Below are 72,089 nucleotides of genomic sequence, written 5' to 3' on the forward strand. Positions count from 1 at the left end.
AAGAAGTTGGCACATTCAAACAAGTTGGAACAAGCGGCGATGGCAGTAGAGTCATGAAGAACAGAGCCGACCAGAATGAGAAAGCCAAGACCCAAACGTGGTCCGACGTGGTGAAGGGCCTGAAGGTTGAAGACGAATTGGAGATAACCAATTCGAACAAGAGCTGGAATGAATCAAAAGTAGCCAATTCTGAAGAGGAGTCGATTTGGAGGAACCAAATCAACAGAAGGCCAAACGAACGAGGAGGCAACAGAAGTCGACATCGACACGGAGGGACCGATAGGTCAAGAAGTGTCGAAGTTACAACAACGAAGGAGCTGAGAAGGGCCTTATGACCAGACAAGCCGACCGAGAAGGTCAAGGTGCGCGGGACCGGACGGGTCGTGGGAGACTCGACGGGTCAAGGAGCGCGAGCAAGGCGGGAAGACGCAAGGAGGAGCCAGAGGAAAGGACTGGTGGACACACATAGTGATCCAACCTCAAGTTGAGCTTGAGGGGGAGTGTTGAACGGGCAAGCTCAACCGGATCCGGATCGACTGAATAAGCCAGAGTTGGATCGGTATCCAGAACAGAGAACCAGATAGCTACATGGATCAGTGTTCAGATATATTGGTATCTAGAACCTAGAGCCAGACCAGAGAACCGGATCGTACTCCGGAATAGTGAGAACCGGTAGGCCGTTGGAGCCTACAGTCAGAGCCTAGTACGTAGGCATATTCCTTGGAGTTAGTGTTAGTCGCTCGTATGAGCATTGAAGTACATGTCAGTACTTTTGTCAGTCCTTTTAAGGACTTGTATAAAAAGTGTTCTATAGGACATTTGTATGTACACAAAGTGTTGTTATTTTGAATTGAGTTTACTGTTATGCTCTATCTATCTCTCCCGTGTATTCAAGCTTTCCATTAAACCTTCGTTCTGTGTTCTGTTGTTATCCGGACCATCTGGTTTTGTCTTAGCTTCCGCACATCATCTTTTACATATAAGAAATTTTTGGTAAGTTGCACACGTCCCGATATTTGTTTTGCCGTTGGTTTTCTTTTTCGTTTCATGGTTAATCTAGGACCAAAGCATTGGATCGCGGTCAAGCGATTACTACGATATTTGAAGCATACTCAACATTATGTGTCGACTTACTTGGTGTAGCCAAGTTGGCCACACGATTTGAGTCAACCACACTTGTGCAATGGTGGACAAACCCCTCCAATCAACTAATTGGTTGGTCTCACTCTGATTGGGGGGGAGATGTGGACAATCGCAAGTCAACAAGTGGCTATGTCTACACACTAGCTAGTGTTGCGATTTCTTGGAAGTCGAAGAAACAAACTACCGTGGCATTGTCATCCACGGAAGCTGAATATGTTGTCGTGGCTTTAGCAGCTAAAGAATGCATATGGATTAAATCAATGCTCGAGGAATTTAACTTATTTACTATTCCAACTGTGACTTTGTTTTGCGATAATCAATCTTGTATCAAGCTAGCCAACAATCCAAAGATGAGTGACAATATACGTCATGTGGACTTAAAACATCATTTTCTTCACGATCTTATTGAAACAAAGAAGATAGAACTAAACTTTGCTCCCACTCATCAAATGTGGGCTGATTTTCTAACAAAACCTCTTCAACATTCTAAACACATTATTTGTTGTAAGCAAGTTGGATTAATTTATGTAATTGAAGACAAAGATAAAAATCTACACTTCTAGATATTTTTGCTTAGGGGGGAGTGTGGAAAATAATAATCGAAAATAAATAAATAAATAAAATTTAGTGTTAGTTAAGAAGATGGAACCGCCTCAGTGGTGGTCTTACAAAGCCACCACCAACGATGCAATACATAGGGCATTATGATATAATAGAATCACTCACTCTCTCTTTTTTATGGTAATTAGCTTACCCTTTTGGTAAGTTGTTACACTATAGGTCATTGTGTCTTGGGTTCGAAACCCAATTTTACTCACCTCTCTATTATATACTCCATACATATCTCTTAATTCACCCAATTTTCTCACCTCTCTATTATATACTCCATACATATCTCTTAATTCACTAGATGTCCTTGTGGAATGTAGGGGTTGAACCCATGACCACTTGGTTTCCATTGGGCAACCTTACCAACTGACTCAAAGGATTCAAGGTTTAGGAAACTATAATGTACACTCTTTGATATGGAAGAAAAATCCAAGACAAAGAAGAGGACAAGGAGGGGTGGCATGTTTGATTAAGAAGGAAATAGAGAAATATGTGTCAATCATAAAAAATGATGAAAATAAATGCTACATATGGCTCAAAATAGAAACACCTAATGATTTGCCCACTTTTGTAGTTGGATGTTATATTCCTCATCAAGATTCTAACTTTTATGCTTGTTTGGATAAAGATAAACCGTTTGCCAATCTAGAAGATGATATTGCTTATTTCAAATCCAAAGGGGAAGTTATTGTCTTTGGTGACATGAATGCTCGTACAAGAAGTTTCCAACTTGATTCACAAGAATCTTTCATGCCACATATCTCAAGGATGCAAGAGGATATGCAAATGTATAACCGCTCTTCTAGCGATGAAAAAGATCCGGACCAATTTAGGAAGTTACTCCTACAAATGTGCAATAGTACCGGATTGCTTATTGCAAATGGTATTTCCTTATGGCCCAACACTAATGGTTTTACATGTAGAAAACACAATGGAAATAGTGTGATTGACTATGTGCTACTTTCCGAATGTATTTTGGATCGTATACATAAATTCTCACTTGGTGAATGGACACCGGAATCCGATCATAGGCCTTTATGTATTGATCTCAAATGTATGCATAGGTTTGATTGTGAGAAGGCTATTGAAGATAATAAACAACCGCACTTGAGCATGAACCTTAAGCGAGCACCCATGTATTCCAAGATGGTTGAGGATATGTTACAAATGACAAAGATACAACATGGTGCCACACTAGAATGCAAATGGGAAGCTTTCAATAAAGTCATTCTCTCATGTACAAACAAATGTTTTTCGACCAATCGCACATCTTGGAAATGCACCAAGAAACTTAGGAAAAAATGGTTTGATAAAGAATGTCATGAAGCTCGAAAGTGCCTTATGGTTTTGGATGTAGTTAAGGATAAAGAGAATTACCAAAAGCATTTGCATGAGTATAAAAGGCTTATTCAAAGAAAGAGAAGAATATGGGAAGTTACTCAACAACTTATCCAAACGCAAGAGAAAGTACATGCATGTGCTAAATTTTGGGGAAATCTAAAGGGAAAACGTGTTGAGAGTTATGGTGACTTAACTCTTCACGACTTGTCTATGTATTGTAAGAATTTATATGAGTTATCTCTTGCCAGAAAGATGATGTGTTATGGTTCTCTTTCACATATGCCTCCCTTCTTTACAATTGAAGATATATGCATAGGACTTAAGAAATTGGCCTCTCGAAAGGCAAGCGATCTTCAATGTATAAAGGCTTAAATGCTCAAATGGACGGGAAAGGAAGCACATATATGGATAAGCGATATGTTTAATAATGCATTGCAACATGGTATGCCGTACGATTGGACTACAAATTGGATCAAACCTTTACATAAAGGTGGAGATATAAATAATGTAAACAACTATCGAACCATCATGGTTGGCTCATTAATGGCAAAACTATTTGGATGTATAATGGAATCAAAGATAAGTGTATGGGCTGAAAAAAGTGGTAAGAGAGCTTATGGACAAGCTGGCTTTCGGAAACACCATAGCACCATTGATCACCTTATCACCCTTCGAGTATTAACGGAGGAAAGTCGCCTTAGAGGTAAAGGTTTATATTGTTGCTTTGTAGACTTCAAGAAAGCTTTTGATATGGTACCTCGTGAGCATCTTTGGAGGCGAATGGAAGAACTTGAGGTGCCAAGTGAATATATGCTTGCAATTTCCTGAATTTATGAGAAGGTTATATGTTGTGTGCGCATGAGAGATAAACTTTCAGATTTTTTCAAAAGTACTATTGGTGTTAAGCAAGGATGCCCACTCTCACCAACACTATTTGGTCTATGCATTGATGAATTGGAAGAAATGGTTACCAAGTTTGCAAAGGAAGAATGTGTTGAGGAAGTTGCCATTGGGAATGTTGTGATTATGCTTTTGCTATATGCAGATGATGTAGTGCTTTTTGCAAATACTTTAGGAGATGCACAAAAGCTTATGAAGGCATTGGAAAAAATTTGCATGCATACTAAATTAAGTGTCAATAGCTCTAAAACAAAGATTATGCTTGTGAAGAGCCAAAAAAGAGATAAACCATGCATTATGTACAACAATGAGCCACTTAAATGTGTGGAAAGTTTCAAATATCTTGGCCTTGAAGTTCCTTCAAATCATAGATGGAATGAATGTGCTACACGCCGCTTAGAGGCGGGCAAGCGAGCATACTATGCATTTGAGAACACATGCAATCTTGGAGATATTAAGTGTTGGGTCCTCAAGAAATATCTTTTCGACACTTTGGTGACACCGGTTCTTCTCTATGGGGTGGAAGTATGGGGCGGTAGCATCCCTAAATCTATGTGGAAAGAGTTTGAAAATGTCCAAAAGCATTTTCTTACCAAGTTTCTACAAGTTAAGAAACAAACGCCCTACACCCTCCTCCTCCTTTGCCCTAAACAAGTTCGCGAGTCTGAGTATCACACTTTGATACAATGCTCTGCCTTTGATCATATTCGACCATGCTTTACACATCTCTTCGATCGAGCCCAATCTTTGCATGAATTCCTCTCACAACCACAATGTGCACTCTCAATTGCAACATTCATTGGTAAAGTTCTTGAACATCGAGAGTCACTACTCACTTTCACACATATCACGTGAAATGTAATATTTTTGGTCTCATAGGTCATATTTGACCTTCGAAGATGATAATATAATCTATCTATCTATCTATCTCCCTCTCCCCCCCCCCCTTTTGCAATACCTATCTCGCCCTTTCTTTCTATCTTGGTGGCCGTAAATAACGAAAGGGTGTTTGGGTCTTGGTGTGGAAAAGGGATGGGCTATGTTGTTGCCGCAACGTAGGAGGAGGGAAAGAAAATGGAGGGGGAAAGGACTAATGAGAAGTCTCAAGGGGCTTAGTATACAGAGGAGGGTTGAGGAGCAGAGGGGGAAGATGAGAATGGGGGAGATGGACTCTGTTGTAATCGAATGCATGACCAAAGGCCATAACATCGTTGTAACCCGCCTGCGTATTAATCCCGTCAGATTGTTGCTAGTTGTGTTGGGTCGACGAGAATCTAGGAGGTGTGGTTGATGAGTGGAGGCTACGGATCAAAGACGGAGGTGCTCCATGTGCGGCTTGTGGCCAAGCATGCATATAGTGGTTGATGTCTTTGTTGCCGCCGAAAAGTGATGATGGTGGTTGTTGATGGAGATCTTGTGGTGGATGATTATAGTGGTTGATGTCTCTATTGTCGCCGGAAAGTGATGATGATGGTCGTTGATGGAGATCTTGTGGTTGATGATTATAGTGGTCGTTGTCTCTATTGCTGCCAAAAAGTGATGGTGGTGGTCATTGATGGAGATCTTGTGGTGGATGATGCAAAGGACTTGGATGATCCGCGGTGAATTTGTGGTGGAGGAGGCTTCAGGTTTGTTGTTCGAGGCCAAGGGTTAGGGTTTGTGTTAGTGTTAGTTTTTAGGTTGGGAATTGTTTTAGAGTTAGGTTTAGGTTTAGGGTTAGGGTTGGGGTTTGTTCTCAAGTTAGGCTTAGGCTTAGGCTTAGGGTTTGTTCTCAAATTAGGGTTAGGGTTTGTTCTCAAGTTAGGGTTTTTGTGCTGAGCTATACTAAAATTTGTTATATTGTACTTTCTCAAAACTATTGACAATTGTTTTAATATCCTCTTCAATATCATCATCTGACTCCATATCTATGTCTATCTCTCTAATATGGTGCTTACTTGTGCTCTGAGTGTTGTCATTTATTGATTGGGCTTTATCTTTTCTTTGCATAGCAACCGTCCTAAAGGCTTCCCTATAAGTGAATGAGAGAGCTATAGTATTACATTCTTTTAGAATATTAATTGTTAACTCTTCTTGGAAAATTTCAAGTTGATTGCTAAATGAGTTTGGGCTTGAATCGGGTTCCTCTACTTCGTCAAAACAAACAAGGGCTTTTAGGATATTAGCAATCTTGAGTATATCAGATCGCACAGTTATAGGAAAGTTATCTACTATTTTTGTGTAGTAATGGACAAGACTATCTAAATGCTTAACATATGTGGTAGTAAGATCTTTACTACATTGTGTTGTGATGGAAGTAAACTCTAGTTGTAGGCTTTTATTAATATCTTCCTGCTTAATAATTAGTCTAGGGGGATGGATTCTCAAGCTATGATGGGCTATATTCTGAGAATTTTGGTTTGACATACGAGTGTATGTTTTTTTAGCTTTTTCTGCTTTTCGATAGAGGTTTTTAAACTCTGCGATTATCTTACACTTAATCTTCAAAGTGTTGGAAATTAGCGGTGATTCATTGGACATTACCTGGGTACTAGTAGTTTTTGGAGGGGCTGGAATGAGAAGACCAAGACCCGAACGTGGTCCGACGTGGTGAAGGGCCTGAAGGTTGAAGAAGAATTGGAGACAACCAATTCAGACAAGAGCTGGAATGAATCAGAGGTAGCCAATTCTAAAGAGGAGTTCAATTTGGAGGAACCGAATCAACAGAAGGCCAAACGAACGAGGTGGCAACGGAAGTCGACACCGACACGGAGGGACCCATGGGTCAAGAAGCGTTGAAGTTACAACAGTGAAGGAGCTGAGAAGGGCCTTGTGACCAGACAAGCCGACCGAGAAGGTCAAGGTGCGCGGGACCGGATGGGTCATGGGAGAACCGGACAAGTCAAGGAGCGCGAGCAAGGCGGGAAAACGCTAAGAGGAGCCGGAGGAAAGGACCTGGTGGACGCACATAGTGATCCAACCTCAAGTTGAGCTTGAGGGGGAGTGTTGAACGGGAAGGCTCAACCGGATCCGGATCGACTGAATAAGCCAGAGCTGGATCGATATCCAGAATAGAGAACCGGATAGCTACCTGGATCGATGTTCGGATATATTGGTATCCGGAACCTAGAACCAGATTGTACTCCGGAATAGTGAGAACGAGTAGGCCATTGGAGCCTACAGTCCGAGCCTAGTACGTAGGCATATTCCTTGGAGTTAGTGTTAGTCGCTCGTATGAGCATTGAAGTACATGTCAGTACTTTTGTCAGTCCTTTTAAGGACTTGTATAAAAAGTGTTCTATAGGACATTTGTATGTACACAAAGTGTTGTTATTTTGAATTGAGTTTACTGTTATGCTCTATCTATCTCTCCCGTGTATTCAAGCTTTCCATTAAACCTTCGTTCTGTGTTCTGTTGTTATCCGGACCATTTGGTTTTGTCTTAGCTTCCGCACATCATCTTTTACATATAAGAAATTTTTGGTAAGTTGCACACGTCCCGATATTTGTTTTGCCGTTGGTTTTCTTTTTCGTTTCATGGTTAATCTAGGACCAAAGCATTGGATCGCGGTCAAGCGATTACTACGATATTTGAAGCATACTCAACATTATGTGTCGACTTACTTGGTGTAGCCAAGTTGGCCACACGATTTGAGTCAACCACACTTGTGCAATGATGGACAAACCCCTCCAATCAACTAATTGGTTGGTCTCACTCTGACTGGGGGGGAGATGTGGACAATCGCAAGTCAACAAGTGGTTATGTCTACACACTAGCTAGTGTTGCGATTTCTTGGAAGTCGAAGAAACAAACTACCGTGGCATTGTCATCCACGGAAGCTGAATATGTTGTCCCGGCTTTAGCAGCTAAAGAATGCATATGGATTAAATCAATGCTCGAGGAATTTAACTTATTTACTATTCCAACTGTGACTTTGTTTTGCGATAATCAATCTTGTATCAAGCTAGCCAATGATCCAAAGATGAGCGACAATATACATCATGTGGACTTAAAACATCATTTTCTTCACGATCTTATTGAAACAAAGAAGATAGAACTAAACTTTGCTCCCACTCATCAAATGTGGGTTGATTTTCTAACAAAACCTCTTCAACATTCTAAACACATTATTTGTTGTAAGCAAGTTGGATTAATTTATGTAATTGAAGACAAAGATAAAAATCTACACTTTTAGATATTTTTGCTTAGGGGGGAGTGTGGAAAATAATAATCGAAAATAAATAAATAAATAAAATTTAGTGTTAGTTAAGAAGATGGAACCAACGATGCAATACATAGGGCATTATGATATAATAGAATCACTCACTCTCTCTCTCTTAGCGTAATTAGCTTACCCTATTGGTAAGTGGTTACCAACCACAAGTCATTGTGTCTTGGGTTCGAAACCCAATTTTACTCACCTCTCTATTATATACTCCATACATATCTCTTAATTCACCCAATTTTCTCACCTCTCTATTATATACTCCATACATATTTCTTAATTCACTAATTTTCTCACCTCTCTATTATATACTCCATACATATTTCTTAATTCACTAGATGTCACCGTGGAATGTAGGGGTTGAACCCATGACCACTTGGTTTCCATTGGGCAACCTTACCAACTGAGCTCTCTCTCTCTCTCTCTCTCTCTGTCTCTCCCCCTCCTTTTCCAATACCTATCTCTCCTTTTCTTTCTATCATTCTCTCTTTTCTTTTCCTATAGTCTTGACAGCCAAAAGTCGACATCCGGATACCTCTTCCAATTCAAGCATGGAGCCATCTTATGGAGGTCGAAACTTCAGGAGTGTACGGCTATGTCTACGACTGAAGCCGAATATGTAGCTGCATCCGATGTGGCTAAAGAAGCACTTTGTCTCGGTCGACTAGCTTGCATGTTTTGGCAAAGTGACCCGAATCGAGCTCCAATCGTGTTTTGCGACAATGAAGGATCTGTTGCAGTAACGATAAATCCGGTACATGGCAATGCCTCGAAGCACATTGAAGGTTGATACCACTTTGTTGAGGATTGTGTGACTAAGGGAAAGCTCGATTTGGAGAAGTTCTCCACGATTGATAATGTCGCGGGTAGGTCAATCTTTTTTACTCTCTTATACCAGATGTTGGAAGCACGACCATCAGTGGAGAACAAAACCAGCACCCTGTAAGGTGAAGATCTTCAAGTTGATGGTTACCAAAGTCAGCATGAATAGATTAACAAGAATATAAAGGCAACTGTAGTAGAAACAAGATCAAGATAGAGCAAAATAGGCAAAGACACACATAGAGGCACAAAGTAGTGTAACTATATTATTCAAGAAGTTACAATATCGTATAACAACTCTCAACATCATTTTGGACTAGGTTACAAGTTCAGTTTATATATGAACTGAACTAGGGCAACTGCCCTTTACAATATTTTCATATATGGCCTAAACCTAGTTTGTCCAATGGGGCAGTGTGAATACGTCTATTATAAGCTTGTATTCAACACTCCCCCGTAATGGGCGTATACAACAAAAATCTGTAATTAAAAGAATGAGCAAAAATACAATTTATACAAATGGTTGTCGAACAAGTCGGCTTGTGGCCGAATTGACAATGGTCGAAAAACAGAAGCTAGATCGGCTCTGTCAATTGTCAAAAATCGAATTCCAAAAGTGTCGAAGCCGATCGTCCAAAATCATCCTTAGTATCCGGCTTAATTAGACTAATTTTTCCTAACACCCATCTGGTGCCCAAGAGACCGGAATCGGTCTACTAGAGTGCGACAATTGCCTACTAGTGCAACAAGAAGTAGTCAATAGTGACACTGTTAAGAACCGAGGCCGAGTATCGAGGATCGGTTGTCGCGACATGCGAAGCCATATGGCTCAAGCAGCTAATGAAGGATCTGCGAGTGAAGGTGTTAGATCCGACAGTGATCTACTGTGACAACCTCAACAGTATCCAATTTGCGAAGAACCCCGTCTTCCACTCTCAGACCAAACACATAGAAGTGCATTACCACTTCATGTACAAGCGTGTTCTCTGCGGTGTAATGGAACTTGTGTATGTTTCGATTGATCGGCAAATGGCTGATATCTTCACCAAACCTCTTGGCTTGGACAAGTTGCGACATTTTTCGAGCATGCCGAACTTGTAGGGAAGAAGCAAAAGCAGAATCAAGGATGGATCGGACGAGAGGACAAGTGGAAGAAGAACGAGTAAGTGTAGACTATCCACTTGTAGGGGAGGCGGCCGAAAGAGAGAGCCGAGGCTATAGGCAACTGAATGAGGGGGAGGCAGAGCCGAGAGAGGCAAGGCCAAGAATGGCAGAGCCATGGAGAATGTTGAGAATCAAGCTCAACTTGGTCTAGTGTGTGAACTCACCTTGAGAGTGAAGAGACACTCCAACGGTCAAGAGTCACCATTATGTCACCACTTTGTATTCTAGCATTTAGTATGAGTCATAGAATCATATTCTATGACACATAACTTATGAGCTTTCACATTCCCCATGCTCCATGAGCCTTGTAGTTAATGAAGAGAGAGGGTGACTACATAAAGCACCCTCCTCCCACCTTGTATAATGTTGAGTCTTTCTCCTTTGTTAATATACTTTTAACTTTGCGTATACTCTGTCTCTCTCTTTCTCAGTCTCTCTCTCTATCTATCTATCTATCTCACACACACACAGTTCACACCTATTCCGCTTCACAAGAATCCATCTCTTGATTCTTTACATGGTATCAGAGTGATTTGGTAGCTCAATCTAGCCCATTCGCCTCATCGTGATCGTCTGTTGTGCTCCACGCCGACGACCAAGAACCGGCTCATCGTTATTGTAGCTTCGTTACATAGCTCGCATTCGAAGAGAGAAGAAGAAGAAGAAGAATCGACATAATGAATACTCAAATGGGGAGCGCTCTCCCTACTGAGAAGTTGGATCGAAACAACTTCGCATCTTGGGAGTACAAGATGCACCAATACCTTGTTGGACAAGGCTATTGGAGCTACATCAAAGGAGCGCATGAAGACCGACCCGCCGAAGCGGCTCCCGGATACGCAACATGGGAGTAAGCCGCAAGCCGCGTGATGTATTGTTTGGCGACATGTGTTCACGACCACATGCTCGGTTACATTCGAGAAGCCAAGACGCCGAAGGAAGCGTGGGAAAACCTACGAAAGATTTTTGCCGCCAACACAACCGCGAGGAAGCTTCAACTCTGCCAAGAGTTGAACAACATTCAACAAAGGGATATGTCCATCACGACATACACCTTGAAGATCAAGGAGCTTTGCGACTCGCTCGGCTCAATAAGCGTAAGTATAGATGATGATGAGATGGTGCAAATATGCCTCGGCAGCCTCGCACCACGATTCGGCGCGATGCGAACCGCCGTTCTAGCACGGGAGAAATCTCCCTCCTTCCTCGAGCTCCAATCAATGCTACCTCAACTAGTGCCTCAATCTGGAGGACGTATGGTTTGTTGACTCCAGAGCCTCAAACCATATGACATCCCACAAAGAATGGTTTCTCGAACTTCGAGAGCTGGAGCGACCCGGTTATGTCGAAACCGGAGATGACACTACGCACCCGATTCGGCACATCGGCAATGTTCCGTTCGGCGAAAGAGGTAAGCAAACATACATTAAAAATGTCTTGCATGTACCCACCATCACAAAGAATTTGGTCTCAGTTGGCCAAATGGTTGAGCAAGGGATGCAAGTACGATTCGACCAAGAAGGGTGCTTCATCAAAAAAGAAGGTTGAATCATCGCACACGGAAGAAGAGAGGGTCGGATGTTCATTCTCGATTCGCACGAGATGAAATCCTCCATGTTCGCAAAAAGCACGAAAGCCGACTCCGACATAGAGCTATGGCATAAGTGAATCGGCCACATCAATCTCAACAAACTCAAAGCAATGAAATCGAAAGGAGTCGTCATCGGACTCCCGACATTCAAAGAGAAGGAGATTGAAGGTGTATGCGAAGCGTGCCAATTCGGCAAGCAACACCGACACCCATTTCCGAAGGAGCAGAATGTGAGCAAAGGCGTACTTGACGTAATTCATTCCGATGTATGGGGTCCGGCTCAAACGGTGACATTCGGCGGATGCCGATATTACGTGCTCTTCATCGACGACTTTTCTAGGCACACTTGGATCTACCCGATGCGGCAAAAGAGCGAAGTGTTCGAACACTTCCAAAATTTCAAGAATGAAGTCGAGAAAGCCACGGGCCGACATGTACGATGCCTTCGATCGGATGGCGGCAAGGAGTACTTCTCGGACGATTTCACGACGTATCTCCGAAAGGAAGGAATTCGGCGAGAATTCACTTGCCGACACACTCCCCAACAAAAAGGAGTAGCCGAGCGCAAAAATCGGCACTTCCTTGAAGTAGCGCGGGCCATGATGAACGAGAAGCATATGCCCAAGTCATATTGGGCCGAAGCGGCAAATACGACCATCTACCTAATGAACCGGTGCACAACATCCGGCGTGCACAAGGTCACTCCGCACGAAAGATTCTTCGAAAAGAAGCCGAACCTATCACATGTTCGGATATTCGGCTCCATTGCGTACGTGCACATCCCCGACGAGAAGCGTCAAAAGCTCGACCCGAAGTCGGAGAAATGTATCCTCATAGGATACTCACTGGAGCAAAAGGGGTACAAGTGCTACAACCCCTCAACTCGAAAATCTCGGGTAAGTTGAGACATTGTCTTTGACGAGTCCTCATCCTGGTACGCACTAGAGACAACTTCGACTCCGACCTCGCTCGACCCGGAATCCACCGAACAAGAGATAGAGGATGAAGATCACCTTACGCGCATGTTCTAAGAAAGTCCGATCACGACCCGACTGAGCGGACCACAAGAGCCTTTGAGCGATCAAAGCACATCACGGCCTAGCCCGAAGATGGACAAAGGCAAGGCGAAAATGGCAGAATATGAAGACGATCGCTTCGACGACGATGAATCGACTCACTCACTCGACAGTGAGTTCGGCGGTTTCGAGGTACCAATCAGAGCTAAGAAAGCCCTCATCTCTGCAAATGAAAAACTCCGCCGATCCACTCGTGAAAAGAACCCCCTAAGCCGATTCAGCTACAACGATTATATGGCGTACCATTACGCCTTTAGGATGAAGGTGGCGATAGTACGGGAGCCGGAAACCTTTTCGGAAGCCACGAAGGACCCGCGATGGATCGAAGCAATGAACGAAGAGATGCAGGCACTACGGAAGAACAAGACGTGGGATCTCATTCCCACCTCACCACACAAAAAGGTGATCGGATGCAGATGGATATACAAGGTGAAGTATAACGTCGATGGCTCCGTAAACCGCTACAAAGCTCGTCTCGTAGCGAAAGGATACGCTCAGACGCATGGCGTCAACTACGAAGAGACCTTTGCCCTAGTGGCAAAGATGACAACGGTGCGGACCGTAATTGCGATTGCCGCGGCGAAAGGGTGGGATCTCCATCAAATGGACATCAAGAACGCCTTTCTACAAGGTGAATTAGAAGAGGAGGTGTACATGATACAACCACCCGGCTTCAACTCGAGCACCCATCCGAAAGCTGTTTGCCGACTCAAGAAGCCTCTCTACGGCCTCAAGCAAGCACCGCGTGCTTGGCATTCGAAGATAACGCAATATCTTCATCAAATCGGCTTCCGTATGTCAAAATTGGACAACTCCCTCTACATACGAAGCGATTCCGCAAGTCTGATCGTCATCATTTTATATGTGGAGGACCTAGTCATTGGAGGTGAGCATATTGTCGAAATCAATAAGGTCAAATCCCTTCTTTCCGACAAGTTCGAGATGACGGACATGAAGGAGCTTCACTACTTCCTCGGCATCGAGGTAATTCGGACTCCGGTCGGAATCATGATCTCTCAACGGCACTACATCCTCAACTTACTATATAAGTTCGGGATGGCTGAGTCCAAATCCGTGGCAACCCCGCTCGATCGCAACCTCAAACTAGATGCGAACTCCGGCACCAAAGCGTGTGAGCCGACTCAGTATCGGCAACTCATCGGGAGTCTCATCTACCTCACGATCACACGACCCGATCTCAAGTATCCGGTCGGTCTCCTCAGCCAATTCATGCAAACAACGCGTGATACTCACTTGGATTGCACTGAGCGAGTTCTGCGATACGTGAGCGGCACAATGGATTGCGGCATCCTCTACAAGACCGCGATGCCAATACGACTCCTGGGGTACACAGACGCCGATTGGGCCGGCTACAAAGCTGATAGAAGATCAACCTCCATGTTTGTTTTCTCCCTCGGTAGCGAATCAATATCCTAGAGTAGCAAGAAGCAACCTATCGTCGCTCTTTCGAGTACGGAAGCGGAATATAGGGGCGCAGCCGTAGCTGCATGTGAAGCCATATGGCTCAAGAGGATTTTGAAGGATCTGGTCGTACCCATCAAGGATCTGACTTCCCTTTACTGCGACAACATGAGCAGTATCTATCTGGCTCGGAACCCGGTGTTCCACACGCGGACAAAGCACATCGAAGTGCACTATCACTTCATCCGAGAGCGCGTTCTGGCTGGCGATGTCAACCTACAACACATTAACACCAATCTTCAAACGGCCGACATCTTCACTAAAGCCTTAGGAGCCGACAAGCTATGGCAATTCATGACCGATCTCGGATTGACGATCCTTGACCTGCCAAGCTTGAGGGGGAGTACTGAAGACACTGCGCAATAATGCGTGGATTCTGCAACCACGCAACGAAGCAACGAAGAGCCGATCTACCGTGCAAAGCCGTGAAGAAAGACGCAAGCCGAACCACAGACTTCGCAACTACGCACGCAAGCCGAAGCACAGACTTCGTAACTACGCATAACGCAAGCTGGAGCACGGATTCCGCAACTCCGCATAAAGCGAGCCGACGCGGACTCCGGAACGTGAGTTGAAGCGGATTTCGAATATCGTTTGAAACTGACCTGACTTGAGCTTGAGGGGGTGTGTTGAGAATCAAGCTCAACTTGGTCTAGTGTGTGAACTCACCTTGAGAGTGAAGAGACACTCCAACGGTCAAGCGTCACCATTATGTCACCACTTTGTATTCTAGCATTTAGTATGAGTCATAGAATCATATTCTATAACACATAACTTATGAGCTTTCACATTCCCCATGCTCCATGAGCCTTGTAGTTAATGAAGAGAGAGGGTGATTACATAAAGCACCCTCCTCCCACCTTGTATAATGTTGAGTCTTTCTCCTTTGTTAATATACTTTTAACTTTGCGTATACTCTGTGTGTGTGTGTGTCTCTCTCTCTCTCTCTCTATCTCACACACACACAGTTCACACCTATTCCACTTCACAAGAATCCATCTCTTGATTCTTTACAGAGAAGAAGGCTAGGACTTGGGCTAAGATAGCCAGGGGGAGGCGATAGGTCGATAGGTGAGATGACAGCCGACCACACGACCATTAGTGGAGAACAAAAACAACACCCTATAAGGTGAAGATCTTCAAGTTGATGGTTACCAAAGTTAGCATGAACAGATTGACAAAAATATAAAGGCAATTATAACAAAAACACGATCAAGATAGAGCAAAAGTGGCAAAGACACACAGAAAGGCACAAAGTAGTGTAACTATGTATTCAAGAAGTTACGATATGGCACAACAACTATCAACATCATTTTGGACTAGGTTACAAGTTCAGTTTATATATGAACTGAACTAGGGCAACTACCCTTTACAATATTTACATATATGGCATAAACCTAGTATGTCCAATGGGACAATGTGATACGTCCATTATAAGCCCATATTCAACAACAAGACCCCCCATGGTCTCGCTCAAGTAGTACACACATGCACGTTTATGCGACAATGTTACTCAAATGATCTATTATCACATCAAATCGCTTGGGTAATAGCCTTTGCTATTGATTATGGATTTTCATGGAAGGTTAAAAGTAAATCCTTCACGCATCATTACCTAGCCCATAAATAAATCGATCCATTAGGACCTCTTTATCCCTAGGAATGTTAGGAGCAAGGAGGAGAAAATCTTACACATAAGTCGAGGTAGTGCGATCTCTTTGTCTCAAATTTTGAATCTTATAACCGTCTTCAGTATATGTAATTGTTAGAGAAGGTGCCAAAACTAACATAGATGTTTGATACTTGACGTAGTCTTATCCTTAAGAAATGATGCAAGCTTGATGGTTGTTATAGAGGTCAAGACTTTTTATATATATACATATATTGAGGCAACTCATTCTATTGAACTATTTTAGTGAAATGATAGTCTTGAGTTGTCTAGGCACACATATCATGTTCCTCCTTGCCTATGGCTATCTCAAACTTGATTTTGGTTCATATATAAGATCATTTGGGTATATTCTCATATTTTCCACACATTTTTCTTATGGCCTTGTAAGTTCAGGATGCTCGCTTAAAAGGCTAAGGTTACACATAACTATTGTAGAAAAACATCGAATCCCCCTAATGGTGATCGTAATGCTTGATGTTATACAACAAACGGTAGACCATCATGACTCTTCCTTGCAAGTTACATAATTTTGGATGATTTTCCAAAGTGTACTTTAACAAACAAAGTCTACATTTGAGGCTCCGGCCCCACAAAGCTCTATAAAAGCCATATGCTTGCCTTTCATTCTCAACTTGAATGCCCTCTCCCTCCTTGACGTGTCTATTTGTACCCAAATCATAATGAGGCTTGGCAAAGAATCGCAGCCACAGACGATGCATGGTGCATTTCTAAGGGTGCGTGTGATATGCATTGTTAGATCTTTATCCAAAAAAGTTGCACCTTTAAACAATCTTATTTTTGGGATCCCGAGTAGCTTGACCGTTTGAATCTCAGTTGCTCGGCTTGACACTCTGTAGTTGCCCAACTCAAAGACAAGAGCCCAACTCATAAAGGGAGCTCAACTCTTGGGGGAGTCCAGCTCAAAGGAGCTTGGCTAATTGGGGGAGCTCGGCTTATAATTGTAGTAGACTAAAACCATGTGTCTGTCATTTTTCACACATTTTTTAAACGACCAGAGTTTTAGATTTAGGACGGAAGATGCCATCACCACCGGCACTTGCCAACCACTTGAACTTGCATCTACATCGCCCACCGCCTGTTGAGTTGGGAGGTATACATATTTGATTGGTTTCTACTTTTGTTTGCTACTTGAAAATAGTTTTGTGAAGGTACTTGAGTGTTGGAAATGGATGGTTAAAATGTTCTTGAAAATGGTATTAGGGTTTAAATCCCTCTTGGATGCATGCATTCGATGATTTCTGAATATGCCCACATGTTCCATTTTGAAAACTTGCATGATTTCTGAATATATCAACATTGAGGTATTCTGAATATACTAGCATTTTGAATATGCCGTTATGAATATACCTAAGCTCTCGTGAAGACGATGAAGAAGAAATTGGTGGCTGAAATTTAAATGCTTCGGTGAAATCTAAGATTTTAAATGCTTCGGTGAAATATGAGACGGAACCTGCATCTTCTTCCCAGTGTATTTGAGTTTGGAATGATCTCTTACTTTTGTTTTACACTGGGAAGAATATTTGCACGTGTTTTAATTTTAATGGTGGAAGTTTTATATATTTAGAACTTGAAGATTTTGATGCCAGGCTCAGAGCTGGGTTCCTACCCTGACTTGGTCGGGCTATAGATTTGAGTTGGGCTCCGACTTTGAGTTGGCTGGGCTCCTATCCTGAGCCGGTCAGGTAGGGTAGGCTACTGCAATCAGAGAGAGCCGGGTTATTGGTGACACAGGATGTCAGAGTGAGGCTATAAAAAACTCACGTGCTTTTTTAGATAAAGATCTGACGGTGCAAATCACATGCGCCCTCGGGAGTCGGCTATGCGCCCTGCCCTGCATAGCTGCAACAGGGCAAGCCGCGATTCCCTCGTCAAGCCTCTTGGGTGAAAATAGACAGGAGCTGGGTTCCTACCCTGACTTGGTCGGGCTATAGATTTGAGTTGGGCTCCGACTTTGAGTCGGCTGGGCTCCTGTCCTGAGCCGGTCAGGCAAGCTAGGCTACTGCAATCAGAGAGAGCCGGGTTATTGGTGACACAGGATGTCAGAGTGAGGCTATCGAAAACTCACGTGCTTTTTTAGATAAAGATCTGACGGTGCAGATCGCATGCACCCTCGGGAGTCGGCTATGCGCCCTGCCCTGCATAGCTGCAACAGGGCAAGCCGTGATTCCCTCGTCAAGCCTCTTGGGTGAAAATAGACAGGAGCTTCCCTCCCCCCCCCTCTCTCTCTCTCAATAAAAGCATCCTCTCTCTAGAAAAGCATACTCTGTCTAGAAATGCCCACCTAAACATAAACATGCTCCCTCCCTCTCTCTTTGACTGAAAGAGGCTCCAATTGAATCTCTCAAGCAAGCATGTGAACCATCATCACATCACAGTAGCCATGGCCAGATTTCTCGACCTTTAACAAGAAACCCATGGCGTCTCCCCCTACTCTCTTCGTCTTCTTCTTCTTCCTGTATATCTCTCTGTTTCTCCTCTTTTCTACGATGGCTCAGATGCACATTCAAGGACCCAATATCCTTGAAGACCCAGATTTAGGTCTGGCTCTCTTTTTACCTCTCTCTAGACACTTACCAAAGAACGTCTCCGGGTCATCCGATTTACACAGGGACAGGGTTCAAAACCCTAGAAAACTGTCGGATGAATCTAATGCTAATGCAAAGATGACTCTATATGACGATCTACTCACAAAAGGGTATGTATGAAACCTATAACTATAACTCTGTATGCAATTATGTTTTTGGCAATATAACTATGATTAATTTTGCTTCTATTGTGTTGGATTGTGGATGGGTTCAAATGTTCTTTTTTGGTTGTGTGTAGTTATTATACTACTAGGCTATGGATCGGAACTCCTCCACAAGAATTTGCCCTTATAGTAGATACAGGAAGCACTGTTACCTATGTGCCTTGCTCTTCATGTACAAAATGTGGCAAACATCAGGTATTCTTGTCCTACACTTTGTTCCAAAGGTATGGAAGCATAATATATTCAAAAGATATTGAAGTAATCTAAAAATAGATGTTTTACGTTACATTCCATATCTTTTCTCAAAAGCTGTGGGAATACCCTGTTTCTTTTGTAATGGTTTGAACCATAGTATGAAGCATATGTACCATTCCTGCATTCGCATTCGTGAACATTATTATCATTCACGTAAGAAAAACACCCTCGAAGTCTTTTGCACTCATTATTTATTATAAGGTAAATTTTTTTAGGGTAAGAAAGTTCAGGTAAAAAGTGTAAAAAAAAAACCAAGAATGTTTTAATAACATACGCATTCGTTTTCATACGTATGAAAACGAATGTTTGGGCTAACAAACACAAATATTACGTACTATGGTTTGAACTTTGAAATTATTCCCGTTTTTAAAGAATTGATGCTTAAAAGTATGGAAATGTGATGTTATGTTGATTAGTCGTCAAATCAAGTTTGAAATGTGTCAATCTGAATAAATGCAGATATATAAAGTAATTTCTTTTTTGTACAATAGATGTTCCTCCAAGCCTATTTTAACATGCAATTAAGAGTGAAATCAAGGATGAAAATAGTCCAATTAGCTATGGTCTGCGTTAATATCAACCTAATGCCCTCTTCCAGAAATACCCTGTCTTAATCTTAAATATGGTCAAACGTGCTGCAAGTGGACCCACACCTCTAATTTACTAGCCATCATAGCACAGATTGTTTGCGCTAATAGCCTCATTCAATGAGGTCGTAGATATTGTAATTGATCCTGTGTTAAGCAGTTCAAGTCACTAGTCTAATAACAATATCATTAGGTTTATTTTAAGTTTATACGCTGACTGCTATATCCGAGATTGATTTGTAATCATTCCATTGGTTTTAAAATTGTTATTATGATCAACCTAACATATGTCCTTCATGTTTAATGGCATTCTCCAATTAACAATCAAATCAAGGATAGAGATAGACAAATCTGCATTTGGACAGCTCCATTCAGGGCATTGGTGCTAGTATTTTACCAGGGGGTTTAGGGCTACATAAAGTGCGAGCTACCCTTTTGCATCTCTTCCCTATCCATTCACTTCATGAAGCAATATTTTAAGGATAAATAATCATTTTGCATGTTTGGATAAGATAAAATTGTGAAGGACTTGTACAAGCCTGCACAAACCAATATTGGACTAATTAGGTTATAACATACAAACTCAAGGATATAAACCTTGTGGTTTGCCACTTAATCTGTTATCTAAGGCCATTGCAGGAATTTATAAGTAATTTAGAAGTGGTTTTATTTTTTGGGAAAATGTATTGTGCAGCATGGACACAAATATGAGTGTGTGTGTGTGTGTGTGTGTGTGTGTGTGTGCATTTGCATGAAAATGCTATGTGAATATACATGCATTTGCATATGTTAGTGCAATATATAAATGGTAAAGGGAAAGCTTTAAACTTTCGATTTAGCATTTAATGTCTTTTCTGGTTTGTTTAGGATCCTGGATTCAAACCAGATGCATCTAGCACATATAAACCAATGCCGTGCGGGCCACAATGTGCTGATTGCGACTCCAGGCAGAAGCAATGCAAGTATGAAAGGAGGTATGCTGAAATGAGCACGAGTGAAGGACTGCTAGGTGATGATCTCGTATCCTTTGGAAATTCTAGTTCGTTGGCGCTCGAACGTCTCGTATTTGGATGTGAAATGGCGGAGACAGGGGATATTTTTGAGCAGAAAGCGGATGGTATAATGGGGCTTGGTAGAGGTCACCTTAGTGTTGTGGATCAGCTTGTGGAAAGGAAATCCATAACTGCAGCTTTCTCTCTCTGTTATGGTGGTATGGATGAAGGTGGTGGTGCCATGATCATGGGAGCTACTGTTGATCCTCCGAATATGGTGTTTACTCGATCTGATTTCGGTAGAAGGTAAGTGAATAGTATTTCTGGTAATCTTACTTTTATTTGCAGTAGTTGCAACTTGCAAGTCACAATTTTGTGTTTTACCCCAGTGCTTACTACAATCTTGGTCTCCAGCAAGTCCTTGTAGCAGGAACTCCTTTAGTATTGGAACACAATATTTTCGATTCCAATTTCGGAACTATACTCGACAGTGGAACTACATATGCGTACTTCCCAGATGCAGCTTTTCAAGCTTTCAAATCAGCAGTGAGTCCCTTCTCCCTTGCTATGGAATAACAACTCTATTGGATATGTGTATCTTGTGCCTAGGTCATGTTTGTTATATATAAAATAATAATCTAAAATTTTTGTTTCATAAAAGGTTAGTCATTGGTGTTATTGAAGATTGCGAAATTCTATTTGTAATTGCCATTCTGTAACTAGTTACCATTGTGTTGGGCACTAAATCATAACTTATATTCTGTGGCTCCAATAGTGGATTATTACTTCAATTTTTGTAGAGGCCTAAATTGCAGAGTGAAGTTGATGTGATGTTTATAGCTATTTATTTAGCCAAAAGAGGGCTGAAGGAACGCCAAAAGAAAAGTGAAAAAGCAAGAACATATGCTTCTCCTTCCTAGATTATCAAACATCCATCAGTAACTTGGCGAGGTAGAGTGTAGGATGGAAATGTATCGAATTTCAATATATAAAATCAAGGATGACAAATTGTAACTGTGAGAGTGCAAAGGGCAAGATAGTCCTTGCACTGAGAACCAAACCACTCAAAATCAAAGTAAGAAGTTTAATGACAAGAGTTTTTACAAGGGATATGTCTTAGAACTTTCAGGCAAGACATCTCAAGTTTGGGCCTTACTACATCTTCTTCAAGAAAAGTAAAAAAAGAAGGTAGAATTTGTTGAGAGGAATACAATGAGACAAAAAACACCCAATTCGCACTTGCCTAGCCTCAGACAGGAAAGAAACTGGTTTTACGCAAACTACACTGGATTCTGCCTGTAGCTACTTTTATTTGTACACCTACAACTACTCTTTTCTTTATGCCTATCTGTATCCTTCTTTTAGTTGTCTGTTGCCCTCTGTATCAAATCACATGTGTGACTTTCACCAAATTATAATTATGGCTTAAGCCATATCCCAAGCTTTACTCTCCTAGAATTGATTCTTAAATGTCTTTATGCTCCATTGTCCAATTTCTATGATGTTAGTGGAATTCAACTTGTCATTTGGATGTCCTCCACTTTTGATTAGAAATCACTAACACATTGAGCCACCCCCCCTGGTCTCGTGTGAACCATTTATGGTGAACACTACCCTAATATGGAAAAGTCTCTTTTGCCCTTCATTAGGCTCTAGACATGAAAATAATACATCAAACAAAAAAAAAATACTAGTACAAATATTTTTATATACAAACTGTGCTGCATCTTTAGCTTTAATTGAAGAGTTTGCCACTGCATCTACCCGTTGAGTCACGTAGTTGATATCCATGAGAACAAACTCTTTTCCATTCTGAGTCTCTGGAAGAGGTTCCATCATCTCTGAAACTTTGCGAAAACTACTGTCTGTTGTAGACACCTCCACCTTGTCTTTCGACATGTCACATGATCCACACCATTCATGTACATAGTAGGCATGTAAAACCAATTAGCAAAATCTTTCTTATCATAATATCACGGGTTAAATATCCAAGCATCTATTTAAGAATCTCCATGGTCTCATCTTTAGTTGTTACCTTTTGTAGAACTTCATCTTTGTGTTTGTGGCAAAAATCTTCTCCAACCAATAGACTTAGGATGCCTTCGACACCAACCGATTTCTTTGCAAGACATTGAGTCAACTTGGAAACTCTCATCCACTAAGGAAGATTTGTGTCTCTATCAGGGCTCCACAACCGCACATGTTTCCAAGAAATTTGTGGATGATGGCAAAAATGAAAGGGTTTCAACCATGTATGTAGATCTGAAACTTATCTCAGGCTTCACAGCATTTCTTGATGAGGGTTTTCATCGTTACACCTTTGTTACATATTCAATGTGTTTGGTGTGGACATGAAACACTGAATTCTGTGCTATAGAGATGCAGCTTTGATTATCACCACAGCGAGTGTTGCCTCTGGGTTGCAGACATAATAATTCTATCATTAGGATTTCAAATTTTGGGCACATCAGTGCTATAAAAAAATGTTCCATGAAATCAACAACTTTTGATAATGGACAGAGCGCCAGGATTATAAAGGCAGAAGCCTTCAAATTTTGCACGATAACCGACAAAGATGAACTTTTGAGACTCCAGGATCCAGCTTGTGGTGGCGCTTCTCGGTAATGTGAACATATGCCAGATACCCAAAATTGCAGGTCTGAAAGAGTGGTAGATGACTATCTCCATCCAGCTTTTTCTTAAAGCACTTGGAACATATTGTGCCCTAGCTTGTAACAATAATTACAATAGATATCCCTTTTAGTTGTTTTTCTTTTTGAAATACCTGACAACAGTCAAGGTATCTGAAGTGATAGGAGTTGAGTTCTCATTGTGAAACGAGACATGAGTTTCAAGTTGCTTTGATGAGACAAAGTACTCTCCATGTAGGAGGGGTAAGTCTATTGATAGTATCCCAAATGGGTCTGACCTTGGGAACTTGTACCAGTAGAACTTGGTTTGTATTCTCAGTTATCCTTTCTTTGCACCACTTCTGGATGCCAGTTTGTTTTTGGACCTAGGTTTTTAGCTGCATCTCTTATGTGTCATGGTGTCTTTTCTAGTTTATTATAACCCATTGTGTCCAGCATCATTTTGAGCAGTCATTCTGGTCTTTTATAATGTATTTCCTACGAAATTAGGCCTGCTGGCAGTTTTGAAGGAATATACAATACACAGTGATTATAAGCCTGTTTTTTTTCCTTAAAAACAAAAATGGAAGTATGTTTTTAAGGAAGTAAAAAGACAACTCAAAGAACCTGCAAAAAGGAACAAAAGACTAAATTAGGGTTCAAACTTGAATATCTGGAGTTGGGTTTCAATGGGAAGATTTTGTTGAGCATGTTAGAAGATTCATTTGTTGTGGCAAGTGTGTTGTAATTTAGTAAATGCTAAATGTGATTGTTGAGCATGTTAGAAGATTCATTTGTTGTGTCAAGTGTGTTGTAATTTAGTAAATGCATTTGAGATTTTCTTTGGTGTTTTTGTTTTTCATGGTTCGTGTTTAAGGGTAAAATCTGCTTTTCAGTACAATAATGATTTTCTGCTCTTTCTTTATGGTAGAATGAAAACTGGTGCAATCATTATTGATGCTTTCTTTCACTGAACACATGTGACTGATTTACCTGTTTGAACCTTCTGCCATTGTCAATATTTTAACACAGGCAATACTACATCAAAGAAAAAATGCATCTAATCTTTTTCAATCATCAGTTACTTTAAAATCCCGTGTCTGGTTTATGTGTTTTTTAAACTGTATTATGACTTTAGTGACCATTCTTTCGAATTTACAGTTGATGCAGAATGTGAAATTGCGTCAAGTATCTGGGCCAGATCCACATTATCCTGATGTATGCTTTGAAGGTGCAGGAAGGTGTGTGAATCAAGATTGAATTGAGATATGCTTTTTTTAAAGATTTCCCTAAGGTGGTTGCAATTTGTATTTTGTTTTACAATGGAGCAACAAAAATGATTTAAATCTAGATAAGGAACACAGCATGTGAATATGAAAGAATTCTATGAAATCATTTGGTATATGCAAAGTTTTATTATTCAGTTTTCACGTAAGTCCAAACCCAAATATTAGGATGATATGGTGACAACATGCATAAATTAATGTAGTCGAGACTTTAATAATCAGAAGTCAACCTGTTTATTCTTTTCTGACTAAGTAACAGGTATCTTTGATGATTGCAAAGTAGTCTGTGTTTGCGTAATAACTTAGCTGAGAGAGACTTTATAGCTGATATTCCGTATTAAAGATGTTCTTCTTACCTTATGTTTATGTGCGAATATGAGAGCAGCTTCAATTCTGTACTTCAAATTTTTAATTTTTATTGGCTCTTACTCGGTGATGCGTTCTAGTGATGTGTCAAAGCTGTCTGATCATTTCCCTGATGTACATCTGAAGTTTGGAGATGGACAGATGGTGTCTTTAGCTCCAGAAAACTACCTGTTTAAGGTACTACTTCGATTTTGAGCTGAGCTTTCTTTTGCTGGATCTCTTGACACCCAAATTGATAAGAATGTTTTTCGCTCTTACTAATTGCAGCATTTGAAAGTTAAAGGAGGTTATTGTTTGGGCATATTTGGAAACGGCAAGGATTCGGCTACACTCCTTGGAGGTTGATTAGTTTTTAAAATGTTGAAAAACATGTCTTTGAGTTTAATTCTCATATACTAGCTATGAAAACCTATTTCCTGAAAAGATTGTTTATTCAAAGAATTAAGGATTAAGATATATATTATATCGAAAGCCCATTCCTATATACTAGTCGTGAAAACCACATCTTGAAATTTGTCTTTTGTTCATTCGAAGGATGAGTTATCTAGCATATATGTGAGCCTTGTGTCTAATCCTTATCATATCAAAATCATGTAGGGGATTTAACAGAAGTTTTCTGTGCCATTATATTGGTCTGAAGAAGCCAATGAAAACATGAATAGATTTTTAGGCCTCATGAGTTTATCAAGTTGCTTTGGGATATTTACAAACTTACACTTTGATCAAAGCCATTATTAGTCCATCTAATGCAGCATAAAAATAGCAGTCTGACAGATGCCAGACAAAATTTGGACTCAATCTTAGGCCTTTGAAGCATTTGGAATACCTTCCCCCAAAAATTTCTTGGAATCAATAGGATAGAGGCTTTCATTGGGTACATTTGGAGTTGTGTTTTTAGAGAAGGCCATAGTTTTCTCATCTTTAACTGTGAATTGAGTTTTCTAGAATCCTCTCACTAAGATCTTTCAAATGATAGGTTTCTGGTAATCCCAAATGTCTTAACCACAACCAGTGCAGAATTGTATTAATAACATCATGATATTGAGGCCCCATTTTTTACTTCAATTTTCTCCTAATGGTCATTTTTGGAGTTTTACTATAACTCATAGCTAATGTTTCTTGTGCAGGTATTGTAGTCCGAAATATGCTTGTTACATACGACCGTGTTAATCAACGAATTGGATTTTGGAAGACAAATTGTTCGGATCTCTGGAATAATTTACAGTCGCCCACACCAACCAAATCTCCTGAACTGGCAGTTACCCCTCCTTCAGCTGCTCCCTTTTCAGGCAATTCTTATTCAATACAAGGTTATATATTCGGCATCAGAATGCAATTTTTTGTTAACCCTTTTAGGTAAGATAAAAACATACCAAGTATTGCTGATTTTTGCAGAATAGACCCCAGATGTGTTTCAGGGACTCTGGATTTTACTATTTTGGTGGCCATTAACTATACTGCTTTTGAAAGCTTGCAAACACAGTTTTTAGAGGAACTTTCTCAGGCGTTACAGATTGATCATAGTCAGGTGAGACAATTACTCATAACTTAACGGTATATAGGCACTATATGGTATATATATGCTTCATACATTTTTATACAAGGCATATATATACACACACACACACACATCAAATACTTTTATATGAGATGTCCATGATTTTCCATCTAATGTATATATGTATACATCGATTGTTTTTTATACAAGACGTTAGTCCATAATTTTCCATCAAATGTATATTTATATGTCATATGCTTTTTATACAGACATTAGTCCATGATTTTCCATCTAATGTATATGTATATACATCATATGCTTTTTATACAAGACATTAATCCACATGTTTCCAATAGTCCATGTATGCGTATAACCCCCCATATAATACTTTTATTCTATGCAATTCATGTGTGCGGATTGAAGGTTAGTTTGATTACCTTTATTTTCAATTTTCTTCTGACAGGCTAGTTTGATTAGTTTTACAAATACCCAAGGAAACGTCACTGTGGTATGTTCAATTCGCATTGCCGCAACCGATGAACACCTTTTGAATGTTCTTGCCAAGGTAAATGAAATTAAATGAATGGGAAAGAAAGAATGTATTAGCCTTGATTGTTTACAACATATTTCTTAACAAAAAAAAATTCATGGCAGAACATTGTGGATCGATTGTCTGATCACGAAATCAGTCTAACCGATCCATTCAGCGAATACTCAGTGATCGAATGGAGCATTAAACTTGTTGATACAAGGTTCCTTTTTTGTTTGTTTTTTCATACATCTCTGGAGAATCTGGTTATTTATTATACACGTCCATCCATCCATATGTAGTACATATATGAATAATTCATGAGTTTTTCGATGATATGCAGGCCAGTGTTGTCAAAGAGGATCATTGCATTAGTGGTAACTTTCGTAATTTCAATTTTTAGTGGCGCTTGTATTTTTGTGTGGTGGCATAGACGGCGGCGCAATGGACAACAATATCAAAGCCTTCAACAAAGTATTGAAATGTCGGATCAACCTCCTCAACAACATTCATGATGAAAAAGAAAACAATAAATTTTTTTGTATCTTTATATAATTATATTAATATTAGTAACAATAATAATGATTATAATCAATGCATTTATGCAATTTTTGTAAAATCGATTTTTTTGATATTGGATCTTGGTGTCATTTTGTTTTATTCTTAAATTGTACCATTACTATGATGTCTTTTGTTAACTTTCAAGTGTGTGCCTCTATGCTATGCATTATTGATGAATGGGATGTTATTGTTGAGAGAAATTTTGAAAGAAATTTGTGTTATTAAAAGTAGTATTATGTAGAACTTTCACAAGTATTAAATTTCTTAGTGCAAAAAACGTCAGCCCTTTCAATTTCCTTGCCGTATAATATCAAGCGAAAAGAGGTAATTAAAACTAATCAAACTTGACTAGTATAAAGATTATAGCTGTAGAAGCTTAATTGAGGAAGAAAACAAGTGATTATAAAAGATCAATTAAAACAATAGTAGAAAGAATATAAAGCATGCATATTTAATGTTTGAAGTATGAATGTTACCTTGTGGATGGTGTTGTGTGCACCATACCTTGAAGTTGCTGAGATCAATTGTTCAGCCTTTTCTATTTAATACTGTTTGTACATGTAATGAGTGTACAAAAGTACATACAATATATACTTAACCAAAAGAAAACTTTAATTTCCTATTAAAAAATGCTCAAAATGTATACTTATTTCTCAAACTTATCGAATAATGCTAATTGGCAAATGCTTTTCCTTTTACTTTTTTGCCTTCTTTTGTGTCTTAATTGGGATTGATTGTGATCGATTCTTGTGGTGTAGTTACTTGTCATAGGCTTTGAGAAGTTGTAGCTCAAGCTAAAATGAAGGAGATTGATTACCATTTGTATATTTTCTATGTAAAGACCTAGTTGCATTTTTGCCCTTTTTCGTTGAAGTTGAAGCTGAAGAGCTACGTGCAATTTTGATAGTAGTTTCAAATGCTTGTATTTGCGACAAACGGTTTGCACTTTTGGTATTGCTACTTTACTTAAATTAGAGAGTCTATATGAAGTTGCTTCAATATGCTATTCTCAATGTTAGACATATTTAACGTTGGTTGTCTTGAGTATTGTTTGTTACTCATTATTTGATTGTCTTTATTTTGCGTTTTTGGAGAATATTGAAATGATTGTTTCGAAATACTTCTTAAAGATGCCTACATTGACCTTTATGGAACCAATTTCCTTCCATTTTGTGAAGTAATAATATTGCATACATTTAGTAATCAAAGTATGGATTTTGTAAAAATAACAATAAAAGCTTTATTGAATATTCCATCAAGTAAATCGAAGCTTAAGACATTAGAAAATGTTTTTACCACTACAATATGAATTATTTGTATAATTAGCCTCATCTAAGACTACACAATATACGTTCGCATGATATCTATGTGAGTTCCCTTGTACGATTGTGATGTTTTCATCCCTCAATGCATCATTGTTAGTGTCACTTCTGCATCGCCTCCTTCTCTAAGAGGCCATGGAAACCTTCTATTCGCACCGAAAGGCTAATATTCCGTTTCGAACAACTAGTCTTTCACCTTGATGGCGACCATCAATCATTGTGCGGTCTACGTGCTCTTATTTGTCCAAGTCAACCTCAACGCATGCCACACAGTCTCATCCCCATTCCAGATACACAACTTCTTGTTGGGTATATACTAGTATCATAGAAGTTCAGATACAATGGGGAACACACACAAATCAAGGGTGTTCGTATTGATTGTTGATGGCGTTTCATGGTAGTGTAGACGGAGTAAAGAGGCCAATCCTACTCTTGAATCCAAGCTTTAAAAGAGTCATACATACATACATACATGTAACATGCATACATACACACATACACACATACATGTAACATTCATTCATTCATACATACATATTTACTTACTTACATGTAACATACATACATACATACATACATACATACATACATACATACATACATACATACATGTAACATGCATACATACACACATACATACTTACATGTAACATTCATTCATTCATACATACATACTTACTTACATGTAACATACATACATACATACATACATACATACATACATACATACATGTAACATGCATACATACACACATACATACTTACATGTAACATTCATTCATACATACATACATACATACATACATACATGTAACATACATACATACACACATACATACTTACATGTAACATTCATTCATTCATTCATACATACATACATACATACATACATACATACATACATACATACATGTAACATGCGTACATACATACATACATACATACATACATACATACATGTAACATGCGTACATACATACATACATACATACATACATACATACATGTAACATGCGTACATACATACATACATACATACATACATACATACATACATACATACATACATACATACATACATACATACATACATACATACATACATACATACATACATACATGTAACACACATACATACATACATACATACATACATACATACATACATACATACATACATACATGTAGCATGCATACATACATACATGGATCATCAAGAGTCCAGATATTTTGGGATTTATTTACAAAAATGACCCATCCTCCCTCAACAACACAACTCTCTTTTATTTATACAGAACTATAGATACTCTACACACAGACACAGACACAGACACAGACACAGATACGATATACTCTACTCACACAAATTGCCTTCCTGTCTGTCTGTCTGTCTGTCTGTCTCCTAATCTCCAAGTTTTTTGGAGTCCTAAATCCGCCGGCTATGGCTTCCCCCGTCTCTCTTCTACTATCCAATGTTGTCACTCCTTCTTCCTCGCTTCCTTCTCTGAGAAGCCATGGCCATGGCAGCCTTCTACCTGCACGGCAAGGCTTCTTGACGGGCGATTGCAATGGTAGACTCACATTCATGAATGGGAAGAAAGACGGAGGTAAGGGAGGAACCATGATGTACAAGAAGCGGCTTGGAGTTCAAATCCGAGGTGGATTGCCTATCGTTTCAAATGTTCCTGTACTGGGTCCCATTCTCAACACAGTCTTCAGCCCCTTGCTTCTTCTTGCAGTCTATGCCATCGGTGGTATGTACAATCAATCTCTTCTCTTCCCTTCTCCTTTATTTGTTTTATTAATTACTTAATTAAAAAAAATATGCCGTGTTTTGGCACTTTTTTATATTCTGATAGAAACGCTGATAGGTTTAAAACTATGAAGAGTTAGAAACTGTGAAGAGCTAAAATTAGTTGAAATGATGAAAGAGTGATGAAGGGTTCAAAATGATGAAGGGAAATGAAGAGCCGTGTTAGGGTAAAAAGAAGAAGTGAAGAGCAAGTAATGATTAAAAATAATGAAGTTCAACAAAGGGCTAAAGCTACGAAAGGGTTGATGTGATGAAGAATTAAAACGATGAAGAATTGAATTTGATGAAGAGTTTAAACGATGAAGATCTCTCCCATTACTAATTCACTGATTTTGTTTTTTCTAAAAAAGCAACCAAGTTCTTCTCGGGGTTTTCGAATACGACCTACAGTGATTCGCTTCCGACCAAACTAGGCCTCACTCTTGCTTGGCCAGGTACGGTATAAAAAAAAAACCTTTTTTCCAATTCATTATGTGTGTATCTATCTATCTATATTGATTTGTTCAAGCAAAAGACTGTAAAAACCAGCTGAACCTTTTGAATTTGCCAGTTTGTAGTTTCTTTTTTTATTGTGGGAAATTGCATAAAATTGCTATTACTTTGATTGGATTTTTATTTGATATTTATATAACTGAACAATATTGGGTAGGAAATATCCAAATTTTGTTCTTCGTTCGGTAGTTACTCGGATACCAATAAACCAAGTAAGGCTAAATGTGAACATTTTAGTAAGTATATATTCTCTGGGGATTATCATCATGTTTTAGGAAGAATCTCAAACATACCCTTCAGATATGTAAGGGCATTAGTTAGTGATTATGTAAGAATTAAATATTTTAAGAGGGGTATTTTGTAATTTCTCCATTCTATTTGATTATTTGATGAGAAGGCATATTGTTGGAATCTCACAAAAATCAACTCTTTCGGATTATTGAGATAACATAAGTCTACAGGCATGTATGCATAAAATAGTACTGAATTGGAAAAACCAACCATTTAAAATGTAGATGATGAACTTGTTACCTGAAAATCATTTTTCATTTGTCTACAGTTTTATTCATCGCCTCACAGAAATACCGGAGCAATTTCAAAAGAGCTATACGATGATATGATGATGATGGTTCTCATGAGGTTTTTTCTTGCGGAGATTCTATATCCCTTTGCAAAATAGGGTATTCGTTGTGCTGTACATGACAGTGAAAGCAATTGCTTTAAATATAAATAATTGCATATAGATTCACTAGCTTATTCTTGTTTGCAATCTAAACACAATAAACATGTGTAGTGCTAAAGTTTTTACCTCACAACTTAATGCCGCATATTCCAGTGCCGAGAAATGTGTTAAATGTGTTTGCTCTTCATTATCAAAACACCCTTCATAAGCTTTAGTTTTCAGATCATGTACTGGCTTTACAACATTGAGATTGAATAAGTTTTACGACATTTGAAGTGTGGAAAAGGACAACTTGTTTTTTGGTAGCAATGTTGAACAAGGTGTGGAAATTATAGCTTTGCGCTTTGAAAGCCTTATAATAAACATTGTTTAGTCACGGTTTGAGGCTCATAAAGTTTGTCCCTTTAAAATTGCTTACAAGTTTACGTACATTCATTGTTATCTCTAAAAAAATTATGGATTTGTGGGATATTGTAAATAGTCGCAAAAGCATCGTGTTGTTATCATCAGAAAATGTTTTTTCTCCCTTGGATACTGCTTTGAGTAATAAAAGGGTCATGCTAGTGATTTGGCAAATAATGCTAAATGAGCAGCACCATAGCTCTTGAAGAATACAAGCATCCCCAGTAAGAGAGCTCATATTCTTCATCAAATCTTTATAAAACAAGATGTTTGTGTACATATTTCAATCCATGCATTCTGTCTTATTCGCTAATAATGTATTCTTAATTGGACGTTGACACGCAGATGCGATAGTTTTTATGTGAAACAACAAAATGATCTTGAATAATTCGATGCTAAATTGGGCCAATGTTATCTATAGTAGTTAGCCTTGCTAAATTGACTTAATAATTGAATGTTGATGCACAAATGAAATACTTTATTTGAGCAATGTGAGAAAAAGAAATCATCTTGAATAGTTTGGGCCAACTCGATCGAATAGTTAGCATGCTAAATTGACTTCTGCCAATCGATCCTCAATCTACAGATCACTAGGGTGACCCCAGATGATGGAAAAACCAAGTTATCATAAATCATTTGGAAGAATTTATCCAGTAAAATTAAGGTGACCAAATCACTCTTCCTTTACATCTACTTCATCCCGCCTCTAAATATGGCCAAAAAGGACTTTCTTGACCAATAGGACATCTATCAAGACATATAGTATTTGCAATCAAAGCCTTCATTTGATCTTGTCGACCTTTGCTAAAAGAAACGACAATATGCATTGATGGGCGAGTTGCCCGACGTGAGGAAAGGGCATTCCGGTAATTTAAAAAGAAAATCAACAGGAGAGGGATACTCTAATGTAACAAGGGAAACAAATTTCTGAAAAAATCCCTGAGGTTTTGTTTATTTATTTCACAAGATGCCCCTGAAGACATAAAAAGGCTTTAAGAAAATCATCACAACTTGCTCTTTGCTCTGCTTCTCCTCCTTCTAGAAAATAGCTATGGCTGATGAACCAAGGTATGCGTATCCTTCACAACCACCCTATGGATATCCTCCCCCCACTAATCAAGGTAATATATATTGATATATTACTATTTCTCTCCTATCTTTGTATGTATGTAGGTATATAAAATTCTTTCTAGGTTATGAGCAGCAAATTCCATCAGTGCGTGCATGTGATTGATAGATGGATTAACTGGATGATTCCATCGATTCATTAATTGTTTTCTTTGAAGATTGCATATAATCTGTTCAGAGTTGATCCATCCACCACTTTTTCGATATTTTGTGTAATGTATTATTCGATTGATAGGTCTCTTGCTATTTAATGTACAGTAGTTCCATTTCAGCTCTTCAATGTTCTTGCTTGTGTACTTTATTTCTTTCTTGTTTTGATTCTTGCTTGCTTTTGTGTTTCAATTTTTTGTCTTGCTTTATATTTTTATTTATTTGCATGTTTATGTTTCCGATTGTCTTCTTTGCTTGTCACGATCAGATCTTGCTTTTTTCTGTTTTAATTCCTATTTATTATATATGCACGTGCTGGATTTCATGCCTTTTTTTCTTTATTTGCGTGTCTTGAAAAGAAAATGTTGCTTCCTATCTCATATGCTATTTATATTAGAATTTTGCTTTTTTGTTCCTAGAATTCTGACTGTTTCTTCCCTATACATGTGTGTTCCTTACATGTAATCCCTGTAAATTCAGGGAATACATGCAAAGACTTGTTCTGTTGGATGTTTCTGTAATATACCTGCTGTATAAATGTAGTATTGGTAGCACCTGCTGAAGCATTATGTGGGAAGTGCCGGCTATGCCCATCATACCGGTTATTATGTCATGTAAATTTGTACCGCCGGTCATTTATGTACCTGTTTTAATGCATATTTATGTGCCTGTAACTGTCATCTACTTGTAATAGCACTGGTAAAACACCTGTTGGGTTCTTCTACCGGAAATATATGAACTATCCTTAAGGCTTGTAATTTCCATGAATTTATCACCAGTTGTGCACCAATGATGCGTGGCGTGTTTTCGCTTGTACAGGTTATGCCTACCATGTTTCTTATCATAACTGTATTACCTGTATTACTTGAATTCTTGTGTTTTCGTTTGTACAGGTTATGCCTACCATGTTTCTTATCATAGCTGTACTTTACCTGTATTATTTGAATTCTTGTATCACTTACATTTGTATCGATTGAAGATCTAACATTTTCTTTTTCGCTCCATCATCATCGATAAGGCTATTACTACCAGCAACAGCCGCCGCCTGTCGTACCACCACCTCAATATGCTCAACCTCCTCCTCCTCCTAAATCTGGTTTTGTAGGTTGCCTTCAAGGCTGGTAAGCCTTTCTAAAATATACTAATTGTTTTATATGATCTGTTATGAGAAAGTGTATGTTTAAAATGTGGCTGTTGTAGTAGTTCTACAAAAATTTCATACATTTTTGCTGAAATATGCCTGGAACCACATAAAAAAGATAAACCTGCCATTGTAGTCTGTAGTATACATATGTTTTTTGCAATACTGTTTTTCCTTTTCCAAGAGGGAAGTTTAATACAAAATTGCCATTGTCTTCATTGTTTCTTATTTCTATTTTTAAGCATTCATGTGCTCATGATTTAATCAAGAAAGTCTCTAATTTATCAGCATTGTGAGTATGGAATGCACATATAAATAATCCAAGTAATTCATTATTATGGTTTGATTGGATTGAGGTCTCTTAAGAGTTTGTAAGAATCATAAATAGGAAGAGTGGTATTTCTGGTGAAATCTTGAAAAGCAAAATTGTTGCATTTTTGCCTTTTTTCATAAATAGAGTGAGTGAGATTTTGCAATCAAAATGCTGGTTCTTGCCATTGTCAGGATTGTTTATATAATTTCTGTTGCTTGTGCAGTCTGGCTGCCCTCTGTTGCTGCTGTCTCTTGGATGAATGTTGCTGTGATCCCTCCATCTTTCTGGATTGATTGGTATCCTTCATGCAGATCAAACCACCTCCCTAATGTCATGTATTATGTTGCATCCATCTCTCTCTCTCTCTCTTGGAAGGGCCTCCATGAGCTCTAATTGTCTACAGGATTTGACGATGGTTTTCCATTAAAAAAAGCATCTTTAGGAATATTTGTTCAGCCCTTCAGCACGCAAGAAGGGCCAACATTTTGTAGACATTGGAGACTAAGGTTAGATCTTATATTACTGTGTGTACCGATCATGTGTTTGTCAATATATATTTCTTGATCTCGTTTTTAAGGCCGATATTGCGAGGATTCATTGGTTTGACAATAGCCTAAATGTTTGTGTTTGAAGTACTTCATGCACTTGACCATGCATTGATGAAGATGAAATTTGACCAAGTCAAAGTCGGAACATAACTTGTCCTAAAGAAGGTTAAAGACCAGCCATACGCGGATTTAACAAACACTCTATGACGTTGATGCCGTTAATGTAGTGCATGCATCACCTTAGTACATATCATTTTGATTGTTTAACTTAATGCACATTGTCGTTAACTTAATGCATGATGCCGTTAACTTAATTCAGGTGTCTTTGCATTGCTTCATAGTAATGGTTTGTAATTGTGTTGTAGCACTCCCTATAATGGAAAGGGTACCAACTAGCCAATCCTAGTTTACAAGCAACCTCTCCTATGGTGTTTATGATTTTCCATGGGCTACAATCTCTCAAAGATAGTTTGATAGGGGAGGTAAGAAGGTTACTAACTTGTATGCATTGTCTTGTGTCAAATCAACTTGGACATCTCTCTTGTTTGCATAGTATGTCACCCTTTTTGCTGGATCAAATATTTGTCCTAGCCATGGCCAACATCGCTCATACCCTTCAAATATTGTGAAGCACTTGGGTTGCAACAACTTTCTTTGAATATGGACCAAATTTTGTCAAACAAGGAAAACTTAGCATCAATATTCTATTGTTTGCAAACTCGGGAAATGAAACATAAACAACCTAACCTACATTCATTCCTATAAGCGTAGTTTGTGGCTTATTGACTACATGTTCAATACACTCACCTCTGTTATTGAATTGATATACATGTATTGCACAATCAATGAATGGCTTCTTGCATGCAAGGCACACCTTCTCAAGAATAACAGCATCAAAGCATAACAACTTTGTGATGTCAAAATTGAGCTTTGCTTGGTTATGTTGGATATCTAGGTCTATCAATGCAATTGGTGTATACTCAACACAACTGGTTCATCTTGTGTTATGTTGGATATCTAGGTCTATCAATGTAACTAGTGTATGCTCAAAACAACTAGTTTACGCCTCACTAAGTTATGGTTGGACATTGTGTCACAAGATGAATCATACAACCTCACCTCATCACAACCATTTATACTTCAGTAGATGACAATACATCAATGCATCTTAGAGTTTAAGCAACTTGATCAACATGTCTCCTTCCAACAAATGTTTCAAGTAATGACAAACATTTTATTGCAAGTAAACCACACTAATAAAACATTATTGACTTTTCCTTCTACTAGTTTATCAAATTCACAAGCACGTCACGATCTAAAGGTTACACCAAAATATTCTAAAGGTTACACTTCACGATCTAAAGGTTCTACAGAGTCAAAGGTAGGTCAGAGTTGAATACTCAGTAGAGTCGAAGGCTGTCTAGAGTGTAGGTAACTTAGAGTTTTCTCAAGCTAAAAAATATGATCCACGACACTATCTTGCTCACACATCCAGAGTTTATTACTAAGCCATTCAAACTCTAAACAGACAAGTGAATGTCTCGAACACTAAACAATGAACAATCAATTGCTTTCATCAGTTACGCACTTACGAAGGCCGAAAGAGAATTACTCTACCATAGAGAAAGAACTTTTCGCAATAGTATGAGCATTCAACAAATTCCATCCATACCTACAGGGCACCTCCATGATTGTCGAGGCAAATCGCCAACCTCTAGTCTCGTTACTCCGCAAATGACATCCATCGGGTCAATTATTGCACTTGACTTTGGACTTGCAAGAATACAAATTTCAATTAGCATATTGTATAGGAGCAACAAACCTCATTGTTGATGGCCTTTCCTGTTCCGAAATCCAAGCAACCCGATTCAACGAAACCATCTTGCTCCCCATTCCCCTTGACCGAATGGCCGCATTTAACAACAAAGATCTAATAATGAATGAAATCACCAACCAACTCTACTCCCCTCGGATCGTTCCCTTAAAATAAAAAAAACGATTAAACATAAAAAGCTAGGTCATCAATTTTGTTAGTGTTAGTGATAGCTTTGAGCCCCATCCCATCTCTACATCCCTCATGCACCTCAACGAACTTATCTAGAGTTCTACCACACAACCATCAGATGTGTGGCACACCTTGGATTCTTCTAGAAACTCCTAGAAAACATTGTGACTTCGATATTATTGGCCACACATACAGAAAACAGTATATGATCATCTCCAACAATGCACAACATGCCTGCATCAGAGACCATAAATTCCAACCATTTGGCGAGAGCTTTACCCATATTTCAGTTTCTTAAACCCTTTCGAACTCGTCGATTAGGAGAAAACCCCTTGCCTATTTCCAGCTCTTTCACGCATCGATGGGTCGGTGACGGTCCATTCACAATCACAAAATAGGTTCCTAACTAACTCTAGTTAAGATAGATAACCTTAGTCATTGTCTTGTAGAATCAACCATAGTTGAGTTAAGGCAGTTACAAGGATGTCGATGCTTGAGCGAATCTTTTGACGCATCGATGGGTCGGTGTCGGTCCATTCACAATCACAAAACAGGTTCCTAACTAACTCTAGTTAAGATAACCTTAGTCATTGTCTTGTAGAACCAACTATAGTTGAGTTAAGGCAGTTACAAGGATGTCGATGCTTGAGCGAATCTTTTGACGCATCGATGGGTCGGTGTCGGTCCATTCACAATCACAAAACAGGTTCCTAACTAACTCTGGTTAAGATAGCCTTTGTCATGGGCTTGTCGAACCAACCATAGTTGAGTTAAGGCAGTTACAATGAAACCTAGAACTACTTGTAGCTAACCAAGAACCACCCATAACTAACAAAGAACTACCATACATAATTGTCCAACTAACACTCTATATAAGTATAAACATTGAAATGGAATCCGACAAGTTTTGGAGTGAACATTGTGGATATTTCACAATGTGTGTCTGTATATATATTTGTATGTATTTAAGGATAGAAGAGATGTCTTAAATGAAAAGAAGATGATGATGATGAAGAAGGAACAAAAAGGAGGCGTGGTGTGCCCTAAGGCATGTCCTCCCAAATTCAGGACATGCTTTCATATAATAGCCCCATGCACAAGGGCTAGTATGCAAGCCTAGCCCCCTATAAACACAACATTAGTGTATTGTGTCAACAACTATGCCCAAGGACCTCTTAGAATGGTCAAGCATCACTTATAATTGTGACAATATGCTTCATGAGATCTTTGATTAAATAGGCACCTTCAATTTTCCTAGCTTGAAATATAACACACAAGCAAGGATTCATCTTAATTGTAGACTTGATTATTCTAGGGCAAAACTAAAAAGAAACTCTTTGGACTAACTAGGAAATAGAAAATCATTCCATATGTAAATCATGTTGTCTATTCCATTTAAGCCTTTATGAATTGGGTTGTGTAATAAATATGTATAGTGACATCTAGGAACTTCTTTTGATCAAGTTAAGCAATTGACAAAGGCAATCAAAAGTAATGAATGTAAATAAAAATTCACTATTCTGTTTGAGCCTTAATGGATGTGGTTGAATACACATGTATGTATGCATGGTGACATCTAGCCAGATTTGAATTAAACATGGAACCATTACATTTCCTCCTTTTTAACATCAATAAATCAATGTAAAAAGTCCTCCGCACATTTACCGTACACCGGCCATTCCTTCACAAACTTCATGTTGGATGGGACATGATTGATTCAAAATATGAACACACTCACATACAATCAACCAGTACCTCCCTTGTTAGCTTAGCATCGATAACAACTCGTGTATAAAAAAATCCACTGTTACATCTTTACAGCTGTTTCCCAAGGATTCAATCATTTTTACTGGTTATCTCCACTAATTTGCATTATGCATCGCCTCCCATATTTATTACATGAATATCCCATCCCGCATATTATAGATATGTTTACTGGGAACTTCATACTTCAAAACAGAATTGACCCATGCATTTCAAAAAGTAATGCATTTCCTACAGAGTAGAAAAGAAAAACCGAACATAATATAACAAAACAAACTGTCAAAACAATTACCATCTCATATCATATGTGTTGGTACTGATCCATAGAAAAGTACTCTAGCATGTGTAGATGCAACACATATAACCATTTTCTCAATAATCCTTAACCTGAACATCTCATAATAATAATAATCTCATAATATCACATCACACACGCCCAACAACATTAACTCATCTGATGGTTTTGTTATTTGCATATCTTCAACATAATTTAACCTTTTTCTTTATTAGAAATCTGTTCATTAAAAATTACCTGACATCAAATATATCATCACAGAGAACAATTGACCCATCTTATCCGAATTCTTAATACATATCAATCAGAAAAGCTACATTTTGTTTTCATTTTTTATCATATAAAGAAACATAACATAAAAAACCATACAGTTACTTAACATGGGGAGCCCATTTCCTTGATATGCACAGTCCTGAGGTAAACATTTGCCTTATAAATAGGTGAATGTTCGAACCATCATTTCATCACAAAGAAGTGTGTATTCTCAACTGCCCAGATTTGATCCTTTGCCATCCAAAGCGACATTATGGTGGGGTGGTTTCACATGGACATGTACTTGCTTTCTTTGCACAAAGACTTGTATAGTGATAATATAAAATGACATAATTAGACTCAATGTTGCGACCATTGAATCGATTTAATGTCGATACCTTCTTGCACCATTTCCCACAACGGGCTCATTTGCCTTAGTTTTTCAACTTGATGGATCGTAAGGTTCACGGCCTTATCAATCTCCTCAGCTGTCGTGAACCGTCCGATCCCAAACCTTATTGAAGTATGTGCCATATCTTCCTCCACACCCAAAGCTCTCAAAACATATGATGGTTCAAGGCTCGCACTAGTACATGCACTACCACTAGAAACTGCAACTTCTTTCAATCCCATAAGCAAACTCTCTCCTTCAACATACGAAAAAGATAAGTTCAGATTGCCTGCATATCTATGCTCCATTGATCCATTGATGACAACACCGTCGATCTTTGACATAATCCCTTGAAGTAAACGTTGTTGCAAACCTTGGACGTGGATTTCATCATAGGGCATTTCATGAAGGGCGAGTTCACATGCAGCCCCGAACCCGACTACAAGAGGGGTTGGTACAGTGCCACTACGAATACCTCTCTCTTGTCCACCACCACTCATTTGAGCCTCTACACGAACCCTAGGTCTCCTCCTCATATATAGTGCCCCCACACCTTTAGGACCATATAGCTTGTGTGCACTAAGTGACATCACATCAATGTTAAGCTTATTCACATCGATCGGAATTTTACCCAAGGCTTGTGCAGCATCAGTGTGGAAGAATATATTATTTTCTCGGCAAATTGATCCAATCTCGGCCATCGGCTGCACAACCCCAATCTCATTGTTGACAGTCATGATTGAAACAAGGGCAGTATCTTTTCGAATTGCTGCCCTTAGGTCGGATAAGTCCACAAGACCATCTTTCTTCACCTTAAGATATGTCACATCAAACCCTTCTTGTTCCAAGTATCGACATGAGTCAAGAACACATTTGTGCTCGGTTTGGGTGGTAATCACATGCTTTTTCTTGTCTTTATAGAAATGCATAATGCCTTTGATTGATATGTTGTTCGATTCTGTGGCTCCCGACGTGAAAATGATCTCTTTAGGGCTTGCTCCTATGAGAGAAGCAACTTGGTCTCGAGCCTTTTCTACCGCACTATCACTCTCCCATCCGTAAAGATGTGTTCTTGAATGTGGATTTCCATACTGATGAAGATAATACGGTAACATAGTGTCCAAAACCCTAGGGTCCACAGGTGTTGTCGCTTGCATATCTAAATATAAAGGTCTTCCGGAGATTCGAACACCTTTCATTTGAATCCCTTCAGGTTTTTGCTCTTTCTCTATCTCTCCGTCAATCGTTCTCTCTTTCTCTATGGCAGAAGAAGAAGAAGAAGAAGAAGAAGAAACAGTGGTAGATATGGAGCGATGAATACCTGTTGCGATTCTGCGACAAGCGTTTGTTGCGAGATTGCAGAGAGAAGAATGTCTGAGGCTCGCCATATCCCTTTCCGTTGACTTGAAGCACACAGAGACGAGATGTAAGTAACCCTAACACTATCTATCTGTCTGTCAGACACAAGACTTAATAGAAACCCTAAACGAATGGCAGTAGCAGCAGCAATAGATACATACATACATAGTCTCAGCCAAAACTCATCGTGTTTATTACATATACTGTATATACATATGGTACCAGATATAGTATGTATGTCGGCTCAAGAGACTAAACCAACCCAGGCCATTTTGGGTGTTCCCGTCGGGTGCCCGGATGCCCGGACATCTGGGTCTCCCGATCGGCTGCTCGGACATTTGGGTGGACACCTCTGCCCCCCCCCCCCCCCCCCCACACACACACACACACCCTCTCGATTGCTCGTAATGGGCACATTCTGAGCCTCTGGCCCCGGACATCTGTGTCCTTGATGATGCCGCAGGTGTTCCCGCACGCACCCTCGGAACTCTTCGCAATCACCATAATCTCAGTTCGAGGCCCCCACTAATGGACGATTTGCGCGGAAGAGTGTATGAGGACCTTGTCGCAGGATGTACAACAAACAACACAGATTTGTCCCAAGGAGAAGAAATAGGTAAGGGATAGACTCAGATTTCGCGCTTCAATGGAAGTTCTTATTATCTCTTTTTCTGTAACTCTTTTTCTCCAAGACTCAAGAAGATTATCGTTACAATGTTACGGTTGAGCTTATATACTCAAGCCCTAACTCCAAGACGTGGTCACACTAAAGATACAGAGTGGAAGGACTCGCTCGGCCTTTTATGCTAACACCCATATCTTCTCTATCCCCCTTAAGATCCCTGGTTCCGACATACACACTCACTCTAGAACTCCTTGAAATGCCCACAATCTTAGTCCGTGGTTGGCCAAACATGTGTGATATCCGTGAGGTGGCGATGGCAGGTTCACGATCTTAGTATGTCGTTTCTCGATTTCACAACTGTTGTTTTAAGTCTTCCCCTACAAAAAGTTCCTTTGGGGTGGTTGTCTCTCGTGACATGATTGGTCCCTTTTTTGTTTATTCCTTTCGAGTTCTCACACGGCATAGACATTCATTCTTTGGGGGGTTCTTTTTTTCGAGCTTTCCCACTCGTAATATATTGCAAAAATTAGTAGGGTGAACTAATCATTATTGCTTACAACTCGTTTTACTATTGATTGAATGTTTGATGGTGCCCTATAGATGCAAAATTCCATGTTTGATGTCCTCGATCAATTTTGGCCAAATAAACATAATTGAAAATTTCTTAAATTAATGAAACTTCAACACTTGTTTGTTTTTTTTTTCCAAAACAAAACTCCTTCCATTAATTATAAAATTTTACAAATGAGATTATTATGTACAAATCCCTCTAGGGACGCGATAGTTCCATCTTATGTGGGAGAGGACGACCATTGTTGGATGAAGGCTATTCGTTGTCTTTCAACTCCATTGGAGCCGCCATTGAGGCCATCATATTAGCTCTTTAGAGTGGCTACAATTTCACTCCATATCTCTTGCAGTAACATTGTTGGATGCATGGTTTGGTTGGAGAAGACCCATCTAGACCGTTGTTTCCATAGAATCCAGAGAGTTATTGGGCTGACCAATTCCAATACAACTTGAGATTTGTCATTAAGAGGAGTTGAGTGGACATTGTTGCAGGCGGAGAAAAAAACCTCTTGTGCTTTTATCACCAAAGTCATCCCCTCCTCCTGATGCTCGTATCTGCCAACTAGGGTTTGCCATGATAGCCAACATATATTACCCCACTTGATTGAGCCTTGCACCTGGCATAATTGCAACAAGTGGCCAACCCCCCACCATATTCAATGGGACGCCGGGCAGTCCCACAGAGCATGTCGTATTGATTCTACTGCATTTGGACACTCTACACAATTAAGAGAGCTAGGGTTCCCACGTTGCCATGCTCCCACCGGTAGTGACTTATGTATTAATAGCCATTGGAACGTGGTAATTCGCCTCGCGTGTGGTTGTTTCCAGATTTTCTGCCAAAACTTGGTGATAATTATGCGAGGAACTTGATATGTGTGCCAAAGCTTTGCAGCAACCGGCTCTCGGGCGGTTTGAGTAGCTAGAATGTGGCGACCCAAACTAGTTGTGAATTGGAAGAAAGGGATGGGTTTGCTTCCTTGCCCCGAGTAAGGATCACGCCATGTCCATTGCAAAGGGTCCCAATTGACCATTTATGACTAGTATACGCGAGTACTCGAATTGCGTTATTCTGTGTGGGCTCAATGTCTTGCAATTCAGAGCCTTCGATCCTATCTAGTGTTCCCCTACCTCTCGGGATCAAAGATCCCTCCTCCTCGTAGCCTATCCATTTCTCCATTGTCGGCCTTTGAGTAGCAACTTCCCTAATCAATAGAGCGTTAATGATTTCCGATCTCATAGTCCATCCGCCCCTGATTCCATGGAGTATGTTGGCTTGATCTTGTAGTGGCAGTGACATAAACCGTCTCCAACCTTCTATACTTTTTCCTGGATCTTCTGCAATGGATCCCCATGACAACCCCTTACTTGATCCAAGTAGTTGATTAGATTCATCCTTGATACATGGGTTCCATAGAATACGTTGACTAAGCCAGGCAGGTTTAGAACTCGGTTGATTGCACTTAAGCCCTCGTCGAATGTCGCACCATGCCTTCCACATGGATGCACTGAATCTAGCCTCCAATTGGCGGGAGAAACTAGGTTTGAGATCCATGTTTAGAATCCATCCCGTTGGGGGGCCCAATTGACCCCTTTTCGTGGCCTAAATTAAGTGAAGCGTAACCGCAGTAGTAGTTTCCAACAGTCATTTCCTGGTTGGAGTCCTCGCACCACAAATTTGGCAAGGCTTTTGATTGTGAAAGGGGATCAATAAGACCCAATCCCCCCTCTCGACTTAGGTGCTGTGAGTATAGGCCACGCCACCTTGGCACGAGTTACCTGATCTTCCTTACCAGACCAAATGTAGTTGCATACTAGTTGTTGAATCTGATGTATACTTTCCTTGGAGATTGTCCAACATGATAGACTGTACCATGTTGTTGCGAGTAGTACCTGGTTTGCCACTATGATGCGACCCGCTTGCGACAATTTTTTCGAACTCCAATGTATCAACTTTTGTCGAATGGAATGGATAACGGGTGCAATCATAGTCTCCGACAGTATGTATTTGGTGCTCGTTTCTTGATTGATCCATTTGAAAGTCGGATGTGGGTGCCACACAGGATGTGTTTCATGAGAAAGCCATATTGCACAGGATTTGTGCCAATTGATCATGGCATTGGATCTCTTGCATAATATGGCTAACCCACTTTCTAGCTTTTGGAGGTTTTCCAAGTCCCTTCTACCTGCAAATTCTATATCCAGGATGCTTTGGTGAGAATGAGGCACTAGAAGACCACGTAGGTTGAGATGCTGCGAGTTGAGAAAGCAAGAGAGGTCTTCGGCGTATAATAGAAATAAGGATGGAGCTAATGGGCATTCCTGTCGTACAAATCGAGATATTCGGAAAAAGGGGCCCCTTTCACCTGCCGTTCCTATAAAGTCCTGCAATGCCTTTGATCCATGTCTCTTGAAAGCCGAGTTTCCCCATCACACTTTCTAGAAAGTTCCAGCATACCCTGTCATATGCTTTCTCAAAATCTAGTAGCACCACTGCTACCTTGTTGTTGGTACGCTTGGCAAGGGCTACTACTTCCTAGTATGGGAAGAGGTTGTCTAGGATGCTCTGATTTCTAATGAAACCTGTCTGGGATGGATGAATGAGTTGATGGAGAAGTGGTGTTAAACGGCGTGCCATGATTTTTGCGAGCAACTTATAGACAGTATTGAGAAGAGTTATGGGCCGCCACTTGCTAATGTCGTTGGAACTCCCACCACTTTTAGGAATGAAATGTATCATCCCCTGTCCAAATTCCTCTAGCATGTTTCCAAAGGTGATGATCTCCTCATATGCCTGGAGGAGGTCTTCTTTAATAGTGTCCGAAAGGCAAGTGAAAAAGTGAGGGGTGAGGCCGTCGATTCTGGGGCAACTATCTGCATCCAAATCAAAGAGGGCCTCCCATATCTTGATGAATGATAGGGGGCGCACGAGACACAATGATCTAAACATAGTTTTGGGAACTCCTCAATGTGTTTCTATGAACACGTTCGCGTTCACAAGTGGAAGGATTGCGCATAAGTGGAAGGATAAGGAATATTCCGTTTGATTTTGGGGTTTTTTTGCCATTTCACAAAACATCTTGATACTAGTATCACATGTTCTCGAAAACTTGATGAAAAAGTTGAAATTTTCACCATTTGGTAAAATTGAAAAATGCCAAATTTGGGTCAAATATGAAAAGTAACTTGTGGATTTTTAAGGAAAAATGACAGCTAATAAGTTTTTAGATCTTAAGGAAATTGAAAGTACAATACTTCAAAACAATGAACATTTTTATTCCATTCGATAAAATGTTGTCTAAATTTGTTACATATAGTTGTACAACAAATACATTTGGGAGTTATTTGCATGACTATCATCATTCTTTTCATAACAATCACTACTATAGATAATATACAATCGTGACTCTTCCTCCTCATTTTCCAATGTACCAATCAAATCATTGTCTTCACCAAATGGTATCTCCAAATTGTGTGCAGTAAATCTTCTTCCCCTTCAATTTGAGATATCTTCTAGACTTGCTAATATCTCTTTTATTATGTATATCGTTGTTGTCCTTAAACATCCAAATTTTGTGTGTGTAAAGTCATACATAATGATATCCACCTCATTAATGTTAATCATAGATGTATTACAAAGGTTTAATGCATCATCACGTCCAAAACTTTACCAATGCCGAATTGGTACCCTAGGTCATGGCCATCTACATGTGTAGCTATTAATATCCCCATCTTGAGTTCTTGCAAGTTTCCTTGTCATCTGAGTTCATCCAAAAAACCATAATTTTCATCACAATTCGATATAATAATCTCAAAGTTTGTTTTACTAGATTTAAAAAAAAAAAATAATAATAATTTGTGCTTGAGTTCATCTAGAAAACCATAATTGTCATCACAATTCAATATAATGTATTGAGTTCATGCTTAAAGTATTTTTTTCTAATTTGTTTCAATTTTTTTTTCGAATTTTTATTTATAATTTTAGAAACTTCAAGAGTTAGACCCATGAAGTATGGTCTAGTGGTCTAGTGGTCAAGAGTTAGACCCATGAAGTATTAGGTCATGGGTTCAAGTCCTACCATATCATGATTTCAATATAGCTAAATTTTTTTAAATGAACAAATCACGCTTTTAAACATGAACTCGATACGCCGTATCGAGTTCATGTAACAAATCACGCTTTTAAACATGAACTCGATACGCCGTATCGAGTTCATGTTGAAAAGCTAACGTTTTTACATGAACTCGATACGCCGTATCGAGTTCATGTTGAAAAGCTAACGTTTTTACATGAACTCGATACGCCGTATCGAGTTCATGTTGAAAAGCTAACGTTTTTACATGAACTCGATACGCCGTATCGAGTTCATGTTGAAAAGCTAACGTTTTTACATGAACTCGATACGGCGTATCGAGTTCATGTTAAAAAGCTAATATAGTATTCTTAGTGTTGATAATATTTCTAAAAATGATTTTATCTTGTGTTACAATATATGGTCTAATGGTTAGGAGTTGGACCCATGAGCGTAAGGTCATGGGTTTGGGTCCTACCTTACCATGACATGAAACAAAACTAATATTTTTGCACGAAAAAATCATGCTTTTAAACATGAACTCATGAACTCGATACGGCGTATCGAGTTCATGTTTAAAAGCGTGATTTTTTCATCTAAAAATGTTAGTTTTCTTCATGTCATGGTAAGGTGAGACTTGAACCCATGACCTAACGTTGCATGGGTCGAGTTCCTAACCATTAAACCATACATTGTAATACAAAGAATATTTTCATTTTCAACTACTTTAGCAAGCCTTAGAACACTATCAAAGGAGCCACAAGGCATTATTTCGAACCAAATCGGTTCAACGCCAGACTTAAGCCTCTTAGCCTTCATTGTATATTCTTCTCACATAATATATCGCTGTCATCATCATTCCCACTTAGTCCCTCTCTCACTCTCACTCTCTCTCTCTCTTCTTTTCTCAAGTGTTCTACACCTTCTATTCTTCTTAGTACTAATATTTCTCTCTTAGTACTAATTTCGTCACTGTCTTAGAAAGTTTTTTTGTGCTTTAATAGGTGATGAAAAAACCAGACTTTTTATCACAAGTCGATACAATGTATCGAGTTCATGTTTTAAATTATTATTTTTTCCATAAAAAATAAAAATAAATCAAAAAATTTGAAAAAAAATAAAAAATTTTGAAACAAATTGAAAATAAAAAATTTAAAAATTTGAAAAAATTACTTTAAACATGAACTCGATACATTATATCGAATTGTGATGAAAAATCTAGTTTTTCTATGAACTCAAGCTTAATTTATAATTTTTATTATTTTTGTTTAATTCGGTAAAAAAACTTTGAACATGAACTCAATATATTGTATAGAATTATGATGAAAACTCTATTTTTTACATCAACTCAATACAACATATCGTGTTCATGTTTAAAACTGTTGTTGTTTTTCAAATAAAAGAGGTTTTTAAAGATGTATGTTGCACAACAAAATACCTTATGGTAAACATGTGCTTCATTTATTAGATTCAGAAAACCATTAATAATTCTGTTGATGGTAACTGAACTTTGCAAATGCCATTACGTCACAAATTTTGAAGGGGAATTCTTATAAGGAAGAACACGATAACATTGTAGATACCCTGATAACTATGTGTTATGTTCAAATTGATATATTAATGTTCACATCTAAAGTTTGACAGTTTATGAATATCGTCTACATTTTAGGAGTTTTGGATTTATCAAAATTGTTTATGAATATTGTCTACATTTCTTGAGTTGTGAATTTATGGATGTTAGTGAGCATTAATTTATAGATGATGACATTAAGGATTGCAATGTTACCTTTTATAGTTAAAACATTTTCAAGTCTAACAATAGATGTAATCTTAATCTCCTCAAGATGGTGAAACCATTAACCTTAACTTGTGCCTTGAGTTGACCATTGTGATTTTCTTTAAGTTAACTACATTTCATATCTACAAACCATCAAAATTTAAACATTTATTGAAAAACTATTCCATTTTAGAAATGATCATTTTGAAACTTGTAAATCTCAAAAAACTAGCAAATTTTTACATGCTATTTAAAACATGTGATACTGGTGTATCAAGTTTTTGAAAATAGTCTAAAATCGCAAGATTATAAAAGGAATCTATAAGTGGAATGCGCAATCCTTCCACTTGTGAACGCAAACGTGTTTATGATTTTTTTTGTTTGGCCATTCAGAGAGATTTATATGTTTTGGTGATCATGCATAATATTCTAAATTTAGTTTTGGGAACTCCTCTTGTAATTTTCTTTGGCCATCCAAACTTATATATCTTTTTCATTTTGCACTATTGCTTTTAGCTATCCCTTTTTCGTTTGAGAGATATTTAACTACTTTCATTCTCAAATTTTCTTTAATTACCCCATTATGGAACACATAATTAATATCTCAATGACGCCAATTCCATGGAATTCCCAATGCACCTTCTAACCCTTACATTGACCTCCCAACCCCTGTAACAATAGAACAACTAACACTAATCCCCTCCTTTTCCCCCATTTCCACATCCCTCGATCACGACGCTCATCACACTCTCCCATTTCCCATGGTGTTTCATAGAAGACACTCTATCACTATTGATCATCTTCATTTACAAACTCATCACTCACAATCCCCTTACAGAAATGCCCTTTCTTTTGTTCAATTGGCCATTTTTTTAACCTCACCTCCGTCATGCATATGGGTACCGCTAGCTCTTTATCCACACCTTATGATTCTCGCATGGCTTTTTGGTGACACTTCAATTTCTCCACCATGACTATACTTCTAGAAGTCTTGCTTCCTTTACTCGCCTTCCATTCCCTTACTCACACTTTTTGTTGGGGATAAAGGCCCCAAGGACTCTCCTGTTTTAGTATATTTTTAACCCTTCCATATGAAAGCTCTCTTCAAGAGCTTTCTAGACACACTTTATTGTTGAGAAGCAAGGTCAACAAAGCTATGTGATGCTTATTCAGAAATAAGCTATAGTAGCTATTAGCTAGTTAGCTACTAGTGGATATAAAGGTGAAACAATTATTTAGCTATGCACGACTATTTAGCTACTAACAGCTATTCAGCTACAGACAACTATTTAGCTACAGATAGCTAATTAGTTACTGGCAACTAATTAGCTGCATATACAAGTCAGTTATGTACTTAGGTAAAAAGTAAGTAGTAAGTTGTAGTAAGTAGAAAGTAGAAGAGTGAGAGTAGTGCAGAGAGTAAGAACAGAAAACAGACGAGAGCAAGTTGAGCTCTGCGTGTAATGATGTAGAAGCTTTTTGGACTCCTTCCCCTTCCCTTTTCTGTCTTGAGCACTAAACGATCCAGCTCACCACGATCCGATGTGCACACAGAAGAGCCATAGCGCCTTCGTAACATTTACTATATCTTTCGCCCCAATTTGAGGGGTTATAGGCATTTATATTATTTTTATAACATTTGTTCCGTCAAAGTCGAACTCATCCTTGTTCATCCGGCAAGGTCAAAATGGGCCGCTTAGTATTTTGTATATGTGGATGACTTGGTCATCAGTAGCGCTGACCTAGAGGAAATCGTATGCATCAAGTCTTAGTTGGCAACATCTTTCAAGATCATGATGGACTTGGGACCTTCACTACTTTCTCGGGATGGAAGTGATGGGCGTGGAAGGCATATTGATCAACCAAAGGCATTACATGCTAACTATGTTCTTCAAGTTCGACACGACCGATTGTAAGTCCATCTCAACTCCTCTTGATAAGAATGTCAAGCTTTGCCACGGATCAAGGCCAGCTTGCGACATGACACGGTTCTGACAAATTGTCGGAAGCTTGATTTACTTGACCATCACCCATCCGGACCTCAGTTACCTGGTGGGATTGATCAGTCAATTTATGTCACAACCAACATCTGAACATCTTCACTATGTGCATTGGATATTGCGCTATGTAAGTAGCACGAAGTATCGTGGTGTTGGGGACAAGGCCAATGTGGAAGTGCAAGCAACATTCGTGATGAAGAAGAACCTGTGTATGTATCAGCAAGATAGACACAGAGGGAGAGAGAGAGAGAGAGAGGCACAAAGGAAACGTTATATTCCAAATAGCAATTGTTACAAATGACAACCAACCTTCACTAAAGGTTATAAAGTCACTTTATATAGTGACTATCCTAGGGCAACTGCCCTTTATGCTATTTATAGAAATAGCCCGAACTTGGGCTGTCCAAAGGGACAGTGTGAATACGGCCATTATACACTCGTATTCGACACTCCCCCGTAATGGGCGTATACATGGGTTATCTAAAGAATTACAGGTATATATACAAGGTTTATTGGATAGATCGGTTTTATTAGAGTCGGCAAGATCCGAAGATAGAAGATTGAATAGGTCGGGTCGGAAGAGCTAAAGCCGATCCTCAGAGAACCGATGTCGGCGGTCCGAAACCATCCTGTGTTGTGTGTTCGACTTTAACCGGACCAATTTTTCATTACGCCCATCTGGTGCCGAAGGGACCGGAAACGATCCGCCGAAAGACACTTGGTCATTCCATCTGCGATATTATCGGTTGTGGATATCTTCTCAAGACCGATTTTCCCTGAAATGACGCAGGCCTGAACGAAGTGATATCGAACGTCGATATGCTTTGAGGCGTGGTGGTGAACCGGATTTTTTGACAAAGCAACAACACCCTGATTATCGCTGTAGACAACTGGAGCCGAGTTGGAGTCGACCTGTCGAAACATGTGCGCTAGCCGACCTAGCCATAAAGCTTCTTTTGCCGTGTCGGACGCAGCTACATATTCCGGTTCGGTCGTTGAGGTGGCTGTGCACTCCTGAAGTTTTGACTTCCACGAGATTTCTCCATTGCCGAATTTGAAACAATATCCGGTTGTTGATTTCCGACCGTCCACGCAGCCGGCGAAGTCCGAGTCGGTGTAACCGACTACGCTTGAGGTTGAGTTCGGGCCGAAAAGAATGCTGTGGTCTTTTGTGCCAGCTAGATATCTGAACACATGCTTGACTGTGTTCCAGTGCGATCGACCGGGGTTGTGCATGAATCTGCTGACGACTCCTACGGCGTGAGAAATATCAGGCCGTGTCGCGACCATCGCGTACATGAGGGAGCCGACTGCCGGCGCATACGGTACCGACTTCATATCTTCCCCCTCCGGACCGGACGTCGGACAGTCTCGTTGAGATAGCCAAAGGTTGATGGGGAGCGGGGTCGAAGCAGACTTGGCCGATTGCATATTGAAGCGTTCTAAGACACGTCTGATGTAGTCGGTTTGAGACAAGAAAAGTTGTTGTGTATTGCGATACCGACTAATCTTCATACCAAGTATGTGTCTTGCCGGACCGAGGTCCTTCATGGAAAACTTCAACCGCAGTTGCCGAATGAGTTTGGTGAGCTCTCCGGCATGCCGACTGGAGAGTAGCATGTTGTCCACGTAGATGATGAGGAAGACGGGAGACCCATCTTGAGCTGTTTTGGTGAAGAGACAGTGGTCCTCATCACTCTTTGAGAAGCCGACCGATTGGATGAAGTCGTCGAACTTCTTGTACCACTGTCGGGGTGCCTGTTTCTAGCCGTAGAGAATCTTCCTGAGTCGACAGACTAGATGTTCCTGGCCGGATGCCACAAAGCCTTTCGGCTGCTCCATATAGATTTCCTCCTGTAGGTCACCGTGGAGGAATGCCGTTTTTACATCTAGCTGAATCAGCTCTAAGTTGTCGGCGGCCACGACGCCGAGCATGAAACGAAGGGTCGTCATTTTTACCACTGGTGAAAAGATTTGGTCGAAGTCGACGCCATATTCTTGTCGAAATCCCTTTGCAACTAATCTGGCCTTGTACTTTGGGTTGTTCGAGTCAGACGTCTCTTTTAGTCAATAGACCCACTTACATGGAAGAGCACGTCAATTCTCCGGTAATTCGACTAAGTCCCAAGTCTTGTTTGCCCGAATGGAGTGCATTTCTGACTCCATCGCCAGATGGCATGTGGCGGAATCGGCAGATGCCGATGCTTCTTCGTAAGACGTCGGTTCGCCGGCGTCGGTGAAGAAAATTCCGGGAGAGTACCTCTCCGGAGGTTGCGACAGTCTCTCGGATCTGCGAGGTATGACTGAACTGGTCGCACCGGGTGTCGATGTCGAATGATTGGGGGCCGAGCCATTTGGTTGTGCCGAATCAGTGGATTCGGTGCGAGAGTTGTCGGTTACCCGTGAAACCGATCTCGTGTTGTAGGCTGGGCCATCATGAAGGGTTGGCACTTAGGAAAATATTACCCTTCGGACTTCAATAGGCTTTTAAGCCGTTTTATGCATAGCCGACTCGTTGAACACGACGTTCGAACTGCGGACGATTTGTCTGTGCTCGGGGTCCCAGAGTCGGTACCCGATCTCGCCGTCAGCTCCATATCCAAGAAAAACACATTTTCTTGACCTTGGTTCGAGTTTCTGGCGGTCGTGTTTCGGTATGAGAGCATACGCCTCGCAACTGAAGATCCTCAGTTTGTCATAAATCGGCTTACTACCGGTCTATATTTCTTGAGGTATTTTAAGTCCTAGAGGTCTACTTGGCGACATATTTATTATGTGTACTGCCGTAAGTAGAGCCTTTGCCAAGAAGCCATCCGACAATCCGGTGTCGTGAAGATTTTCGTCCATAGGCGGAAACTGGGGTGGAAAGTGCAAGTCGGCGGTGTGCAACATGTGCACACGTATACTAGGAAATGGTGTATAGAAATAAGAGGAGAAATTTTATCCTACATTGTAAGGTCCCTCCCTCCTTGGGCTATAAAAGGAAGGGAGGGGTCACTTATGAAGGGGTTGCCCATTTTGCGTATGAGAGGTATACCACTTAGTCTAGAGTTCTTACCGTTTTAGGGTTAGGGTTTCGTTTAGGGTTTTCCTTATTCATCTTCGGTTAGGGTTTTCTCATAGTCGTTTGGTGCGGCCCATGCGGCCACCATTGTTGTAATCATTTGTTTGTTTTAATATATCTTGTTGAGTATATTACCTCCGCCGATCTCTCCTTCTATGTCGTGATCTTATTCTTTCTTCTTCTCCTCTTGAGCTAAGCTTCCAAACATATTCTTATTCTTTCTCCTCTACTCCTTAGTCCAAGACCCCCGTGGTCCTGCCCCTTCTACATGCACGCGCGTAACTACGCGACATCTTTGGTGAACCCGACGTGAAGGGCGGCAAGGGAGCATGGAGATGGAAGAAGACTTCGACTTTGCGGAGATGATGGTGAAGATTGTGATGGAGGCCCGACGGAAGAAGGCGAGGCAAGATGCGGCTCAACAAGCTGTCGAGAGGGTGGTCGATCGAGTTGGCTGATTCAACGGGGATGAAGTCCCGAGGTTCTTGGAAGCGTACAAAGCCGAGATGATGAGGAGGGGCATGAACGAAGTGATGCAACTAGAATACTTTCGTCGAGTGGCGGCCGTATCAATGCGCAAAGAGGTCAAGGAGCTTCAAGAAGCTCACGAGTCATGGAAGTCCTTTGAGGGAGCTCTATTGGACGCATACGGATACGTGAAACCGGAGTGGGTATGCCGGCAACCCGATGGGGAGCGGTCGGCAACAACGTGGCCCACGAGCGGCGGAGAAGAGAGGGTGGTGAGCGGCTACGCACTACCGACGGAAGAGAGCTCGACGCGCGATCAACCGGAGGAGTACGACCTAGAGGCGTTGGTATGGGAGGCGTGCGAGAGTGTGAAGGTGAAGTTCGCAGCTAAAGAAGGGCTTATTATGGAGTCAGGCCGGAGGCGATCAGAGGATGTGGAGGAAGACGCCTCCCTAAGCGTAGAAGAAGGGGCCTATATGGAGGCTGCGAGAGCATACAACGGAGACATGGGAGAGGGTGCGGAGCAAGCGACCCTCTTGCCTTGCGGTGAAGGGATGGCCATGGAGGCCGGTAACTACGGATTCGGGACATGGCGGCCCGAAACATCGAGTGGGGAGGAGACAAGCGGCGGTTCCGCGACCTTACACACACCGGCCCTAGAGGCTTCGGCGGTCGGCCCGAGTGCCGGCGTGAGACATAGAGCGACGGGCGGTGGCGGCGGCAAGGCGGGCAACCGAGACGACGAAATGGAAGAGACGGCGACAAGTGTAATCGAGGCTTGCACGATCGGAGGCGGGGTAGCCGCGGATAACGACGACCAAACGGAGGCGGCTACAGACACAACGAGCGGCGGTGCTAGGTCCCTACCCACACCGGTCCTAGAGGCTCCGGCGGTTGGCCCAAGTGCCGGCGTGAGACCTAGAGCGATGAGCGGTGGCAGTGGCAAGGTGGGCAACCAAGATGACGACGAGGAGAACGAGGAAGAGATAGCCACGGACCACGGCGTCTGAACGAAGGTGGCTATGAACATGACATCAGCGAGTAACGGTACCGGGACTTTTCCCACACCTATTCTAGAGACTTCGGCGGCCGGCCCCGAGAGCCCACGTGAGACCGGAGAGACGGAAGATGGTGGCGGCAAAGCGGGTGACCGAAACGACGACGACGAAGGTCATAGCGGACGGAGGAGAGACCCCTCGACACCGAGACCGGAGACTACGGCGATTGTGCTCGAATGCCAACATAAGACCGGAGAGAAGGGCGGTGGCCGTGAGGAGGCGTGGCCCGGAGCGAACACGTACGAAGATGAGGATGCGAGGCCCGAAACGGGCATATACAAGAGGAACGACGAAGAGGTCGGGAGTGGCTAAGAGGAGAGAGTCGGGAACCGACCCGACCGGAAGATAAACCGGTCGATAATCTGACACGACCGGAAGACGACGCGGAAGAAGATTGGAGCGGGGTCCGGTCAACCGGGCCCAAACCGAAGAAGAGCCGGCAAGGCCGGATTTGTTCGGACAAACATGTACTGGCCAGTTACGATTACAGAAGGCAGCCGACCAAACTGGAACTCGATCGGCCGAGACCAATCCGGGCGAAGGCTAAGTCGGCATGATTGGAGGTCGAGGCGAACGAGCCACAACACCCGGTGGGAGCCGGTGAGCGCGAGAAGGAGGCCAAGCAAGCATGATGACTACGGTTCCGTGGAAGACCGGAAATGAGTGGGACCCTCCCCACCTATTCTAGAGACTTTGGCGGTTGCAGATCAACATAAGACTAGAGAGACGACGGGTGGCGGCGAGGAGTCGGAGACCGGAACGGACGAGGCTACCGGAACGGGTACCCGGTGACGGACGAGCACGGCCAGGAGGACCAAATGGAGACGGAAGAGTGTACGACAACGAAGGGCGAAGAGACCGACGCGGAGGTCGGGTCTACGGTGGATGAGGCGCGTAATACGAAGTATGCACTACAACGTAAAACAGAGCATGCATGCACTACGGCCGACGAAGGGCCAAGAAGCAAGCATGCAGCCGGAAGAGCGGCAATGAGTCGCCGGCAACGGCTGACCGGTCGAGCCTTTGAAAGGCAAGCACGCTGCAAGAGACGGAGCGGTGAGTTGCCGGGATCGGCGGATGGACGACGAGAGCGGAGGATGGTGCGCGGAGAGCAAAGAGTTATGCACCGGGGAGAGAAAAAGCAACGTCATGGAGGACATGCGGGGCTAAGCGGGCCAAGAGGATGCGAGTCAGGATGAAGCGGTAACGAGAGCCGCGAAGAACCCCGACACAAAGGTCGGGATGACGATACGCTCTACTCCGAGAGAGCACAGAGAGCAAGGGAGAATCGAGGTGCTCGTAATGGGGTCACCTAAGGACCAAAGAATAAGCATGCATTCGGAGGAGCCGCAACGAGTGACCGACGATGACGGTCAGAGGAAGCCTTCGAGAGGCAAGCGCGGGACGACGGACGGTGTGACGAGACGCCAAGATCGACGGAACGAGACGAGAGTGATCAGCATGAACAAAGGATTGTGTCTGGGAAAACGGAGGGGATGCGTGGAGAACGGAGGGTATAAGGTCATGGGTTCGAGTCTTGCCATATCATGACACTATCCCCTCTTTAAAACGACGAGTGTAACGAGTTGTTTTGGATTGAGGACCCGGTTTGTCTGGATATTGATGATGGAAGTCTTCCAGAAGAGCACGAGCATTGGTGACATTCTCTATCGGTTCCCAAGTACACTCGCTGGGACTATATCCTAGCCAATCGACTAGATAGTAGAGCTTGTTGCGAACAAGCTTGGAATCAAGGATGGCGGCAACCTCGTACTCAGGTCCATCTTCAAGCTCGATCGTGGGTGGAGGCTGTGTAATACGTCCTGGGATGGTGCTCTCTTGGTAGGGTTCGAGGAGAGAACTATGAAACACCGGATGTATCCGAAGTTGTGGAGGTAGATCAAGACGAAAAGCGACATCATTAATCTTTCCTATAATACGGAAAGGACCTAATCGCCGATAATCCAACTTCTCGCATGGGCGAGTAGTCTTGATGTGTCGTCGGAGTAGCCATACCCGATCTCCAATGTTAAAACTAGATGGGAGTCGATGACGATCTGCATAAACCTTGTGTGTTTGTTGAGCTTGTTGGAGATGAGTAGATAAATCCGCTTGTATCTTGCGTAACCTCTCCAAACGATCCTTTGCGCAAGGATTTGTGGACACCTCTGGGGTTTCAAGTACACACCACCGGGGGTGACATCCCGTATAAGCATAAAATGACGTAACTTTAGTGGATGTGTGGATAGAGTTGTTATAGGCAAATTCGGCGAAGTGGAGAATATCTGCCCAGTCATCCCGATGATACCTGAGAAAGCACCGCAGATACTGCTCCAGCGTTTGTTTGATTGGTTCGTTCGGCTTGGCCGTCGGTTTGTGGGTGGTAGCCGGAGGAGAGGTTACAAGTGACCTTGAGCATGTTAAAAAGGTGCTTCCAGAATTTTGACACGAACTAGGGTTCACAGTCGTTGATGATACTATCGGGAAGTCCATGATGCCGACATACTTCACACATGACAATTTCGGCAGTGTCTTCATTGGAGATCTCCTTAGTACATAGCAAGAAATGAGCCATCTTCGTATATCGATCGACCACCGTTAGAATCGCATTGAACCCCTTAGAGACTGGAAGATCTGTGATGAAGTAAGTCTAGAGCAATGGATTGCCTCGGCTTGCTTGGAATTGGTAATGGTTCTAATAAACCATATGGATGATGCCTTGGCATTTTCGCTCTGCAGCATGTATCACAAGTCCGAACAAAATCCTCGACAAATTGTCGCATACAGGGCCACCAGAATGATCGTTGTACTAAATGTAATGTTTTAGTACTACCAAAATGCCTAGCTGTATATGTGTCATGACAGTTTTGTACTACTTGAAGGCGGCAAGAACCATTAGGAACATACAAAAGTTCTTTAAAGAATAGTAATCCATCATGGTATTTGAATTGCTGATAGTCCGTACCTGGTGGTTGCGACTGTGAACACGACACTCGAGAGGGATCAATTTGTGCTAGTATAGCTTGGGCGAACGCATCTGTCTTCAAGTCTTCGCGTATGGTATCAATAACACGGGAATCCATGGGCACGTCAAAGATCTGTGTTGCTTATAGTCGTGCCGGTCCCAAGATGACTTGTTTTTGGTTATCGAAAGCTGGCTCGCCGGGACGGGGTGCTAGATACGAACACCGTGATAATGCATCTGCCTTCCCTTGGTGCTTCCCCGGACGATATGTAATTTTGAAGTCGAAACGCGTGAGGAAGTGGGTCTACCGAGCTTGACGTCGATTCAACACACGAGCATCCTAAAAGTAGGCAAGGTTGTTGTGGTCACTAAATATGGTGACCGGATGAGAGGATCCCTCCAGAAAATGCCTCCATTGCATAAAAGAATCCACTCCTTATCATGAATTTCGTAGTTGATTTCGGCGGCGTCAAACTTGCGTGAGTGAAAAGCCACAGGATGTAGCTTCTCATCATTCCCTTGTTGTGACAGAATGCTCCCCAATGCAAAATCCGATGCGTCAGCTTCGATAATGAATGGTTTTTCCGGATCGACATGAGCTAGAATTGGAGCCGATGTAAATGCCTTTTTAAGACTCTCGAAAGCCATGTCCGTTTCTTCAAACCAGATGAACGGTTGTCCCTTCCTGGTAAGTTGTGTGAGAGGTAGAACGATCTTTGAGTAATCTTGTATGAACTTCCAGTAAAAATTGGCAAAGCCTAGGAAGCATTGCACATCCCGCACCGAACGCGGAGTCTGCCATTCTACCACCGTTTTGACCTTATTTGGGTCCATGGAGATGCCTTCTGACGAAATGATGTAGCCAAGAAATTCCACTTGGTTGCACTCGAAACTACATTTTTCTAGCTTTGCATACAGACCATGTTCTCGAAGTCGTTTTAGTACTAATAGTACATGAGAATCATGTTCTTCTTGGGTCTTTGAATAAACCAGTAGATCATCCAAATAGATGATCAACCAATCATCCAATAGATCTCGGAATATATCATTAGCCATGTGCTGGAAGACTGTCGACGCATTAGTGAGGCCGAATGGCATGACCGTATACTCGAAGTGCCCATATCTGGTGCGAAACGCGGTCTTCCATTCGTCTCCTGGTCGGATCCGTACGAGGTTATATGCTCCCCGCAAATCGATCTTCGTGAAGAACCTGGCACCATTGATCCGTTCTAAAAGAGTTGAGATAAGGGGAAGATCATACCTATTCCTGATTGTAACCTTATTCAGGCCACGGTAATCTACAACGAGACGAAGCGATCCATCCTTTTTCTTGACGAAGAAAATGGGCGTGCCGGTTGGAGATTTCGAATGCCGAATGAAACCATTTTCCAAATTCTCCTCTATATAGGCCTGAAGGACTACCAGCTCGGTTGGTGACAAATTGTAGATCGGTCCCCATGGCAGCTCTTTTCCCGGTTGTAAATCGATGGGGCAATCGTACGGTCGATGATGAGGAAGTGTGTTGGCTTGTACTTTATCGAACACATCGGCGTAATGACGATACTTCTCGGGAAGTTGAACGGTGGATTCTTCTTTAATGGTGCTAGAGGGGTTTACTGATATTGCAAAGAGGAACATTTCCTCCTTGTGCCCTTCTTTACGCAACTAACGTAGCGAAATGGTTGCCATCTTCTAAGTTGACCCTTGGGTTTGTCGACACCGGATTTCTCTTGTTCTCCAATCTATGTCTAGGTTATGTAACTCGAACCACGGTAATCCTAAAACTATGGGATGTTCTGGGATACTAATAATATTAAATGATACTACACATGCTAAGTTATCTAGGACAATATTAATGGGCTCTAACTCTTCTATGATATTTCCGGAAGCAATGGGACGTCCATCAATGACTACTACAAAGGCTGGACACTGGAGTTTTCTTAGGGATATCTTATGAGCTTGAGCAAATTTCTTATCCATAAAGCAAGAGTTAACTCCGGAATCTAGGAGTGCTAGGACATGTACTGGAGGGGTACTTTTAGTACTAACTATTACTGGGCTACGAACACATCACTAACTTGCTTAGAGGGAATGGAACCACTAATGGGCTGCACAGATCTAGGGCTGTCCAACCAAACGGCTCCTATTTTGGCTGGACTTAGTTGTTTAACTCTTCTTCTAACTGACTAAGGACATCAAATTTGTTTGCTAGATTTGGGCTATTAGTACTATTAGGACTATCAGATATCCCTACTGAATTAGGCTCGGGTTTAGTACAACTAGAACTAGCGACTATTTGGTTTACCTGTCTTCTTGGCCTATGGGGGCAATTTATTGCGATATGTCCTGGTCCACCGCAGTAAAGACATAGTCGATTTGTACGGCGTCGCTGCTTTTCTTCTTCGGATAATGGCCCTCGACGACGTGTAGTGTCAATCTCCATCGGAGTCGGAGTATTCGCTAGAGGCGCATTATATGACTCCCTCGGAAAAGGTCTTGCTACCACTGACGCGTAGGTGGGCTCTGATCTTGCCCTCGGCATCTGTAGTTGTCGTTTCGAACGTCGCTCAAAGAGGCGGTTGTCACATCTCACCGCGCGACTGATTGCTTCTCTTAAGGACTTTGGCTCTTCGGGGAAGGTCAAGAGTAAATCCTTGACGTTGTTGCGTAAACCATAATGGAATTGCTCCATCAACACTTGATCATCCCAAGGGATATTGGCGGCGCGTAGGCGAAAATCTGCAGCGTATGCGGAGGTTGGACGGTCACCTTGGCGTAATCGCCGAATTTTGTTGATTGCGGTCCTGATGCTGTCAGTATCTTCGAAACATGCTTTAAACTCACCTAGAAACTCTTCAAAATTGTTGAGTGATAGAGATTCCTTTTCTAATAGTGGAGCGAACCATGCCAATGCTGAGCCACTTAACAAAGTGTCTACTAAACCCCCTCGTGATGCATCAGTGGGATATTGGGAAGGATGCATTTGAATAACTAACTGTACCTAGTTAAGGAACCCTCTAAACTGCGATCGCGTTCCATCGAACTTCGTGGGAAGGCCAATCTTGGGTTCTTTATGAATCCCTTGTGTTCCGGGCCCTTCTTGTTGCATCACTATTGGTTGCTTCGAGTTGTTGCACGCGTAACGCAAGTTCCCCATGCTGTTGTTGCGTTTGCTGCTTTTCTAAGGAGATTTGCTGAAGATCCCCCAACAACCGTTGGTTTTCTTGTTCCAAAGCATGGAACTTCTCTTTCAAGCATTGAAATTCCGAGAAAACAGATTGATATTCTTCAGCGCTAACAGTGGCCATGGGATGAAAGAAAAGAAGAATAAGAGATTAGTAGGAAATGAGAGAGACAGAAGGTAGAAAAATCAGTTCAAACTGTCAGGAACAATACTAAGACAGAGAAGGAATTAGTACTAAAAGAAGTATTAGTACTAAGAGAGGTGAAGAACTCTCGAGAGAAGGAGAGAGAGAGTGAGAGGGAGAGAGAGAGAGAGAGAGAGAGTGATGATAAGAAAAGATATATTTTATGTGAAGAAAATGTACAGTAGCTAGGAGGCTTAAGACTGGCGTTGAACCGATTTGGTTCGAAATAATGCCTTGTGCCTCCTTTTATAGTGTTCTAAGGAATACTCCTGAAGCTTCTAGAATGTTCCAGAGAAATCTGGAATATACATCAATTTTCTATAATAAAACATGAAAATAATATTCTACGTATTACAATGTATAGTCTAATGGTCAAGAGCTCGACCCATGTAGCATAAGGTCATGGGTTCGAGTCTTGCCATATCATGACAAACACCGGAGATGAGAGCACCGACACGGATGTCGGGGAAGCAACGTACCTTTTCGAAAGGGTACGCGGAGCGAAGCGGAGTGTGAGACGTGCGATGTGGCCGCGTAAGGGCCGAGCGACGAGCACGAGGATGATCGACGACGAAGTCCAGCGCGCGATAGTGCCGAGTCAAGGAAGCTGCTGAGGCAAGACAAGCGTGGATGAAGAGCACATGGTGCGATATTCGGAAAACAGTTGGGAAGAACGAGGATTCGGTCCAAGTTCGCGTACGGAAAACGAAGGAAGACAAAGAGAGGTTTGCGAAGGCCGGGTCTGGCGGACCGAGCGGAGACAGTGGTTTCGGCGAACTCCGTCGAGTATGGTGGATCGGATGGAGTCGACGATTCGAGAGCAAACGACGGATATGGCGGATCAGGAGGCTACGATGGTCCATGTGGGATGGATGGGCTTGCTTGAAGTGGAAGACGAAGTCGGGCAAAGCTGACAACGACGCTAAGGACTCGGTTGACCGTCATGGCCGAAAATGTCACCTCTTTCCCCTTCTTGGCACATACCGGTGGATGTGCGGTTTGGTGGGGGCAGATGTCGTGAAGATTTTCAACTATAGGCGGAAACCGGGGTGGAAAGGGCAAGTCGGTGGTGTGCAACATGTGCACACGTATACTAGGAAATGGTGTATAGAAATAAGAGGGGAAATTTTATCCCACATTGTAAGGTCCCTCCCTCCTTGGGCTATAAAAGGAAGGGAGGGGTCACTTATGAAGGGGTTGCCTATTTTGCGTATGAGAGGTATACCACTTAGTCTAGAGTTCTTACCGTTTTAGGGTTAGGGTTTCGTTTAGGGTTTTCCTTATTCATCTTCGGTTAGGGTTTTCTCATAGTCGTTTGGTGCGGCCCATGCGGCCACCATTGTTGTAATCATTTGTTTGTTTTAATATATCTTGCTGAGTATATTACCTCCGCCGATCTCTCCTTCTATGTCGTGATCTTATTCTTTCTTCTTCTCCTCTTGAGCTAAGCTTCCAAACATATTCTTATTCTTTCTCCTCTACTCCCTAAGCGTCCACAAGTTGTACAGAAGGCGGTGGTGGCACGATACGATTAGGAATTAAAGAGGTGCGGCAAGGTTCCAAAAGAGAGCTATGAAAGACAGGGTGAAGCCGCATATGTGCAGGAAGGTTAAGACGAAATGTTGCATCATTAATCTGCGTCGTGATGACAAAAGGACCTAAGCGTTGATAGTCAAGCTTAGCACACGGTCGGGTAGTCTTGATGTGACGACGAAGCAACCATACACGGTCACCAACCTTAAACAGAGACTTAAGATGATGTCAATCGGCATTGGTCTTATGGTGTGCTTGCGCTTTCTGAAGATGTGACGATAACTCGAACTGGATTTGTTGTAGTCGGTGGAGGTGATGCGCCGCAGTAGGGTTTCGTGACACCCCGGGAAAATCCAGTATACACCATCGAGGGTGGTTGCCAGTGTAGGCAAAGAAAGGTGTAACTTTGGTAGAAGAGTGGACCGTGTTGTTGTATGCAAACTCGGCAAGATGTAAAATATTACTCCAATCATCTTGTTGATAACTAATGAAACATCAAAGATATTGCTCGAGCGTTTGATTTGTGCGCTTTGTTTGTCCGTCATTTTGTGGATGATAAGCCGAAGAGAGTTTGCAAGAGATTTTGAGGCCTTCCCATAGGTGCTTCCAAAAGTGTGAGATAAATTGAGGACCTCGATCGCTAATAATATCATTCGGGAGACCATGATGGCGAAACACTTCACGCATAATGAGATCTTCAGTTTCTTCACTATTGATGGTCTTTACACATGGTACAAAATGTGCCATCTTGGTGAACCGATCCACTACTGTTAAAATAGTATCAAAGCCTTTGGAAGGTGGCAGATTCGTAATGAAATCCATAGAAATAGACTGCCATGGCTTGTTGGGAGGGGGTAATGGTTGTAGTAAGCCATAAGGGTGATGCCGAGGTATTTTGGCGCGACAACAAGTGTCAGAAGTGCGAACATAATATTCGACAAATTTTTGCAAGTGAGGCCACCAAAACGAACGTTTCACCAACTCAATGGTCTTGGAAATACCAAAATGTCTAGCCATGGGGGCATCATGACAATGTTCCAACACTTGAAGTCGGGGTGATCCGTCGGGGACGTAAAGGAGATTCTTGTAGAAGAGTAAGCCATCTTGCCACTTGAAGTCCTGATAATGTTGAGATGACCTTGGCAATGTGGAGCAAGATGGACGACTTGAACCACAATGGGCTAAGACATCCTTAGCGAAATCATTTGAATGAAGTTGTTGCCGAATAGTGTAAAGAAGGGTAGAATCAAGTGGCGTGGCATAAAGTGTTGTTACCTGTAGCTTTGATGGCCCGAGGAGAATTTGCTTTTGATTGTCAAAGGCAGGATCTCCAAGTCGAAGTGCTAGATACGAACACCGAGACAAAGCATCTGCTTTCCCTTGGTGTTTTCCAGGGCGAAAAATGATCTTGAAATCGAAATGCGTTAGAAATTGGGCCCACCGAGCTTGGCGTCTATTTAATACTCGAGCTGTTTGAAAATATGTGAGATTTTTGTGATCACAATAAATGATAATCTGATGAGGTGATCCTTCTAGAAAATGACGCCGTTGCTCAAATGAGTCGACCACAGCTAGTAACTCCTTGTCATGCACTTCATAGTTTATCTCCGAAACAGAAAATTTTCTCGAGTGAAACGCAACAAGATGTGTCTGCCTGTCCTCACCTGGTTGCGATAGGATACTCCCCAATGCAAAGTCCGATGCATCTGCCTCAATAGTAAATGGCTTTTCAGGATCAATATGTGCTAGGATGCGTGCTGATGTGAATGCCTCTTTCAACTGCGTAAAAGCCTTGTCCGCTTCGATACTCCGAAAAAATGCTTGATTTTTCTTGGTGAGTTGAGTAAGGGGCAACACAATGCTTGAATAATTATGTATGAATTTGCGATAGAAGTTCGCAAATCTGAGGAAACACTGGACATCCTGAACTGAGCATGGGGGTTTCCATTCCAATATTGTTTGGACTTTTGCCGGGTTCATGAAAACACCTTGGGATGAAATAGTGTATCCCAAAAATTCAACTTGTTTGCAATCAAAACTACATTTCTCAAGTTTGGCATAAAGACCATACTTCCTTAGGCGTTCAAGTACTTGCCGCACATGCATATCATGCTCCCCCTGTGTTTTAGAGTAAATCAATAGATTATCTAGGTACATGATTAGAAAAATATCCAAGAAATCCCGGAAGATGTCATTTGCCATATGTTGGAATACTGCAGGTGCATTTGTGAGCCCGAAAGGCATGACTGTATACTCGAAATGACCATATCGAGTACGAAATGCTGTTTTCCACTCATCTCCTGGCCGAATTCGAACAAAATTATATGCACCCCTTAGATCAATTTTGGTAAAATGCTTTGCCCCACCAATGCGTTCTAAGAGATTGAAGATTAAAGGTAAAGCATACCTATTCCTTATGGTGACTTTATTTAAGCCTCGATAGTCCACGACCAAACGAAGGGAGTCGCCCTTTTTCTTCACAAAAAAGATAGGAGCACCAGCCAGAGACTTTGAATGTCGAATAAACCCATGTGCAAGATTTTCCTCGATGTATTCTCGAAGAACCTCAAGCTCAATGGGTGATAAATTGTAAATCGGACCCCACGGTGGCTCTTTTCCTGGTTGGAGATCAATAGGACAGTCGTACGGTCGATGCTTTGGAAGAACACTAGCTTTGACTTTGTCGAAAACATCAACATAGTCTTGATATTTTTTGGGAATTTGGATGTCTGAATTCCCTTGAGTGACACTAGAAGGTGTCACTGATACTGCAAATAAGAAAAGCTCCTCCTTGCCTCCCACTTGGCACAATTGTTGTAATGTGATGGCTGAAATTTGATGAGAAGGATATGGTGCATCGGTAGAACTATATACTTTAGGAGGATAATCCTGAGTTCGATCCTTGACAATGATATTTTCTACTAAAGGGCACCTAATTTCTCGCTTCCTCCAATCGATTCTAGGGTTATGTAGCTCGAACCATGGCAAACCGAGGACAATTGGATGCTCAGGACTACGGATTATGTTAAAGAAAACTACACATCCTAAATCCCCCAAGAGTATGTGTATTGGCTCAAACTCTTCAAATATCTTCCCGGAAGCTATGGGGCGTCCATCAATCACTACTACGGAAACTGGACAAGGAAGTGTATGCAAGGATATTTGGTGTTTTTGGGCAAAATCTCTATCCATGAAACAAGAATTGGCTCCAGTATCTAAGAGGGCTTGGACTTGAAGTTGACAACTGGGTGTCCTAACTTGTACTAGGGCTGAGAAGACTCTACTAACATGCTTGGAAGAAATGGAACCCACACTAGGTTGTACATATCTAGGGTTGTCCAACCAAATGGCTCCTATTTTGGCTAGACTTATTCGTTTGACTCCTCTTCTAATTGGCTTAGGACTTCAAATTTATTGGATAAGGGTGGATTATTCATAATATTAGATTCACTAACTGCTTCTAAAATGTTGGACTCATTTTTATTGTCATAGTGAATTTGATTTACCTGACGTCTCGGCCTACGGGAGCAATGAATGGCTATATGTCCTGGACCTCCGCAATATAAGCATAGATGGTTTGCTCGACAACGTTGCTTCTCTTTATCTGACAACGATCCTCGTCATTGAGTCATATCGATCTCCATGGGTGTAGGACTATCCATTGGGACTGGACTACGTGTTTGCCTTGGAATTGGAGCAAGGCTATACATTTGCCTTGGGAATGATTGCGCCGTTACTGATGCATAAGTTGGTGTGAATCTTGATCTTGTTATTTGTTGTTGTCACTCACATCGACGCTCAAAAAGACGATTATCACACCGTATTGCTCGACTAATAGCTTTTGTAAGTGACCTTGGATCCTCGAGAAAGGTAAGAAGTAAGTCTTTGACATCACTACGAAGGCCTGAACAGAATTGCTCCATTAGGGCTTGTTCATCCCAAGGAATATCGCTTGCGATGAGACGGAAATTGGCAGCATATGTTGAAGCTGGTTGATCACCTTGACGAAGTGTACGAATCTTGTTGATAGCTGTTCTCGCCCCATTAGTATCTCCGAAACAAGCCTTAAATTCCTTGATAAATTCCTTGAAATTATTCAGTAGAGGAGAATTGGTCTCTAGCAATGGAGCAAACCACGACAACGCTATGCCAGTCAATAAGGTGCCCACTAGCCCGACTCGTGATGCATCTGTTGGATAACGCACAGGATGCATTTGAATCACCAACCATACTTGATTCAAGAAACCTCGGAAATGCGCCCTCGACCCATCAAATTTAGCTGGGAGGCTAATTTTGGGCTCCTTGATAAGTCCATGACCTTCAACCCTTTGTTGTTGTAACACTACGATTGTTGACTCTAACTGTTGCACTCGTCGCGTGAACTCCTCTTGTTGTTGTTGCTTCTCTATAGTAACCTTTTGTAGATCCCCAAGTAGACGTTGATTCTCTACTTCAAGAGATGCGAACTTGGATTTAAGGTTCTCCATTTCTGCAACAAGGGTGAGATATTCTTCTGAGTTAATGGCAGCCATGGTTTCAGGATGGTTACAAAGGAGGATAAGAGAGAGAGAGAGAGAGAGAGAGAGAATTCGAATCAAACTGTCAGAACCAAGGATAAAAGATAGAGTGATGGAAGAAGGATATTAGAGAACACGAGAAGAAAGGAACGAAATACTAAGAGAAGAATGGATGTATAAGATAGAGAAAGAAAGAGAATGGATACAAGATATGTAATGAGAGCTAAAGACTGGTGTTGATTCGAATTGATTTGAGAATACATGTATGCCCTTATTTATAGGTTCCTATAGAATAGCTTAGAGATTTCTAGAATGTTCTAGAACGTTTTAGACCTAGAATGCTCTAGGACATTTTAGAATAATCTAGAGGTTTTACAATAATCAATGTAATACAAGAAGTAGCTTTATTATTTCATATAACAATAAGCTATCTTAATGGTTGAGGTTTTCAAGTATGGATTACAAGGTTCGAGGTTCAAGTCCGGGTGACGCCATAATGGTCATGTGTTCATGACAGCTATAAGTCGAATCGGTTGGCCGAGTCGACTGGAGGTTGATAGGTCGCCAGTAGCTATATACCTATTTTAAATAGGTATATTATGTCAAGAGTATGCAGAATATTGCTCGGCCACAACCGAGTCTTAGAATCAACCACAGAAAGATGGGAATAGTAAGAAATTGGGCGTATACACACAAACAAAAAAAAAACAAGGGGCAAGAGAAAGTATACAAGATGTTTACGTGGAAAACCCTAAATGGGAAAAACCACAGGAGCCCACTAGCTCCAACTATCACTATGTGGGAGGAAGACAACAGGAGGAGCACAAAGGCAACAACCTCGTGCTCTCAATCTTTGCCTGATGGCAATTACAACAGAGACACACTCTGTATCGCTCTCTCTCTCTCTCTCTCTCTCTCTCTCTCTCTCTCTCTCTCTCTCTCTCTCTCTCTCTGCTACGATCTATACAACAATTACACACCAATAACTCTATACAATGATAATGACAACAACTTTCAACCACTGTTTGCCCTAGGTCATATATATACTAATATGACTTTCGGGCTATTTACAGATATAGCCACGATGGGCTAACAAAAACATATTTATATCTATGTCCCTTCATCCGGAGAGACCTTCTCACCGGCCCTGCATCATCCGGTTCTCACTGTGTCTTCCTTGCTGGGTACTCATCATCCGGTTCTCACCGGGTCTTCCTTACCGGGTACTCATATCCCATCTGGAGGGACTGAAATCCTAACATATTATAGGGAATTAATGTCAATGGCTCATTCATGATCATTGAAGTGTTTGTCAGTACTTCAGTCAACCCATTGTCAGGGCTTGTATAAAGAGTGCTCACTGAGCACATTTTGATGTATAAAGTATTATTATTTGAATTAAGTTTTGTTGTCTGCTCACTTTGTCACTCTCTCATATACCATGTATTCTCCATCTCTGTGTTTACCTAACTTTGTGCTATCATCCAACAGAGCCGGTTGTGTCTTTTAATTAGCTTCTGCATCTAACTCTTTTCACTCACATGAGCATTTATGCGATAATGTAGGCAAATGATGACCTTTTGGGCAATCCAAAGTAGGTTTCACATACAATCTAGATATGCGTATATTTGGTAATCAATATTGGCCTTGCCTAGTCTAGATACCCCAATTCCAAAGTTGGTGATTGGGAAACCATGGAAAGATTAGTAGTGAAGATCATTATTTCTAGAACACACACTAATGACATGTACCATAAGTTGGTTGATGATAGAACTTGGTTAGAGAAGAAAGTTTTGGATACATGGTGTATTACCCAATGTATAAAATGATTGTGTCAAGTTTTAGATGTAGGATGACATTCTCATCTTACATTTCTTGCAAAGGTGTTTCTTTGGCATGCAATGGTCAATGAATTGTGTTTGACGTTGGCTTTAAAACAAAGACATGTTTGAAATGTGACATGTTTTCATTGTACGTTGAGTTACAAATGATTAATAAGTGTTTGAATTAATCTATTTCATAGAACTAAGTGTTTTCGTTAGGGTCAAGTTTAAGAGTCCTTCAAAGAGTTCACTAATAAACATTAAGTAGTCAGTGAGTACACTCAAAGGTGGATTAGCACCTGGTAGTCTTCATCCACTTCACCAACAAAAAGATTGAACATTTACTCATTCCCAACAACGATCTAACATGGAAAGAAATTGTTACTTAATTGTGAAATCCTGTTGTAGCAAAGTTAAGTGCATGCATGTGAATTCTAGGTGAGACCGTTGAGGACATCAACCAAGGAAGATGGGTTTGACAGTTGAGTTAATGATTTAAGAATCCCTTTTAATTTATCATTGTAGTTGGAGATCAACTTTCTTCAAATATTTGAGATACACCTTTTCATTGTATTTGTGTGCGTGTGAGCTTTTATGTGCAAGTGCTAGTACGCGAGTACATGTGTAACTATGTGTTCAAGCTATGTAAAAAGTGTGAATTCACATATACGACTATGGAAATATATGTTTGTTTATGTATTTATGCGTTGTCGTGGAGATTCACAACCATAGTGAGAAAACTGGGCCAATGGGAATATCGGCGGGGTGTGGCGTGAGCACTCACCCTTGTATACACGTGTAAGATAATGGGGTGCCTTTATGGCTCTAAATAGGAGTTAAGTTGGGATAGAGAATCCCATGTAATACGGGATTTATCCCACATTGTTATGCACCTCCCTCCTTGTGCTATAAAAGGAAGGGAGGGTCCCTTGTAAAAAGGGGTTGCCCATTTTGAGTTAGGAGGGTACACCACTTAGATCTAGGGTTCAATAGTTTTCTCTTCTTCTTATTTCTTTATTTTCCTTAGGGTTTTTCTACTTTGGTCTTCTTCACCCTATTTCGCTTTAAGGTTTTGTTGAGGTTTTCTTCGTCGTCGTCGTATAGATTGAGTCTTTCTATTTGTCAAGGGTTTAGTCCGGTAGAGAGCTTGTATGTCCTAGGGGGTTTCACTTCTGCTCTGTCTCCTGTGCAAAACCCCACTCAACGCGACGAGCCCAAGAGCTCCCCGATCGGCGGCTTGGCATCAGACCGTTGTTGTAACCTAATCTACCTTAGACTGGCTCGAAGCCGGAGTTGTATCTTGCTCTTGTAATTATATATATGATGGGTTCTGCATTTCTGTGTCTCTTTTGGTGTCGGGTGTATTTCTTTCTTTCCAGTTTCTATACATAAGAAAGCTTCTGTGTGTCTATGCCGGAGTCAGTGTCTTGTATCCCACGGTTGCACGTGTTGTGATGTATGTGCGTGTATCAGTGTGCATGCGAGCACGGTGAACCGAACCGTAGTCTGAGTACTTATTATTATGCGTATAAATATATATACGCAAATATCTATCGAGCCTTCTATACATACGACGCGCGAAGGGCCAGCGGGTGTGCGTACCGTTGTCGTAGTGTAATCCGCACACTACGTGAAAAATTACATTTTTGGTCTCTCCGGATAGGACATGGAGTACCCGATGAGAACCGGAAGGAGGAACCGGTAAGGAGACCCGGCAAGAGCCGGATGAAGAAGGCCGGTGAGAAACAGACGAAGAGGACCGGTAAGAACCGTTTAAAGAAACCGGCGAGAACCGGATGAAGCAGAACCGGCAAGAGCCGGATGAAGAAGGCCGGTGAGAGCCTCTCACCGGATGAAGAGATATATTTGTAAATAGAAGAAACTATAAAAATATATATTACATGCATAGGGCAAGATTCGAACCTTGCACCTCCATGTTAATAATGTTAAGCCTTATCACTATACTAGCATATTATGAATTTTAAAGGTATACTAAACTTTATCCCATGTAAATATTCTAGATATGCATGGTACAAAAAGTTACTCATACATACACACTCGAGTTAAAAGAAAAAGATGGGATAGAAAGCTAATCATGCACATGAAGTGTGCATGAAAACTAAAGTTAGAAAAAGCATATAGTCTATAGTTAGAGAAAAAGCATGGATTGTGAAGACTCACTCATCACTATATAAGGATGAGGAGCACAATGTAATAGGTGTGAAATATTTGGGGAATTGGATATATTTCCTAAAACACCAATTAATATTTAATATATTCGTGGGATTCACGAAGTTGTGATCAAAATTCTCTCTTACTATCTAAATATTGATTAAATACACTAAACTCGTGTGATTCATGAGATTCATAACTTACCTATCTTTCTAATAAATCAGTCCATAACCATAAACTTGTCTCAAATTCTTCCTCCTAGTCCAAAACCCCAGTGGTTCCCACCCGACTCACGCAAACGATCCGGAGCCGAAAGGCACGACACCGTGCTCTTCCTCTACGCGTTCCGGTAGTATTCCGGGACGCGCCCGGATCGGTTGTCTCCAGGTAGCATCCAGAACCGTTCCGGCCGGAGTCTTGACGACATATCCAGTTCTGGAGAACTCAGCCTTCCAAAAACGCATCTCTCCCCGGTTCAAGACCCCGGTGGTCTAACCCGGATCCAACACGTATGCGCGGATTTCCGCGACATCTTTAGTG

General features: G+C 41.1%; 3 protein-coding genes and 1 long non-coding RNA gene across 4 annotated transcripts; 3 read left to right on the forward strand and 1 right to left on the reverse strand.

The window, feature by feature from the left end:
- The first annotated feature begins 18,321 nt into the window (after positions 1 to 18,321).
- Positions 18,322 to 27,537, forward strand: LOC147866392 (aspartic proteinase nepenthesin-1-like). The gene is made up of 12 exons (XM_087316835.1): positions 18,322 to 18,721; positions 18,850 to 18,970; positions 20,485 to 20,915; positions 20,999 to 21,155; positions 24,401 to 24,480; positions 24,972 to 25,068; positions 25,159 to 25,231; positions 26,019 to 26,201; positions 26,292 to 26,419; positions 26,853 to 26,954; positions 27,044 to 27,141; positions 27,262 to 27,537. The coding sequence occupies exons 1-12, from the start codon at positions 18,441 to 18,443 to the stop codon at positions 27,431 to 27,433; spliced, it is 1,923 nt and encodes a 640-aa protein (XP_087172961.1). The 5' UTR covers positions 18,322 to 18,440; the 3' UTR covers positions 27,434 to 27,537.
- Positions 27,538 to 30,217: 2,680 nt separating this feature from the next.
- Positions 30,218 to 32,057, forward strand: LOC147866393 (uncharacterized). The gene is made up of 3 exons (XM_087316836.1): positions 30,218 to 30,555; positions 30,965 to 31,048; positions 31,666 to 32,057. The coding sequence occupies exons 1-3, from the start codon at positions 30,243 to 30,245 to the stop codon at positions 31,719 to 31,721; spliced, it is 453 nt and encodes a 150-aa protein (XP_087172962.1). The 5' UTR covers positions 30,218 to 30,242; the 3' UTR covers positions 31,722 to 32,057.
- A 1,155-nt stretch (positions 32,058 to 33,212) lies between these two features.
- Positions 33,213 to 35,492, forward strand: LOC147866394 (uncharacterized). The gene is made up of 3 exons (XR_015529574.1): positions 33,213 to 33,311; positions 34,487 to 34,589; positions 35,146 to 35,492. It is a non-coding gene; the product is annotated as an uncharacterized LOC147866394 (long non-coding RNA).
- Positions 35,493 to 39,716: 4,224 nt separating this feature from the next.
- On the reverse strand, positions 39,717 to 41,625 carry NFS1 (nitrogen fixation S (NIFS)-like 1). Its single transcript, XM_087316837.1, has one exon. It carries the CDS (start codon positions 41,563 to 41,565, stop codon positions 40,147 to 40,149), a length of 1,419 nt encoding a protein of 472 aa, XP_087172963.1. The 5' UTR covers positions 41,566 to 41,625; the 3' UTR covers positions 39,717 to 40,146.
- Between the last annotated feature and the right edge of the window lie 30,464 nt (positions 41,626 to 72,089).

This window comes from Azolla caroliniana, unplaced genomic scaffold (assembly GCF_043228905.1).
Source record: "Azolla caroliniana isolate FFs.n. ecotype wild unplaced genomic scaffold, voAzoCaro1.0.p SCAF_3, whole genome shotgun sequence".
In the NCBI taxonomy this organism is placed as follows: domain Eukaryota; kingdom Viridiplantae; phylum Streptophyta; class Polypodiopsida; order Salviniales; family Salviniaceae; genus Azolla; species Azolla caroliniana.

Excerpts from the sequence above, each read along its gene's own strand:
- LOC147866393 (XM_087316836.1), top strand. The coding sequence starts at position 30,243 with ATGGCTTCCCCCGTCTCTCTTCTACTATCCAATGTTGTCACTCCTTCT. Across the intron at positions 30,556-30,964 it reads TGCAGTCTATGCCATCGGTG|CAACCAAGTTCTTCTCGGGG; the intron begins GTATGTACAATC and ends TTTCTAAAAAAG. Across the intron at positions 31,049-31,665 it reads CCTCACTCTTGCTTGGCCAG|TTTTATTCATCGCCTCACAG; the intron begins GTACGGTATAAA and ends ATTTGTCTACAG.
- LOC147866392 (XM_087316835.1), top strand. The coding sequence starts at position 18,441 with ATGGCGTCTCCCCCTACTCTCTTCGTCTTCTTCTTCTTCCTGTATATC. Across the intron at positions 18,971-20,484 it reads CAAAATGTGGCAAACATCAG|GATCCTGGATTCAAACCAGA; the intron begins GTATTCTTGTCC and ends TGGTTTGTTTAG. Across the intron at positions 26,420-26,852 it reads TACAGATTGATCATAGTCAG|GCTAGTTTGATTAGTTTTAC; the intron begins GTGAGACAATTA and ends TTCTTCTGACAG.
- NFS1 (XM_087316837.1), bottom strand. The coding sequence starts at position 41,565 with ATGGCGAGCCTCAGACATTCTTCTCTCTGCAATCTCGCAACAAACGCT.